General features: G+C 47.8%; 3 protein-coding genes across 3 annotated transcripts; 1 reads left to right on the forward strand and 2 right to left on the reverse strand.

Annotated features, from left to right (window-relative positions):
* Window positions 1–27,265: 27,265 nt before the first annotated feature.
* Window positions 27,266–30,250, forward strand: LOC120642460 (S-adenosylmethionine decarboxylase proenzyme). Its single transcript, XM_039918994.1, has 3 exons — window positions 27,266–27,534; window positions 28,339–28,485; window positions 28,575–30,250. The coding sequence occupies exon 3, from the start codon at window positions 28,768–28,770 to the stop codon at window positions 29,959–29,961; it is 1,194 nt and encodes a 397-aa protein (XP_039774928.1). The 5' UTR covers window positions 27,266–27,534; window positions 28,339–28,485; window positions 28,575–28,767; the 3' UTR covers window positions 29,962–30,250.
* A 9,711-nt stretch (window positions 30,251–39,961) lies between these two features.
* Window positions 39,962–41,230, reverse strand: LOC120640220 (uncharacterized protein DDB_G0271670-like). Its single transcript, XM_039916076.1, has one exon. It carries the CDS (start codon window positions 41,228–41,230, stop codon window positions 39,962–39,964), a length of 1,269 nt encoding a protein of 422 aa, XP_039772010.1.
* Window positions 41,231–50,642: 9,412 nt separating this feature from the next.
* LOC120642437 (peroxidase 18-like) lies at window positions 50,643–54,346 on the reverse strand. The gene is made up of 4 exons (XM_039918952.1): window positions 53,318–54,346; window positions 52,365–52,544; window positions 51,375–51,540; window positions 50,643–51,294 (listed from the first exon to the last, which is right to left on the reverse strand). Exons 1-4 carry the CDS (start codon window positions 54,044–54,046, stop codon window positions 50,888–50,890), a joined length of 1,482 nt encoding a protein of 493 aa, XP_039774886.1. The 5' UTR covers window positions 54,047–54,346; the 3' UTR covers window positions 50,643–50,887.
* Window positions 54,347–71,750: the final 17,404 nt, after the last annotated feature.

Raw genomic sequence — 71,750 nt, forward strand, 5'->3', positions numbered from 1 at the left:
CTTTGTTTTCAGATGAATTGACTTGGATTTGAATGTAACTTCGATTGTTTCTTCTTCCAAGTGTTGTGTTAACTTCTATTGACCATCTTGAGCTGATTTTGAGCGAGTGTGCAAGATTTCTAAGGCCAACTCAAATTTGATCAAGCTACTAACTCATGAACCCCTCTTAATAGTACGATAAACTATAAAACCTAGCTAAAACAAGTGTCATTCATCTCCTTGTGACACTTGAGACTAGAAAGGTCCTTATGCTTTCAAATTGAGTCCTTGGTTCGCAAGATTGTTTCGAATTGAGGGGTCTCCTTTCATATTTCATATGAGACTAATCCAGTCAATGAGTTTTCCTTCAAAACACACATTAGTCGCATACGGTTGTCATGAATCACCGAAACTTACCAATAGCATCTATCGGCCTAGATGCGCTACAATCTCCCCCTTTTTGGTGATTGATGACAACACAAAGTAGAGAAACACAAGATATGAAATTGAAAGCGTTAAACAGGCAAGCATTACTTGAAATAAAGCACATGTAGGGACATGTCAACACAGAGCATACACAATATCCAAATAACATGTCCATGCACAAAAACCAAGAAGATCCAATCACGCCACAAACCACCAAGCTCCCCCTATCTCTACTCCCCCTATCTATCTCCCCCTTTGGCAACAAAGCACCAAAAAGGAAAGCAAACTAATCCTGAGCTGGAGAAGGCGGGGTCTTCAGGCTGGGTCCGGTGGAGAACTGAGCGGCGGAGTCATCGACGTCGTCGTCCGTCCAGTCGTCGTCGACCGAAGAGGACTTCTGCTCGACCGGAGTCGTCGGAACAGCAGAAGTAGCTGGTGCAGCGGTAGAAGCTGGCTCGGCGACGACCGTGGAGTCCGTCGGAGGAGCAGACATGACGGGAGTCAGGTCTGGCTGAGTGGGGCGTACGACGGACGGACGGAGCACCTCAGGCTGTGAAGGTGACTCGAAAGTGAGGGACTGAGCCGAGGGGTGCTGGAGCTGGTGTAGGATCTGCTGCTGCCTAAGAAACTCTGCACGCTGCTCGGCAGTCCAGACACTAGGCTGTGGAGCAGGGGCTGGAGCAGCAGTAGGAACAGGGCTCGCAAACAACCCGGTCTGAAGAAGTGGTGACATCGGGACGGATGACAAGGGTGTCTGCACAAAACCGCCAACAGGTGGAGCGGGAGCAGTGGGGTCGAACTGGAGCTGCTGGGGTGTAGGGAGCTGGGGCTCAGGCAGTCCAGTGTGACGGTACAGCTGACCGAAGCATCCCGAGAAGAAAGTGAACATCTGCTGCTGGATCTGGGACTGCTGCTGAAGCTGTAACCTCATGGCCTCCTGCTGCTGCCGAATCCCCTCAAGCACTAGAGTCTGGGCCTCCTGCTGGCGAGCCTGCTCGGCTTGCATACTCAACTGAGCTGCAGCAAAACGGTCCTGCTGGTCAGATAGCCTCTGAAGAATAGTAGCGAGTGCATCGGGCTGAGTGACCTGAGCAGTGGTGACTGGAGGAACAGGGGCTCGTGCTGCACCGGAGGATCCTGCCTCATCGTCATGAGCACCTCGAGGAACAGTAACAGTGGGAATGAAATCCTCGTCATCCTCCGAGTCCTCTGAGTCTGTGATCAGGTAGTGTGGGAGCTGGGCCTCTGCTGCTGCTAGTGAAGCGTCCTCGGCTGCAGTCGGATCATCTGCAACTCTGCCCTCAGCCAAAGAACGCTCATCCAGAACCCGCTGTGCTCGGCGCTGGCCTCTCGAGCCACGACGACCGTCTCGAGGAGTAGCAGGTGAGTAAAAACTGAAGTGTGTCCTCGACTGCTCCAGCTCATCCATATGCTCATTCTGACTGAGCTGAGCAAGTATCCAGTAGATCCAATGAGCGAAGGGGTGACGACGGTGAACAGTCATCCCATCCATGATCACGTCCTCTAGCTCGCAGATAAAGAAGTCAACGAGGTCAAAATCTCGTCCTGTCATGATATAAAGTAGAAGCCACTGCTGCAGAGCTGTGATCCCCTCATTGTATCCAATCCGAAACAATAGACTCTTCCTCAAGGCTAGATGTACTGAGTGAGCTACGTGAGTAAGTCTGTCCGGGGTCCTCGGTGTGCCAGGCAGGAAAGGCTGCTCAAAGAGAACACTGATCTCCTCGTCAGAAGGGACGTGAGACTCATGAGGACGACGAGGAGGCACCGTGCTGCCATAAGCCTGATAGTGCACGAAGTGTGGCTCCTCGGCAATCTGAACTCCAAGCAGTGTGGCTAAACGTGCTCGAGTCAATCTGTAATGCCTCTGCTGGAACATGAAATCTATGAACTGTCGGTCCTCCTCAATAAATAGGGTGGCGTAGAAGACGCGAACCCACTCTTTGATGTACCGAGACCTCTCATTCAGTAGAGCTGGTAAACCCTCATATCTCTCAAACAAGGGGAGGATAGGAATCCCTCCTGCTGCCACGCGCATAGCCACCCAGTGGAGCATTTTGTGCTCACTGATCTTGATATCCATCTGGGTATAAGCGTGATAGAAAGACTCCTGGAGCAGAGTGTGAAAGCGACGGTCAACTCCAATATCCCTCTGCTCGGGAAACCACTGCTCCGGGGTGACATATCTCAGTCTCTTGACCCTAGGTCCTGGAATACCCCTGAGATCAAATAGCTCAACCTCGGGCAGCTCCTCACCACTGTCCTGACCTCCTATCTGAGTGTCACTGCCGGTGTGCTGCTGCTGCTGTGCATGACCTGCTCCCCTCTGAGTACCACCACCTCGAGTCCGTGGACGAGAGCGGGACTCAGGTGTGGTCTGTGCCGTCTCTGGCTGACGAGTACGTCCTGAACGACGCAACTGCTGCTGTGGCTCCCCCTGAGGCTGAGGATCCCTGATCCGAAGTGATCCCTGCCTGTCTACAGCATCTGCAACTATGTAAGCATCTAGGCCCTCAAGGTATGTTTCGGTGATTAATGACAACCGTTATTGTGACTAATGAGTTTGTGCAGCTTAAAAGATCATTATCGCTCATTTGGTCATATGTCAAAAGAGGCCCCTTAATTTCGGTCATTCAAAAAGGCGATCTCGGCTTTTAACTTATATGTCAAGGCTAAGGATCTTTCTAGTCCTAAGTGTCACAAGGTTGAGAAGGACACTTAGGTTAGTATAGGTTTTATAGTTTTGTAGTGATCACACTATTAAGAGGGGTTCATGAGTTAGTAGCTTGATCAATCTTGAGTTGGCCCTAGAAATATTACACACTCACTCAAAAACAGCAAAAGATGGTCAATAGAAGTCAACACAACTCTTGGAAGAAGAAACAATCAAAGTCACATTCGAATCCAAGTCAAAACAGCTGAAAACAAAGAAAATCAGTAGCACCGGTTGAACCGGTGCACAAGCATCGGAGCATCCGATGCATGGCGGAAGGACCGATGCCCTGTCGGTCTATCTTCTCTGGATGAAGGCAGACATCAAGTAAAGCACCGGTTGAACCGATGGTCAAGAAGATAAGCACCGGTGCAATGAAAGCCCTTTGTTCCAGAGAGCATGTTTTGCTGGATTTCAACCTCTCTTCAGCACCGGTTGAACCGACGGTTCAGAATCAAAGCACCGGTGCAATGAAAGTCCTTTGTTCCAGAGAGCATGTTTGGTGGACTCCAACTTCTCTTCAGCACCGGTTGAACCGACGGTTCAGAATCAAAGCACCGGTGCATTGGATGTACTTTGTTCCAGAACGCTTGTTTGAGTTGATCAGCGAACCTCTTCAGCACCGGTTGAACCGATGCCCCTACGGAGCATGCACCGGTGCAATGACGCAAGCGTGGATACTGTGTCAGAACTTCAACGGCTACTTCTTTGACACAGAGAGACCGGTTGAACCGATGCCTATATTTTCTATACCGTCGGTTCTTCCGGTGGTCACGGTTTCTCTGCAGAAAACTTCCAACGGCTATGTGACCACCTCCACTCTATATAAGGGTACTCCCTGGTTCATTTCAGTTGCCTTTTTGACACCTTGAAAACCTGAGGCCACCCTTGAGAAGAAGAGATAGAGCTTTGAGCAAAAGAGAGAAGATCTAGTGCTTAGTTTGTGCTTCAACCTTGAAGAACTCATCCATTGCAAGTGTAACAAGTGTGCTTGAGCTAGGGCCAACTGAGTGTAGGTCAAGTGAAGGCTTAGGAACTTGTTACTCTTGGTGTTTGGCAGCACCTAGACGATCTTGGTGATCGAAGTGTTTCTCGCGGAGCTTGCCAAGGATTGTGGGAGCCCGGAGAAGAAGATTGTACGTGGCTTGAGCTCCACCACGCCGGGATGGTGAACGGAGACTCTTAGTGAGCGCCCAAGTCTCGGTGACATGGGAGGTGACAAGACTCTTAGTGAGTGTCACAACGTGGATTAGGGGTGTGTGCCAACACATCGACACCACGGGAAAAATCCGGTTGTCTCTTGCACTCTCTTTCATTTCAAGCACTTACTTTCATGCTTTCTTTCATGTGCTTGACCTTAGAGATCATAGCTTAGCTCTACCTTGCTTAGTTTCATATCTTTGTTAGCTTGTGTAGTTTGCTTTGTTTAGCCGGTTGGTGAATTGAGCCTTACTAGCCTTGCATAGGTTAAGGTTGTTTTATTGCTTTAGAATTTTGAAAAAGGCCCAATTCACCCCCCCTCTTGGTCCATCGATCCTTACAATTGGTATCAGAGCCAGGTTGCTCATTTGGATCATTAGGCTTCACCGCCTAGAGCTATGGCCAAGATGGGTGGTTCGCCGCCTCACTTCGAGGGCAAGAACTTTGCCTATTGGAAAGTTCGCATGGCCGCATACCTTGATGCGATTGCCCCCGAAGTGTGGTTGGCCACTAAGACCGGATTCACCGGAACTCCCACCGCCGAGCAATTAAAATGGAATGCAAAGGCTAGAAATGCAATTTTCGAAGCCATTAGTGAGGAAGTCTTTGCTAGAGTAAATGGCATGGACTTAGCAAGTGATATATGGAAAGAGCTAATTGAAATTCATGAAGGCTCCACAAAAGTCCGTGAACAAAAATATCACTTGTTTAGAGCTAAATATGATTCTTTTAAAATGCTTGCTCATGAAAATTGCAATGATATGTATTCCCGCTTGAATGTCATTGTCAAGGACATTAATGCTCTTGAAGTTTCCAAAATTGACAGTGGCTCCATCAACCGCAAGATTCTCATGCTCCTTCCGAAGCCCAAGTACAACATTATCAATGCTATGCTTCAAAAGGAGAATCTTGATACAATGGAAGTGGGAGAGCTTGTGGGCGAAATTCGCGCTCATGAAATGAGTATCCTTGGTATGACAGAAGAGCCAACAACAAGCAAATCAATTGCTCTCAAAACCAAGGTCAACAAGCACCGCAAGCTCAAGATGATCAAGCAAGAATCTAGCTCAAGCAATGAAGAAGAAGATCATCATGAAAGCTCATCCGATAATGAAGAAGATGGGGAACTTGCTCTCATGATGAGAAAGTTCACACGCTTGAGCGACAAGATAAAAAAGAAGGGTTACAACTTTGACCCCAAAAGAAGGATGTTCCGGTATAGGGAAGATGTCAAGTACAAAACATGCTACAATTGTGGGGAAAAAGGACACATCTCTCCCGATTGCCCCAAGCCGGACAAGAGAAAGAAGGATAACAAAGGCAAACATCGCCATGATTCAAGCGATGATGAAGAAGATGAGAAGAAAAACAAGAACAAGAAGCTTGAGAAGAAGAAGAGCCATGACAAAAAGACCAAGCTCTTCCCAAAGAAAAGGGGCAACACCAAGAGAAGCTTCTTGGTGGAAAAACAAGAGTGGGTGACCGATGTCTCATCAAGCGAAGAATCAAGTGATGAAGAAGACATAGTCACCATCGCTCTCACAAATGAAGAACCATCACTACCTCCACCTCCAATGTGCCTCATGGCCAAAGGTAACTCTAAGGTATGTGAGAGTGAAGATGATAGTGATGATGAGCTTGACCCTAATGAGTTTGCTAACCTCATTAATGAGTATACATCCGTCATCAAGAGGGAAAAGGGCAAAGTCAAGATTCTTGAGAGCACTCATGCCAAGTTAGAGCTTGCCCACTCCGACTTGCTTGGCAAGTACAATGACTTGCTCAAAAAGCACAATGAGTCACTTGTACTTGCTAAGCAAGTTGAAGAGAGCCACAAAAAGCTTAAACAAGAGCATAGGGAGTTGGCTCACAAATATCAAGAACTTGAATTTGCCTATGAAGCAATTGACCCAAGTCTTGAGAACTTTGCTCATGAAACTATTGAGAAGGTCAATGCTTCTACTTCATGTGATGACCTACTCATTAATGCAAATGCTACTAATGCTTTGCCCAAGCTTGCACCTTCTAGGGAAAAGGAATTGATGGATCAAGTTGCAAGCCTCAAGAGTAGTGTGGAGAAGCTCTCAAGAGGAGAATACATCCACAAGGAGATTCTCTTCAACAATGCCCGTGACTATGGCAAGAGAGGTCTTGGTTCATTTCCGGAGCCAAACATAGCTACTACTCCTTCTCCGGAGATCAAGATTAGCTTTATCAAGGAAGTTGGATCATATTGCCAACATTGCCAAGTCACCGGGCACCACACTAGGGAGTGCACTTTACCATCACGTCCTCTTCCTAAATTACCCAAGAATTACTCTTCAATGTTTGAAAATAACCATTTTCTCTTGAGTAAAGTGAAGGGCAAGGTGAAGGCCAAATTCATTGGCAAACTCACTAAGGAGTCAAAGAAGAAGCTCCCCAAGCAACTTTGGGTCCCAAAAGCTCTTGTCACACATGTGCAAGGCCCAAAGCTTGTTTGGGTTCCTAAAACTCAAAAGTGAATTCTCATGTGTGTAGGTGAACTACAAAGCCGGTGGAAAACATTGGGTACTAGATAGCGGTTGCTCTCAACACATGACCGGCAATGATAGCATGTTCACCTCTCTTGAAGACCCCGGCGATCATGAACATGTCACCTATGGTGATAACTCAAGGGGGAAAGTCTTAGGTTTGGGTAGAATAGCTATCTCTAAAGATTTATCTATTTCAAATGTTTTGTTTGTAGAAGCACTTAGTTTTAATCTCATTTCTATTGCTCAATTATGTGATCTTGGTCTAACGTGTACCTTTGACAAGAATGGTGTTGTAGTAACTCTTGAAGAAGACAAGTCAATGGTATTCACGGGGTTTAGGCATGGCAACATCTATTTAGTGGACTTTTCTTCAAAGCAAACAAGCACCATGACATGCCTCTTCACCAAGTCTTCTCTTGGGTGGCTTTGGCATAGAAGAATTGCTCATATTGGCATGAGCAACCTCAAGAAAGCCCACAAGAGAGGGATGATCACCGGCTTGAAGGATGTCACGTTTGACAAGAACAAGCTATGTAAAGCATGTCAAGCCGGGAAGCAAGTTGCAACACATCATCCTATCAAGACGATGTTGTCTACCTCCAAGCCGCTCGAGCTACTTCACATGGATCTCTTTGGTCCAACTACATACAAGAGCATTGGTGGTAACCTCTATTGCCTAGTAATTGTTGATGATTTTTCACGTTACACTTGGGTTATGTTTCTAGGCGATAAGGGTGAAACTCCGGAACTCTTCAAGACATTTGCAAGAAGAGCTCAAAGGGAGTACAACTCCCCAATTGTGAAGATCCGGAGTGACAACGGCACCGAGTTCAAGAACATGAAGATTGAAGAATGGTGCGATGAAGAGGGCATCAAGCATGAGTTTTCCGCCACCTACACTCCTCAACAAAATGGAGTGGTGGAAAGAAAAAACAAGACACTCATCACCCTAGCTAGAGCAATGTTGGATGATTATGGCACGTCCGAGAAGTTTTGGGCGGAAGCAATCAACACGGCGTGTCATGCATCCAACCGAGTGTATCCCCACCGACTCCTCAAGAAAACTCCATATGAGCTCATCACCGGGAAGAAACCAAATATATCCTACTTTCGAGTCTTTGGTTGCAAATGCTTCATCTATAAGAAGAAAAGGCTCGGTAAGTTTGAAAGTAGATGTGATGAAGGTTTCTTTCTTGGTTATGCATCAAACTCCAAAGCATATAGAGTATTCAATCAAACCTCCGGGTTAGTTGAAGAAACATGTGATGTGGAGTTTGATGAATCTAATGGCTCCCAAGAGGAGGTTGTTGGCTATGAAAATGTAGGTGATGAAGAGATTGATGAAGCTTTGAAGAACATGTCCATTGGGGATATCAAGCCGGAAGAGGTGCATAAAGGCAATGATCAAGGGGGAGGACCTTCCTCATCTACACCAAGCACCTCCAAGGCACCCCAAGTGGATAAAGATCAAGAAAAAGATGATCCACTACCTCAAGAAGATGTGCCAACACCAACACCCCAAGTCCAAGAACAAGAAGAGCAAAGTGTTCCACAACAAGCACAAGTCACACAAGATCCACCCCAACAAGCATCCACGCAAATACCGCTAGTGAAGCATGGTCGCATCTCCAAGGATCATCCAATTGGTCAAATCATTGGTAGTCCTTCCAAGGGAGTAAGAACTCGCTCTAAGCATGCTTTATTTTGTGAACATCACTCGTTTGTTTCTTGTATTGAACCCACTAGCATAGAGGAAGCGCTTGAGGACTCGGATTGGGTGATGGCCATGCAAGAAGAATTGAACAACTTCACCCGCAATGAAGTTTGGGTCCTCGAAGCTCCTCCAAAAGACAAGAACATCATCGGCACCAAGTGGGTCTTTCGAAACAAGCAAGATGAACATGGGGTGGTGATACGCAACAAAGCAAGACTTGTGGCAAAAGGGTTTTCTCAAGTCGAAGGTTTGGATTTTGGTGAAACCTTTGCTCCGGTCGCAAGACTTGAAGCTATCCGTATCCTTCTTGCTTACTCTTCACATCATAACATTAAGTTGTATCAAATGGATGTGAAAAGTGCATTCTTAAATGGTGTTATTAACGAACTTGTTTATGTTGAGCAACCTCCCGGGTTTGAAGATCCGAGGAATCCTAACCATGTTTATAGGTTGCACAAGGCACTCTATGGGCTCAAACAAGCTCCAAGGGCTTGGTATGAGAGGCTTCGTGACTTCCTAATCATGCAAGGCTTCAAGATCGGGAGGGTGGACACCACGTTGTTCACAAAAGACGTCAACGGGGATCTTTTCATTTGTCAAATTTATGTTGACGATATTATCTTTGGCTCAACTAATGATTTACTAAGCCATGAGTTTGCTACCATGATGTCTAGGGAATTCGAGATGTCCATGATTGGCGAATTGACCTTCTTCCTTGGTTTTCAAGTCAAACAAATGAAGGAAGGGACATTCATCCATCAAGAAAAATATACTAAAGATATCTTGAAGAAGTTCAAGATGGATGAGTGCAAGCCAATCAAGACACCCATGGCAACCAATGGGCATCTCGACTTGGATGTGGACGGTAAACCGGTTGATCAATCCCTCTATCGTTCTATGATAGGGTCTTTGCTTTACCTTACCGCATCTAGGCCCGATATAATGTTTAGTGTGTGCTTGTGTGCCCGCTTTCAAGCTAACCCAAAGGAGTCACACCTTTCGGCTGTGAATAGGATCCTTCGGTATCTCAAGCACACCCCTAGCATAGGCTTGTGGTACCCCAAAGGCGCTAGTTTAGATCTCTTGGGATACTCGGATTCGGATTTTGCCGGAAGCCGTGTGGATCGCAAGAGTACCTCCGGGGGTTGCCACTTGCTTGGGCGTTCTCTAGTTTCTTGGTCAAGTAAGAAGCAAAATTCCGTGGCTTTGTCCACCGCGGAAGCGGAATATATAGCGGCCGGTGCATGTTGTGCCCAAATCCTATATATGAAGCAAACCCTTTTGGACTTCGGTGTGAAACTAGATAGGATCCCGCTCCTTTGTGATAATGAAAGTGCCGTAAAAATTGCCAAAAATCCGGTTCAACACTCTCGCACAAAGCACATTGATATTCGCCATCACTTCTTGCGTGATCACGAAGCCAAAGGAGATGTATCTCTACAAGGTGTGAGATCCGAGGAGCAATTGGCGGATATATTCACAAAACCTTTAGACGAGAGTACTTTTGTTAGGCTAAGGAGTGAGCTTAACGTTCTAGATGCTTCTAACGTCATATAATTGCCTTGTCATATAGATGCATTTCATATGTACATGAGCTAGGGGCTTGTCTAACCTTGTCAAGATAGTGATGAACATGGGTCTTGCATGAGCCGGTGGTCTTGGTTTTGCTCATGGCATGAAGAATGGTTCATCATGAAGAAGCTTGACGAGGGTTCAAACTTGACAAGATAGATTTAAATTTTGCAATGCATGTGCTTGTCATATAGAATGCATCCATGTTTAATTTCACGCTTTGCATTGGCATTGCATCTCGTTAGTAGCATCACAAGGGAGCAAATCACACTTCGAGAAAGATATTCATGCTAAATATGATATATCATCTCTACAAGGGTGATAAGATCAATGTTGTGCTTTCATGCCTATTGAGTCACGTTCTATCGAACTTAAAGTTTCTATCTCTAAGTTCATAGGCAAAGTGGCTCATACATTTGGTTTTTGTGTTTAAACCTCGCTTGGATCTTAATTTGCCTAAGTTAATATAAAAGCTTGCGAGCATTTAGTTTGAGTGTTTGAGGGGTGAGGTTGTCTCTCGAAAATGATCCAAAACTGAGTGTTTATGGCTTTGGCTTTAAGTTTTTGGATCAGAAGTAGAGTTTGTAGTTCAGCAGAAAATTTCTTTAACCACCGGTTAAACCGACGCCTTGCTTTTTATCTCATCGGTTCAACCGGTGCTTAAGTCTTCGCGGCTAGGTTTCTGCAACGCCTCTGGAACAACCTCCGGCCGTTACTCCGATGGATCACCGGTGCTTCCGATGTATGGCGGATGAACCGACGCTTCAGCATCGGTTCAACCGGTGCTACTGCGTGGAGTAAATGGGCCGCACAGCCTCTGGACCTTACTCCTGCAGATACACCGACGCCCATCGGGTGTTCCGGTGCCTCAGTGGCGGATCTTCCGGTGCCCTTCTGACCACGTTTCAATCTCGTTCAGATCTGGTCAAACTTACACCGGTGATTACACCGACGTTCTTTTCTCCATACCATCGGACCTTCCGGTGCTTAGGGTTGGCGGGCCCGCTCGTTCTGTTTCCTCTTAACTCTTTCCGCGGGCCCACGCGTCAGTCTCACTCACTGTTCTTCTTCCTTCACGCGAAACCGCCGCCCTCACACACGCCCGTACGCCGCTCCGCCGCCGCCACTCCTGCGCCGCCCCTCTGCTGCCGCACGCGCGCCGCACCTGCACCGCTTCGCCGCCGCGCCACAAACCTCGCGCCCGTTCACCGCCTCTCGCGCGCGCCCGAGCCACGCTCGCGCCGTCCTGCTCCGCACCTGCGCCGCCTGTGCGCCGCTGACCCAGCGCCGCCGCCTGTAAAGCCAGCACGCCTTCTCCGCGCGCCGTGCATCCTCCTCTGAATCTCCTCACGCGCAGGGAACCGAGCTCCCGTGCCCCTCCCACCTTGTGCTCATCTGCACTCAAGGTGTTCGACAGTTTGTCTCTAAGACAACTTGTGTTGTTTTTGTCGGTTTTTCCTCATTTGATCTATCAGGGTATGATCTTAACCTCCTCGTCATGTGTTGTGTCTCTGTTTCACTTCAGTTACACACATGCTCACATATATTACTTATCTTGCACAAATCACACTCTTGCTCAAACACTTCAAGATCTTTATTAGTGTGTTCTTTCCGAGGATATCCACTAGAATTCTTGTTTTAGGCTCATATCCCATCATACTACTTCTATGACAGATGGCAGGAGACAAGAAAGGCAAGAGCAAGATGGTTGTGCAGAAAAAGAAGAAGCGCACCCGTGAGGACCGCGAGCGAGAGCAGGCCGAGGCAGTGGCAGATGCAGCTGACAGGCAGGGCTCACTCAGGATCAGAGAGCCTCAGGCTCAGGGGGAGCCACAGCAGCAGTTACGTCGCTCAGGACGTACTCAGACAGCTCAGGCCACACCTGAGTCCCGCTCACGTCCACGGACTCGAGGTGGTGGCACTCAGAGGGGAGCAGGTCATGCACCGCAGCAGCACACCGACAGTCAGACTCAGACAGGTGGTCAGGACAGTGGTGAGGAGCTGCCCGAGGTTGAGTTGTTCGATCTCAGGGGCATTCCAGGACCTAGGGTCAAGAGATTGCGTTATGTGACCCCAGAGCAGTGGTTTCCCGAGCAGAGGGATGTCGGAGTTGATCGTCGTTTTTACACTCTGCTTCAGGAGTCTTTTTACCACACCTACTGCCAGTTGGACATCAAGATTAGTGAGCACAAGATGCTCCACTGGGTAGCTATGCGTGTAGCAGCAGGTGGGACTCCAGTGCTTCCTCTCTTTGAGAGATATGTTGGATTGCCTGCTCTACTCAGTGAGAGGTCCAGGTATATTCGAGAGTGGGTTCGAGTCTTCTACGCCACTCTGTTTATTGAGGAGGACCGGCAGTTTATAGACTTCATGTTCCAGGAAAGGCACTATCGCTTGACCCGAGCACGACTGGCTACCTATCTTGGAGTTCAGATTGCCGAGGAGCCACACTTCATACACTATCAGGCTTATGGCAGCACGGTACCTCCTCGACGTCCTCACGAGTCTCACGTTCCATCTGATGAGGAGATCAGTGTTCTGTTTCAGCAGCCTTTCCTACCTGGCACACCGAGGACTCCGGACAGGCTGACTCCCATGGCACACACTATCCATCTAGCCTTGAGGAAGAGCTTGTTGTTTCGGATTGGATACAATGAGGGGATCACAGCTCTGCAGCAGTGGCTTCTACTTTATATCATGACAGGTCGTGACTTTGACCTAGTCGACTTCTTTATCTGCGAGCTAGAGAATGTGATTCTGGATGGCATGACAGTTCACCGTCGGCATCCGTTTGCTCATTGGATCTGTTGGATTCTGGCTCAGCTAAGTCAGAATGAGCATATGGATGAGCTGGAGCACTCGAGGACACAGTTCAGTTTTTACTCACCAGCTACTCCTCGAGACGGTCGTCGTGGCTCGAGAGGCCAGCGCCGAGCACAGCGGGTTCTGGATGAGCGTTTCTTGGCTGAGGGCAGAGTTGCAGATGATCCGACAGCAGCCGAGGACGCTTCACTAGCAGCTGCAGAGGCCCAGCTCCCACACTACCTGATCACTGACTCAGAGGACTCGGAGGATGACGAGGACTTCATTCCCACTGTTACCGTCCCTCGAGGAGCTCATGATGATGAGGCAGGATCTTCTGGTGCAGCACGAGCCCCCGCTCCTCCAGTCTCCACCGCTCAGGTCACTCAGCCAGACGCACTCGCTGCTATTCTTACTCGGCTCTCAGATCAGCAGGACAGATTTGCAGCAGCTCAGCTGAGCATGCAGGCCGAGCAGGCTCGCCAGCAGGAGGCCCAGACTCTGGTGCTTGAGGGGATTCGACAGCAGCAGGAGGCCATGAGGTTACAGCTTCAGCAGCAGTCCCAGATCCAGCAGCAGATGTTTACCTTCTTCTCGGGATGCTTCGGTCAGCTGTACCGACACACTGGACTGCCAGAGCCTCAGCTCCCTACACCCCAGCAGCTCCAGTTCGACCCCACTGCTCCTCCTCCACCTGCTGGCGGATTCATGCAGACACCCTTGTCATCTTTCCCGGTGTCACCACTTCTACCGACCGGGTTGTTTGCCAGTCCTGTTCCTACTGCTGCCCCGGCTCCTGCTCCACAGCCTAGTGTCTGGACAGCCGAGCAGCGTGCAGAGTTTCATAGACAGCAGCAGATCCTACACCAGCTCCAGCACCCCTCGGCTCAGTCACTCACGTTCGACTCTCCTTCTCAGCCCGAGGTGCTCCGTCCGTCCGTCGTGCGCCCCACTCAGCCAGACCTGACTCCCGTCACGTCTGCTCCTCCGACGGACTCCACGATCGTCGCCGCGCCAGCTCCTACCGCTGCTCCAGCTACTTCTGCTGCTCCGACGACTCCGGTCGAGCAGAAGTCTTCTTCGGTCGACGACGACTGGACAGATGACGACGCCGACGACTCCGCCGCTCAGTTCTCCACCGGACCCAGCCGGAAGACCCTGCCTTCTCCTGCTCAGGATTAGATCGCCTTCCTTTTTTTGGTGCTTTGTTGCCAAAGGGGGAGAGGTGTTAGGGGGAGGGTAGAGAGTTAGGGGGAGGGTAGAGCTAGAGAGAGCTCGTAGTTATCAGGACTTTGATTCTTTGTATCACATTTGGTGTTAATTCATGGATATGTACATTTGTCGCTTGAGTATGCCGTGCTTTGAGACATATCTATGAATTTCGTTTGAGCCGTTGAGCTCTTTGGTCCTTCTTTTCGAGTTCGCTTGTGTTTATCTTGCTTTATCTTTCTCGCTCTCTCGTTATTTATGTTTGTGTTGTCATCAATCACCAAAAAGGGGGAGATTGTAAGCATCTAGGCCCTCAAGGTATGTTTCGGTGATTAATGACAACCGTTATTGTGACTAATGAGTTTGTGCAGCTTAAAAGATCATTATCGCTCATTTGGTCATATGTCAAAAGAGGCCCCTTAATTTCGGTCATTCAAAAAGGCGATCTCGGCTTTTAACTTATATGTCAAGGCTAAGGATCTTTCTAGTCCTAAGTGTCACAAGGTTGAGAAGGACACTTAGGTTAGTATAGGTTTTATAGTTTTGTAGTGATCGCACTATTAAGAGGGGTTCATGAGTTAGTAGCTTGATCAATCTTGAGTTGGCCCTAGAAATATTACACACTCACTCAAAAACAGCAAAAGATGGTCAATAGAAGTCAACACAACTCTTGGAAGAAGAAACAATCAAAGTCACATTCGAATCCAAGTCAAAACAGCTGAAAACAAAGAAAATCAGTAGCACCGGTTGAACCGGTGCACAAGCATCGGAGCATCCGATGCATGGCGGAAGGACCGATGCCCTGTCGGTCTATCTTCTCTGGATGAAGGCAGACATCAAGTAAAGCACCGGTTGAACCGATGGTCAAGAAGATAAGCACCGGTGCAATGAAAGCCCTTTGTTCCAGAGAGCATGTTTTGCTGGATTTCAACCTCTCTTCAGCACCGGTTGAACCGACGGTTCAGAATCAAAGCACCGGTGCAATGAAAGTCCTTTGTTCCAGAGAGCATGTTTGGTGGACTCCAACTTCTCTTCAGCACCGGTTGAACCGACGGTTCAGAATCAAAGCACCGGTGCATTGGATGTACTTTGTTCCAGAACGCTTGTTTGAGTTGATCAGCGAACCTCTTCAGCACCGGTTGAACCGATGCCCCTACGGAGCATGCACCGGTGCAATGACGCAAGCGTGGATACTGTGTCAGAACTTCAACGGCTACTTCTTTGACACAGAGAGACCGGTTGAACCGATGCCTATATTTTCTATACCGTCGGTTCTTCCGGTGGTCACGGTTTCTCTGCAGAAAACTTCCAATGGCTATGTGACCACCTCCACTCTATATAAGGGTACTCCCTGGTTCATTTCAGTTGCCTTTTTGACACCTTGAAAACCTGAGGCCACCCTTGAGAAGAAGAGATAGAGCTTTGAGCAAAAGAGAGAAGATCTAGTGCTTAGTTTGTGCTTCAACCTTGAAGAACTCATCCATTGCAAGTGTAACAAGTGTGCTTGAGCTAGGGCCAACTGAGTGTAGGTCAAGTGAAGGCTTAGGAACTTGTTACTCTTGGTGTTTGGCAGCACCTAGACGATCTTGGTGATCGAAGTGTTTCTCGCGGAGCTTGCCAAGGATTGTGGGAGCCCGGAGAAGAAGATTGTACGTGGCTTGAGCTCCACCACGCCGGGATGGTGAACGGAGACTCTTAGTGAGCGCCCAAGTCTCGGTGACATGGGAGGTGACAAGACTCTTAGTGAGTGTCACAACGTGGATTAGGGGTGTGTGCCAACACATCGACACCACGGGAAAAATCCGGTTGTCTCTTGCACTCTCTTTCATTTCAAGCACTTACTTTCATGCTTTCTTTCATGTGCTTGACCTTAGAGATCATAGCTTAGCTCTACCTTGCTTAGTTTCATATCTTTGTTAGCTTGTGTAGTTTGCTTTGTTTAGCCGGTTGGTGAATTGAGCCTTACTAGCCTTGCATAGGTTAAGGTTGTTTTATTGCTTTAGAATTTTGAAAAAGGCCCAATTCACCCCCCCTCTTGGTCCATCGATCCTTACAAACTGCCTCAGCCTGCTCGCGCTCACGATCCTCTAGGGTGCGCTTCTTCTTCTTCTGCACAACCATCTTGCCCTTGCCCTTCTTGTCACCAGCCATCTATCATAGAAACAAAACATGGATTTGAATTGAGCCTGTGACGTGAATTCTAGTGGATAACCTCTGAAAGAACACACTAAAAAAGATCTCATCAAGTTAAGAGCCTAGTTGTGTGGGTGAGAGGCAAAGGTCATATGTGGTCATGTGTAAAAGATAATTAACCAAAAGAACTTCACATGCCAAAGAGTGTGTAGGCCATACCCTTGCAAATCAGGGAAGAAATCGAAGAAACAGCCTAAGAGGCAATTTCTCGAACACCTTGTGTGCACCCAAAACAAAGGTGGAGAAAGCTCAGAGCAGGGCTCGAATCCTCGCGCGTGGAGTGGAGCAAGTGGGGCTTCTCGCGCGAGATTCAAGAGGACACGTCGGCGGCAGTGCAGGCGAGTGGCGGCGACGGACGTGGATGGCAGTGGTGCGCGGATGGTGCTGGAGCGGCGCGTGTGTGGCGCGAACGCGGCGTGTGGGTGGTGCAGGGAGCTGGCGGCGGCGGCGGCTCGGAGTGGCGAGCACGGGCGCGGCAGCGGTGCAGCAGAGCAGCGGCGGCGAGAGGTCGAGCGGCGGCGGAGTGGTGTCTGAGGCAGGGGCGACGGTTCGCGAGGTAGAAGAAAGAGATAGAGACTGACGCGCGGGGCCCGCGGAAGGGTTAAGTCAAAACAGGACGAGCGGGCCCGCCAACCCTAAAGCACCGGAAGGTCCGATGGTGCAGAGACATAGGCATCGGAGTATCCATCGGTGTAACTTTGACCAGATCTGAGAGAGTGAAAACGTGGTCAACAGAGGCACCGGAAGAACCGCCACTGAGGCATCGGAACATCCGATGGGCGTCGGTGCAACGGCAGGAGTAAGGTCCAGAGACACTGCAAGGGCCATTACTCCATGCAGTAGCACCGGTTGAACCGATGCTGAGACGTCGGTTCATCCGCCAACCATCGGAAGCACCGGTGGCCATCGGTGTAATGGTCAGGAGAAGTTCCAGAGGCGATGCAGAAACCGAGCCACGAAGACTTAAGCACCGGATGAACCGATGAGGGTAAAAACAGGGCGTCGGTTTAACCGGTGGTTAAGGAAAATTTCTGCTGAACTACAAACTCTACTTCTGATCCAAAAACACAAAAAACAAAGCCATAAACACTCAATTTGGACCATTTTCGAGAGACAACCTCACCCCTCAAACACTCATACTAAGTGCTCGCAAGATTTTACATAAACATAGGCAAATTAAGATCCAAGCGAGTTTTAAACACAAAAACCAAATGTATGAGCCACTTTGCCTATGAACTTAGAGATTGAAACTTTAAGTTCGATAGGACGTGTCTCAATAGGCATGAAAGCGCAACATTGATCTTATCACCCTTGTAGAGATGATATATCATATTTAGCATGAATATCTTTCTCGAAGTGTGATTTGCTCCCTTGTGATGCTACTACCGTGATGCAATGCTAATGCAAAGCTAGAAATAAAACATGGATGCATTTTATATGACAAGCACATGCATTGCACAAATTTAAATCTATTTTGTCAAGTTTGAACCCTCGGCAAGCTTCTTCATGATGAACCATTCTTCATGCCATGAGCGAAACGAAGACCACCGGCTCATGCAAGACCCATGTTCATCACTATCTTGACAAGGTTAGACAAGTGTCCTATATGTATGCATTTTTCTATATGACAAGGCATTTTACATGATGTTTGCCGCATCTAATACATTAAGCTCATTCCTTAGCCTAACAAAAGTACTCTCGTCTAATGGTTTTGTGAAAATATCCGCCAATTGCTCCTCGGATCTCACACCTTGAAGAGATATGTCTCCTTTGGCTTCGTGATCACGCAAGAAGTGATAACGAATATCAATGTGCTTTGTGCGAGAGTGTTGAACCGGATTCTTGGCAATTTTTATGGCACTTTCATTGTCACAAAGGAGTGGGATCCTATCTAGTTTCACACCAAAGTCCAAAAGGGTTTCCTTCATATATAGGATTTGGGCACAACATGCACCGGCCGCTATATATTCCGCTTCCGCGGTGGACAAAGCCATGGAATTTTGCTTCTTACTCGACCAAGAAACTAGAGAACGCCCAAGCAAGTGGCAACCCCCGGAGGTACTCTTGCGATCCACACGGCTTCCGGCAAAATCCGAATCCGAGTATCCCAAGAGATCTAAGCTTGCGCCTTTGGGGTACCACAAGCCTATGCTTGGGGTGTGCTTGAGATACCGAAGGATCTTATTCACAGCCGAAATGTGTGATTCCTTTGGGTTTGCTTGAAAGCGGGCACACAAGCACACACTAAACATTATATCGGGCCTAGATGCGGTAAGGTAAAGCAAAGACCCTATCATAGAACGATAGAGAGATTGATCAATCGATTTACCGTCCACATCTAAGTCGAGATGCCCATTGGTTGCCATGGGTGTCTTGATTGGCTTGCACTCATCCATCTTGAACTTCTTCAAGATATCTTTAGTATATTTTTCTTGATGGATGAATGTCCCTTCCTTCATTTGTTTGACTTGAAAACCAAGGAAGAAGATCAATTCGCCAATCATAGACATCTCGAATTCCCTAGACATCATGGTAGCAAACTCATGGCTTAGTGAATCATTAGTTGAGCCAAAGATAATATCGTCAACATAAATTTGACAAATGAAAAGATCACCGTTGACATCTTTTGTGAACAATGTGGTGTCCACCCCCCCGATCTTGAAGCCTTGCATGATTAGGAAGTCACGAAGCCTCTCATACCAAGCCCTTGGAGCTTGTTTGAGCCCATAGAGTGCCTTGTGCAACCTATAAACATGGTTAGGATTCCTCGGATCTTCAAACCCGGGAGGTTGCTCAACATAAACAAGTTCGTTAATAACGCCATTTAAGAATGCACTTTTCACATCCATTTGATACAACTTAATGTTATGATGTGAAGAGTAAGCAAGAAGGATGCGGATAGCTTCAAGTCTTGCGACCGGAGCAAAAGTTTCACCAAAATCCAAACCTTCGACTTGAGAAAACCCTTTTGCCACAAGTCTTAGCTTTGTTGCGTATCACCACCCCATGTTCATCTTGCTTGTTTTGAAAGACCCACTTGGTGCCGATGATGTTCTTGTCTTTCGGAGGAGCTTCGAGGACCCAAACTTCATGCGGTGAAGTCCTCTATGCTAGTGGGTTCAATACAAGAAACAAACGAGTAATATTCGCAAAATGAAGCATGATTGGAGCGAGTTCTTACTCCCTTGGAAGGACTACCAATGATTTGACCAATTGGATGATCCTTGGAGATGCGACCATACTTCACTAGCGGTGCTTGCGTGGATGCTTGTTGGGGTGTATCATGGGTGACTTGTGCTTGTGGTGGAACATTTTGCTCTTCTTTTTCTTGGACTTGGGGTGTTGGTGTTGGCACATTTTCTTGAGGTTGTGGATCATCTTTTTCTTGATCTTCATCCACTTGGGGTGCCGTAGAGATGCTTGGTGTAGATGAGGAAGGTCCTCCCCCTTGATCATTGCCTTCATGCACCTCTTCCGGCTTGATATCCCCAATGGACATATTCTTTAAAGCTTCATCAATCTCCTCATCACCTACATTGTCATAGCCAACAACCTCCTCTAGGGAGCCATTAGATTCATCAAACTCCACATCACATGTTTCTTCAACTAACCCGGAGGTTTGATTGAATACTCTATATGCTTTGGAGTTTGACGCATAACCAAGAAAGAAACCTTCATCACATCTACTCTCAAACTTACCGAGCCTTTTCTTCTTATAGATGAAGCATTTGCAACCAAAGACTCGAAAGTAGGATATATTTGGTTTCTTCCCGGTGATGAGCTCATATGGAGTTTTCTTGAGGAGTCAGTGGGGATACACTCGGTTGGATGCATGACACGCCGTATTGATTGCTTCCGCCCAAAAATTCTCGGACGTGCCATAATCATCCAACATTGCTCTTGCTAGAGTGATGAGTGTCTTGTTCTTTCTTTCCACCACTCCATTTTGTTGAGGCGTGTAGGTGGCGGAGAACTCATGCTTGATGCCCTCTTCATCGCACCATTATTCAATCTTCATATTCTTGAACTCGGTGCCGTTGTCACTCCGGATCTTCACAATTGGGGAGTTGTACTCCCTTTGAGCTCTTCTTGCAAATGTCTTGAAGATTTCCGGAGTTTCACCCTTATCGCCTAGAAACATGACCCAAGTATAACGTGAAAAATCATCAACAATAACTAGGCAATAGAGGTTACCACCAATGCTCTTGTATGTAGTTGGACCAAAGAGATCCATGTGAAGTAGCTCGAGCGGCTTGGAGGTAGACAACATCGTCTTGATGGGATGATGTGTTGCAACTTAATTCCCGGCTTGACATGCTTTGCATAATTTGTTCTTGTCAAAGGTAACGTCCTTCAAGCCGGTGATCATCCCTCTCTTGTGGGCCTTCTTGAGGTTGCTCATGCCAATATGAGCAATTCTTCTATGCCAAAGCCACCCAAGAGATGACTTGGTGAAGAGGCATGTCATGATGCTTGTTTGCTTTGAAGAGAAATCCACCAAGTAAATGTTGCCATGCCTAAACCCCGTGAATACCAATGACTTGTCTTTTTCATGAGTTACTACAACACCATTCTTGTCAAAGGTACACGTTAGTCCAAGATCACATAATTGAGCAATAGAAATGAGATTAAAACTAAGAGTTTCTACAAACAAGACATTAGAAATAGATAAATCTTTAGAGATTGCTATTCTACCCAAACCTAAAACTTTTCCCCTTGAATTATCACCATAGGTGACATGTTCATGATCTCCGGGGTCTTCAAGAGTGGTGAACATGCTATCATTGCCGGTCATGTGTTGAGAGCAACCGCTATCAAGTACCCAATGTTTTCCACAGGCTTTGTAGTTCACCTACACACATGAGAATTCACTTTTGAGTTTTAGGAACCCAAACAAGCTTTGGGCCTTGCACATGTGTGTGACAAGAGCTTTTGGGACCCAAAGTTGCTTGGGGAGCTCCTTCTTTGACTCCTTAGCAATTTTGCCAATAAATTTGGCCTTCACCTTACCCTTCACTTTACTCAAGAGAAAATAGTTATTTTGAAACATTGATGAGTAATTCTTAAGTAAAGTGGGAAGAGGACGTGATGGTAAGGTGCACTCCCTAGTGTGCTGCCCGGTGACTTGGCAATGTTGGCAATATGAACCAATTTCCTTGATGAAGCTAGTCTTGATCTCCGGAGAAGGAGTAGTGCCTTGATTTGGCTCCGGAAATGAACCAAGACCTCTCTTGCCATAGTCACGAGCATTATTGAAGAGAATTTCCTTGTGGATGTATTCTCCTCTTGAGAGCTTCTCCACACTACTCTTGAGGCTTGCTACTTGATCCATCAATTCCTTTTCCCTAGAAGGAGCAAGCTCGGGCACAATATTAGTGGCATTTGCATTAATGAGTAGGTCATCACATGAAGTAGAAGCATTGACCTTTTCAATAGTTTCATGAGCAAAGTTCTCAAGACTTGGGTCAATTGCTTCATAGGCAAATTCAAGTTCTTGATATTTCTGAGCCAACTCCATATGCTCTTGTTTAAGCTTTTTGTGGCTCTCTTCAACTTGCTTAGCAAGTACAAGTGACTCATTGTGCTCTTTGAGCAAGTCATTGTACTTGCCAAGCAAGTCGGAGTGGGCAAGCTCTAACTTGGCATGAGTGCTCTCAAGAATCTTGACTTTGCCCTTTTCCCTCTTGATGACGAATGTATACTCATTAATGAGGTTAGTGAATTCATAAGGGTCAAGCTCTTCATCACTATCATTTTCACTATCTACCTCACATACCTTTGTGTTACCTTTTGCCACGAGGCACATGGGAGGCGGAGGTAGTGGTGATTCTTCATTTGTGAGGGCGATGGTGACGATATCTTCTTCATCACTTGAATCTTCGCTTGATGAGACATCGGTCACCCACTCTTGTTTTTCCACCAATAATTCTTCTTTTCATCCTCTTCATCATCGCTTGAATCATGGCGATGTTTGTTTTTGTTGTCCTTCTTTTTCTTGTCCGGCTTGGGGCAATCGGAAGAGATGTGGCCTTTTTCTCCACAATTGTAACAAGTTTTGTTCTTGACATCTCCCCATGGCCGGAACATTCTTCTTTTGGGGTCAAAGTTGAAACCCTTCTTATTGATCTTGTCATTCAAGCGTGTGAACTTTCTCATCATGAGAGCAAGTTCTCCATCATCTTTTTCATCGGATGAGCTCTCATGATGATCTTCTTCTTCATTGCTTGAGCTTGATTCTTGCTTGACCATCTTGAGCTTGCGGGATTTGTTGGCCTTGGTTTTGAGAGCAATAGACTTGCTTGTTGTTGGCTCTTCGGACATACCAAGGATACCCATTTCATGAGCGCGAATTTCGCCCACAAGCTCTCCCACTTCCATCGTGTCAAGATTCTCCTTTTGAAGCATAGCATTGATAATGTTGTACTTGGGTTTTGAAAGGAGCATGAGAATCTTGCGGTTGATGGAGCCACTGTCAATTTTAGAAACTTCAAGAGCATTAATGTCCTTGACAATGACATTCAAGCGAGAATACATATCATTGCAATTTTCATGAGCAAGCATCTTAAAAGAATCATACTTAGCTCTAAACAAGTGATATTTTTGTTCACGGACTTTAGTGGAGCCTTCATGGATTTCAATTAGCTCTTTCCATATATCACTTGCTAAGTCCATGCCATTTACCCTAGCAAAGACTTCCTCACTAATGGCTTCGAAAATTACATTTCTTGCCTTTGCATTCCACTTAAGTTGTTCCGTGGTGGGAGTTCTGGTGAACCCGGTCTTTGTTGCCAACCACACTTCGGGGGCAATCGCGCATCAAGGTATGCGGCCATGCGAACTTTCCAATAGGCAAAGTTTTTGCCCTCGAAGTGAGGCGGCGAACCACCCATCTTGGCCATAGCTCTAGGCGGTGAAGCCTAATGATCCAAATGAGCAACGAGGCTTTGATACCAATTGTAAGGATCGATGGACCAAGAGGGGGGTGAATTGGGCCTTTTTCAAAATTCTAAAGCAATTAAAACAACCTTAACCTATGCAATGCTAGTAAGGCTCAATTCACCAACCGGCTAACTAAGCAAGCTACACAAGCTACTAAAGAAAAGAAACTAAGCAAGGTAGAGCTAAGTTATTATCTCTAAGGTCAAGCACATGAAAAGATGTATGAAAGTAAATGCTTGAAAAGAAAGAGTGGGCAAGAGACAACCGGATTTTTTCCCGTGGTGTCGATGTGTTGGCACACACCCCTAATCCACGTTGTGACACTCACTAAGAGTCTTGTCACCTCCCATATCACCGAGACTTGGGCGCTCACTAAGAGTCTCCATTCACCATCACGGCGTGGTGGAGCTCAAGCCACGTACAAACTTCTTCGGGCTCCCACAATCCTTGGCAAGCTCCGAAAGAAACACCTTCAATCACCAAGATCGTCTAGGTGCTGCCAATCACCAAGAGTAACAGGCTCCTAAGCCTTCACTTGACCTACACTCAGTTGGCCCTAGCTCAAGCACACTTGCTACACTTGCAAAGGATGAATTCTTCAAGGTTGAAGCACAAACAAAGCACTAGATCTTCTCTCTTTTGCTCAAAGCTCTTTCTCTTTTTCTCAAGGGTGGCCTCAGGTTTTCAAGGTGTCAAAAGGTAACTGAAATGAGCCAGGGGGTACCCTTATATAGAGTGGAGGAGGTCACATAACCGTTGGACGTTTTCTGCAGAAAAACCGTGACCACCGGAAGAACTGACGGGACAGAAAGTATAGGCATCGGTTCAACCGGTCTCTCTGTGTCCAATTAGTAGCTTCTGACACAGTATCCACGCTTGCGTCATTGCACCGGTGCATGCTCCGTAGGGGCATCGGTTCAACCGGTGCTGAAGAGGTTCACTGATCAACTCAAACAAGCGTTCTGGAACAAAGTACATCCAATGCACCGGTGCTTTGATTCTGAAGCGTCGGTTCAACCGGTGCTGAAAAGAAGTTGAAGTCCACCAAAACATGCTCTCTAGAACAAAGTACATCTAATGCACCGGTGCTTATCTTTTGACCATCGGTTCAACCGGTGCTATAGAGTTATTTGACTTGATTCCTGCCTGCATCCAGAGAAGATAGACCGACAGAGCATCGGTCCTTCCGCCAAGCATCGGATGCTCCGACACTAGGGCACCGGTTCAACCGGTGCTGCTGTTTTTCTTTGTTTTCAGATGAATTGACTTGGATTTGAATGTAACTTCGATTACCGGTGCTGAAAAGAAGTTGAAGTCCACCAAAACATGCTCTCTGGAACAAAGCACATCTAATGCACCGGTGCTTATCTTTTGACCATCGGTTCAACCGGTGCTATAGAGTTATTTGACTTGATTCCTGCCTGCATCCAGAGAAGATAGACCGACAGAGCATCGGTCCTTCCGCCAAGCATCGGATGCTCCGATGCTAGGGCACCGGTTCAACCGGTGCTGCTGTTTTTCTTTGTTTTCAGATGAATTGACTTGGATTTGAATGTAACTTCGATTGTTTCTTCTTCCAAGTGTTGTGTTAACTTCTATTGACCATCTTGAGCTGATTTTGAGCGAGTGTGCAAGATTTCTAAGGCCAACTCAAATTTGATCAAGCTACTAACTCATGAACCCCTCTTAATAGTACGATAAACTATAAAACCTAGCTAAAACAAGTGTCATTCATCTCCTTGTGACACTTGAGACTAGAAAGGTCCTTATGCTTTCAAATTGAGTCCTTGGTTCGCAAGATTGTTTCGAATTGAGGGGTCTCCTTTCATATTTCATATGAGACTAATCCAGTCAATGAGTTTTCCTTCAAAACACACATTAGTCGCATACGGTTGTCATGAATCACCGAAACTTACCAATAGCATCTATCGGCCTAGATGCGCTACAGGTGGACTTGCTCTGAAGGGTCAGCCAATGTTTTGTTGAATTGTTGTGTTCGTGATGAACCTATAAATGCCTTGCCATGCGCCTATTATTTTGATGCCGGGGAAATAAATTCACTCATGCTTTTGTGCATGTTGTTGTTTACTCCCTCCGTCCCAAAAACAAACTAGTCATTCTGGAATTCAAAATTTGTGCCAAAATTAGTGTCAAAACTACTCTATTTGAAAAGTATATGTGCATATAAGAATCAATTAGTGTGAAATATGAATAATAAATAAGGGCAAATATGGTCATTTTACATTTTTATTAATCTGTGCTAAAATTTCTAAAATGACTTATTTTTTGATGGAGGGAGTATGTAGATTTGTTGCCCACGCAGGTAAGCTCCTTTTTTTTTACTGGACAGGTAAGCCAAGCTAGATTTGGTATTGCAAAGAGACTTTTGCTACAAAGTCGGTGAGGATACACATATCCTTCTTTTTTTACTTTGTCGTCCACTTTCTAGTTGAGAATACTATGCATTTTGAACCCAACATAGATTTTACCTTTTGCTACTATATTTTGCCGCAAGATATGTTTGTAACATCTAAAATATTCAATATTCATGATATTAGTCATGTAGGGCACAAGAACTACAATAGTGTGATCGGATCTTGTCCAAATGTATATTGCAACTAGAAGGATATTTTAGTAATTCTCTCTATCATTAAAGTCAGAGTTGGACATTTTAATCACTATGTTTTTCATATTCAAAAACCAACCAATCATCTTACTTTATATGCACCGCAGCATGGATTTGGCTGACCCTACCATCCAATTTCCTCACCTCCACTGACGTGCTAGTTAGTTGGTTTGCTGATTTTTTTTTCTTTAAGGCAAAGTAACCGATTTGATCCCTCAGCTGTCACCTCAAGCTCAAATTCGTCCCTCAACTATGAAATTGGCCAATCTAGTCCTCGAATTTTCTATTTGGACTCAATTTCATCCCTAGTCCTATGTGCCATGCCATGTTGACATCCCTAGTCAACAATGGATGACCTAAAAATGAGCCAATATATATATATATATATATATATATATAAATAAACTCTTTATCCTCTGATATTTTTCGTCACATTCGATGTGTCATAAAAAATATGGTTCAATAGTCAATTTGAATGCACAAATAAACAAAAACGTAAACCATTTATTCATAGACATAGGATCAACAATGACTTATTTTTCTATATAAATGAATTATGGGTTAATATGGCACTTAAATGGGTACCGTGTTGCATTTGGTAACGTATCAAGAACTTTACATGCACTTTGCGATGATTTCGCATGCCACATCACACCAGAGTTTAAATTGGGCTCAAATGAAAAGTTTGGAGACTAAATTGACTTTTTTGATAGTTGAACAATGAAATTTGAGCCTTTGAAGAAAGTTTAGGGATTTAATTGACTATTTTGCCTTTCTTTAACATGTCCTAGAGTTGATCTATTTGTCCATTAAATCATCATTTTCTAGAGTTGATCTATTTGTCCATTATAATCTTCGTACCGGCACGCTAACCTAAAAGGAAAGAAAAAGAGAAAAGAAAAGAATGTAGAAGTTGAAAACTTTAGTGGACGGCATAAAACAAGATGGAAAAAAAAAACAGTTGCTGGCCGCCCAGCCTCCGCGACCACGAGGCCACCGGGAAGCTTCCCCAGCCTACCACGCCTAGTCAGCCACCAGCTGGCCGCGGCGTTCCTCACCTCCGACACGTTGGGGTCCACTTGCCAGGCCCTGGAAATTCAAAGAAAACCCCTTCCGAGTCCAACCAAAGTACCCGAGGCGGCTCGGAGTGCGTGCACCTCCTCTCCTCCGTGCACGCGGTCCACCGTGGCCCAAGGCCTTCACGGCCGCGAACCCCGATCGTGGCGGGTCCCACCGACCAAGCTAGTGGCCCGGGGGCCTCCACGCGAGCACGGGTCCAGTGGAACGGGTCGGCCCGTCTACTTGGCGCCCACGGAAACCCGGACCCGGTAGCCGGAGCTATAAAAGCCGGGCCAAATCAGGGCATCCCTTCCCCAGCCGCACGCTTCTTCTTGCCAACGAATTTCCTCCTCCCTCACCGCCGCCGCCGCTCGTCTCGCTGAGAGAAGCTAACGGAACCGAGGAACTCGCCGAGTTCGTAGGGAGAGAAATCCTTTTGGCTGGTCTCAGTCTGGGGTCTGCTGCGTCGGAAGGCGGTGAAGGGGGGAAAGTTCACGGGATCTGTTCCGGATCACGCGTGCGCGCTCGGGAATCGGGAGGGTTCCACACATAGCTTCGTCGAATTGTAAGTGTCGCCTGGCCGGTGCCCTCTTTTGACCTGGTTAGCTTGTAGTAGATTTCAGATTTGTTGGGCATGTTTTGTGTTATGTTACTTTTCTTGTCGGGTGACTAGATTCGAGGTTTGATATTTCTGCGGAGGATTAGTACCTCGGACAGGTTGTTTTGTAATTACTTGAAACTTGCTGGTAGGAAGAGTGCTGTTCACTTTTATTTAGATTTCGGTTTGTGGATAGGAAATACAGATTCATGCGATGCCCTCTTTTGACCTGCTGTAGCTAGACTTCAGATTTGTTGGGCATGTTTTGTATTATGTTTTTTTTTGTCCGGTGACTAGATTCGAGGTTTGATATTTCTATGAGGATTAGTACCTCGAACAGGTTGTTTTGTAATTACTTGAAACTTGCTGGTAGGAAGATTACTGTTCAAATTTATTTAGATTTCGGTTCGTGGATAGGAAATACAGATTCATGTGAGTACGCAGATGATTTCTCGAAATAGGTGAGATTGTGATTTTTTAGGAATTTGATGAGGTCGTACAAGATTAAACTTTGATCCGTTCTAACAGATCTATGATTAATGCAATAATTGTGCGAATAACACATATCTTGATTTGTTGGAAATATTTATTTGGCCATTGGATTCTCTGTACTCGTATAGCTGTGGTATGTTTTGATGGTTTCTTGTAACCATCCTATCAGCATGAATGATTGACTTTATTGCCTAGATTGTGATAATAAAAAGCAGAAAAATTGTTGTTTGAATTCGTTGATCAGATGTAATAGACTCATTGATTCTGCCCTTCCTGCAGGAATTTGATGTACTAATGGAGTCTAAGGGTGGCAAGAAGTCTAGCAGTAGTCGTTCCATGATGTATGAAGCTCCCCTTGGCTACAGCATTGAGGACGTTCGACCTGCTGGAGGAGTGAAGAAGTTCCAGTCTGCTGCTTACTCCAACGTAAGAATTGATAATCACAGTTATACTCTTCATACCACCTCTGTTTTTTCTGATGTGTTGCTAACATTGTCTTATTTTTTCTACTGCAGTGCGCGAAGAAGCCATCCTGATATCCCTTTCGTGCTTCCCCATCCTAGTAGTTTAGGATTTCTTTTCTAACGCTTTGATTCTGACCAATCTCTCTGGCCTGCTGCTTCCTGATAATCGACCAGTTCCCCAGTCTTGCTCCCTGCACTCCTCCCTCCTCCATCTCCGGCATTGTGTTCTGACTCACCTGCTCCAATGGCTGTCCTTTCTGCTGCTGACGCTCCCCCGGTCTCAGCGATCGGGTTTGAGGGCTATGAGAAGCGCCTTGAGATCACCTTCTCTGAGGCACCTGTCTTTATTGACCCTCATGGGCGTGGTTTGCGTGCCCTCTCTAGGGCCCAGATTGATTCTGTTCTGGATCTTGCACGGTGCACCATTGTGTCCGAGCTCTCCAACAAGGATTTTGACTCCTATGTCCTCTCTGAGTCGAGCCTGTTTATCTATCCTCTGAAGATTGTCATAAAGACCTGTGGGACTACCAAGCTTCTGCTCACCATTCCAAGGATTCTTGAGCTTGCTGAAGAGCTGTCTATGCCGCTTGCTGCTGTGAAGTACTCCCGTGGGATGTTCATCTTCCCCAGTGCTCAGCCAGCCCCCCACAGGAGCTTCTCTGAGGAGGTTGCTGCCCTTAACCGCTACTTTGGCGGCCTGAAGTCTGGTGGTAATGCTTATGTGATTGGAGATCCAGCAAGACCTGGACAGAAGTGGCACATCTACTACGCCACTGAGTACCCAGAGCAACCCATGGTTAACCTTGAGATGTGCATGACTGGTCTTGATAAGAAGAAAGCTTCAGTCTTTTTCAAGACTTCTGCTGATGGCCACACAACATGTGCCAAGGAAATGACCAAGCTCTCTGGTATATCTGAAATTGTTCCTGAGATGGAGATCTGTGATTTTGACTTTGAACCCTGCGGCTACTCCATGAATGCGATCCATGACTCTGCTTTCTCCACCATTCATGTGACCCCTGAGGATGGTTTCAGCTATGCAAGTTATGAAGTTATGGGCTTTGACGCCACTGCACTTGCCTACGGTGACCTCGTCAAGAGGGTTCTCAGGTGCTTTGGCCCTTCGGAGTTCTCTGTTGCTGTGACCATCTTTGGCGGGCGTGGCCAAGCTGCGACGTGGGGCAAGAAGCTTGATGCTGATGTTTATGACTGCAACAACATGGTAGAGCAGGAGCTGCCCTGCGGTGGTCTACTAATCTACCAGAGCTTTTCTGCTGCTGAAGATGCTGTTGTTAGCTCGCCCAAATCTGTTCTTCATTGCTTCGAGGGTCACAATATGGAGAATGCTGCTCTGGTGAAGGATGGCAAGCTGGCTAATCTTCTCTGCTGGGAGGAAGATGATGCCATGGAGGAGAAGGACGGAGTGCTTGTCGAGTAAGACCGGGCATCTGGTGTCGATTTGCTGCTGAGTTATTTTTGTTAAGTGTTTGCGATTATCGTTTGGTTATTGTGTGAAGCAGCCAAGCCAGGCTATCTAGTATGAAAATGATCGTCAGTAAGCATGGGTTCTGATGTTGCCGCATGCTAGTGATGAATCTGAATAAGTATACAGCTCTAGGTGGTCAGCTGCGTCTACCACAATGAGCATATGTATGGAGAAATGTCTGTCAAAGCATTTTATGAATAAGAATTATTTGATTTATAAATGATTGGTTCATTAGTCTTAATTTTCAATGTTTTGCGTGCTGGTCTATGAATCTATGATTAAGATGAAAGCGCCACATTCCTACCCCGGACTTCTCATATATACTGATATCACTCATTTGTATAAGATTTTTTTTTTGGAAAAAAGCCATTTGTATAAGAATCGTAGATCTTATACGAATCATTGTCTAAATTCCGCACGGCGCCATGGCAAGTCAAATTTCACTAGGAAAAAAAACTGCCAGAATAACAGATGCGAAAACGATTTTTTTTTTGGCTCAATGGTACAAATAGCTTGAAGGACACACTATGTTTCGCGTGCCTGGCTGTTGGATGCACGGTTTGTTCCGGTATGTTTGACCTGTGATTTATATACTAGTAGTTGTTTTTCCAAGATTTCTCACGCTCTGCTTATTTTTGTATTAACAACGCGTGCTTTATATTCTGGAGATTTGGTTCATGCACCGGCACTGCCGCACTAGACAACTGTTGCGTTTGGTAATCAGAAAACCTCCATGCGACCATGCCTACCCGCTGACGAGGCCGATTCCATCCTCAATAATTTGATGCGGTGGGCTACTGCCTACTGGGGGCATCGCGACTCGCGAGTTGGGTACCTGGATGGCATCCAGCCATGTTGCAGCCCTCGTTCCGTTGGGGGTGGGGGTCCGCCGCAGAACCCTCGTCATCGTTCAGACGAGAAGCATCGCGTGTCTGTTCCGTTTCCGCCGCTCTCAAGCGGCAGATGGAGACATGTGTCTTCCATGGGTGAGAGAGGCCGCTAGCTGCTTCGCCGAGCCCCCCACCGTGGCGTTCAGATCGCGTTCGGATGAGGGGAGGAGAAAGAGGCGCGTCGGGGCACATTCCCACCGTGCAGGGAGAAGCACCGAGTCTCGTGGCAGTAGAAGTTGCGTGCTGCCTACTGCGCGTGCGTGCGCGCGATGCCGATGGCGGCATCCATATCTTCAGGCCCAGCCGCGGACGGCGGGGAGATAGGGATTCAGATTCCCAAACGCATCGGTTCCCTTCACGTCAACGTATTCCTTACCCTGCCCCCGAGCATTTTTCTTCGCGGAATCTAAACCTTTGCCACCGCTCGTCGACCGCCAGCCATCCGTTTCGCAAAGCAGAGGGGGAGGGGAATCCCGCCCTCACCGGCGCGCCGGATCTCGGTCCCGTACACGACCCGGAGGAAGGCCGGGCGGCATCAGCAATTCACCACTCCGCCCGTGGCCGCAATGGGGGGTCATGCTCGTTACCACCCCTAGGGGTGGCCGCTGCCCGGCAGGTGCCCGCCTTGGCACTGGCACGGCGAAGAAAGAGAGCACGCGGCTCGGCTCGTGTCTGCCCAGGAGGCAGAGCTATTCCCGGAGCCGCGTACCCATTCCGTGAAGCGTGAAGGGCATGGCCGTCGTGTCGGGCTACCTACCGGCCGTGTAGTCGTTTCAGAACCGAGCCAGGCATGGTTCGGGCCTGTGCCGCGACGTCGATTTCCTCTGGACCAGGAATCAGGATGCACCGGTGAACCCGCCGAACGGCGGCGCGCTGGAGAAAATCCGTTCTCGCGCATAAACTGGACCCAGGGGCCACCGATTATGTACATTTTCCGGATCTTTGGCTGAACTTGGAGATTGAAACGGCCACGATCAGATTTGTTTTTTTCCTCCCCTGAATATAAGGATCAGGAAGCCGCGCCGCACGTTCAGGCGAATATAGGAACTCGGCGTCATCTTCTTGGCCTGAATCCATCTGTAACCGGATCGCCGGCAATGGCTGACGAGGAACAACCCGACTGGTCGAACCTCCCCACGGATCTCCTGGTGCTGATCGGGCAGCGGACCCGCGACGCCGTCACCGGGGTCACCGCGTTCCGATCCGTGTGCCGGTCGTGGCGCGCCGCGGTAGGCCCGGCGCCGCGCCTGCTGCTTCCCCGCGCCGCCAGCGCGGGGCCCGAGCTCGTGTTCCCCTTGTCGCGCGGCTGGTCCATCGTCGTCGACACCCGCGACGCGTCCTGCCGCCTCTCGCACCTGGCCACGGGCGCGACGGCTGCCCTGCCCGCGCTCAACGTCGTCTTCAGAGATCGCCAGCGTACCATCAGGGTACCTTACGTGCAGCGTACCAACAGGGTACGCGACCTCCAATTCACGGGTTTCTTCCGCTTCGCCGTTCATGTCCCGCCCGACGCCCCGGCAGCGGCGGCGGGCATGACGGTCATGATGTACCACGCGGTGCTGGTGGGGGAAACGGGCATGCTTTTCTGCCGCCCTGGAGACGCGGCCTGGACCAAGGTGGAGAAGCCCACCCCCCTCGGCTCCGGCTTCTCCGACTTCGCCTACCACGACGGCAAGATGTTCGGCCTGGATACCAACGGCAAGATGGCGGTGTACGACGCCGCGACGCTCGACGTCCTCCACCTGGTCCCGAAGCCGCCGGGGATGTACTACTCGTATCTTGGCAACAGGATGTACTGCATTGGTACTCATCGTAATCGGTTCGAAGAGTTCAACTATCTCCATCTTGTTGCGTTGCCCCAAAAGTTGGTTTTGGTCAGGACTACCGTCAGGTCTTTCCGGCCAGTGGCCTTCAGCATCTTCGAGTTACGCTCTAAGCCTGACGGTCTCGCCTGGCTCAAGGTACCAGACGCTGGCAATTACGAACTGTTCATGGATGGATACCACAACACCTTTCGGGAACATGGCGCCAACAGCGGAACTCGGATCTACTATGTCCATGACGAGCACTGCCCATTACAATTGCAGCAGGTGCCGTTTACCATTGCGGCCTACTGCCACAGCATGCAGGATAATAGATTGGAGTGCGTATACAGCTCACCCGAGGATATTCGCAAGTGCTCAACTAAGCCTAGCTGGTTTGTTCCCTAGCTAGTTTGATTCATTTTGCCTGCATTTTAGTTTTTCTTATTGTTTGTCGAACAATACAGTGTTTATCTTAGCCTCATTTGCTTTCGGTTGAACAAATTTATTCGGATTTCTGGTTAATTAAGCTTCATAGTTTATTGTTTCAAGAACCAGTGCCACATCCCAGGCATATATACCTTTCACTTGTAACTTGGACCGACAAGGGCCAGTGATATCGTAAAGGACATTAGAAGCTATATTTTAAATAGCATGTAATATGATACATAACAGACCTGCCTGATTTAGAGGACATTGCAATCTATTTTAAATGATTATCTGTCTAAGAACCCTGAATACTAAACACTGAAATACTGGAATACAATGGACGAATCACCCACCTCATTGCAAAGAGCGTCGCATCCTAGTGTTCTTTGCAACTGGACAATTATAATGTGAACCAATAGATCTTACCAAGTGAGAACTATGATGAGCTGCTTTAACACTTCGACAAAGAAATTGGACAGAATTTTTAACTCTATCAATTTACTGGCGCTGTTACAAGAACTTTGCAAGTGCTGACATAGTCACATAAATGACATTTTTAGTAGCAAATTATGCTGATTGTACACAAGAAACCGGAATGGTGTTTTTCATTAGCCTTTTCAGATTAAAAAACTTGATGGCCGCTGGGATTGGAAAGAATATTCATGGACAGACAGAGATTTGTGTGTTTATTGGGCAGCACGGGGACTACTACTGCACGTGGGGGCCCATGGGGACCCGAAAATGCTATGCTGATGAGACCATGAACATAGGGTCCAGCCCATCAGGCATGGATCTGTGACCACATAAGCCACGAAACTGGCCCATTTTCCCTTCAATCCGTCGAGTCCATCTGTGACCACATAGTCTGAATCACTTTTGGCATTCAAAATTTTTAAATCCTACAAATTCAGTCCGAGTTCTTGCACACACTACACAATAGGACTGGCATAAGGAAGAAACATCGCCACTGCAGTCACTTGTAAAAGAGGACTGGACTGAAAGCTGAATTTCCAATGAACCAAATTGTTATTGTTAGTGAAGAAAAGAATAAATGAAATGTAATGAAAGCTCATCAATTGACGGAAAATTAGTGAAGAAACAAATGTGCAAGCATAGAGAGTTGCTTAAGAAACATAGGCATGGCAGAAGAGCTTTTCAGTTGCAAATTGTGCTGCTACTAGCAAAGCATAGTGGCAACGGAGATTTGAAAACCATATGCATCCATTCCTGAGTTTAGAGTTGAACACAAAGCAGCAGCTCGCATCCAGCTGAATTCGATTGATGTCCCAAATTGATAGGGAGAAACACAAAGGAAAGCTGAATCCTAACACTGTTGCCCGATTAGGCTTTGCATACAGAAGAAGGTTCGAGGATTGAGCATACAGAAGTAGCCGCTGTTCGTATCATTGAACTGGAATGCAATAGAAACGATATATGAAGCGAACAGAAATGCTTTCAGAATATATGAACAAGCAAACCAGGTTCACAAAAAATTCAGATTGACTAGTCATGTGTTTAACAGCCAAACAGTCAAATCTACAGGACTTCGTCACTCAAGAAAATCACTCAAGAACTTAGCAAACGTTGCGGCGAACGGTTTATACCAAAATGCCCGCTCAGAACTCAGCAGTTTCAATCGGACAGACAGGAAAATCAATCAACAAGAGTATACTGGATTAGCTTTCGTCAGAACATGGGAACTGATCCAAAAACGAATGGACCTTTCTGCTGTCGATCTCCTCCGCCGCCACCTTTCCGCCGACGAGAACCGGACGAAGCGATTTGTGCTGAGGTAAGGTACGGAAGCTGCTCGACCCGGTTTCGTCTTCCCTGTGGCCTGTCGCCCTCCATCTCCCATCAAAGCGTCGCCGAAGTGCCGATGCACTAAGTCTCCTCCTCTCGCCGCCGCCGTCGAGACCTGCCCAGATGCTTCCTCCGTCTCCTAATTCGAACTCACCAAGAGGCATCGCGACCCGAGCTCCTTAGCTCGAGATCGACTCGATTCCGGCGAGGCTCTGCCGTCAAAGTCGCCTGCACCGCCGTTTTGTGCTGTCGCCGAGACCACAGAAGAGCGGCGCATGCCCACCATCCGATCAGCGATCCACGCCTTAGGGCATGTACAACGCTAATAATGATGTTGTCTATATCCGGTTAATTGTGACTACCGAGATAGTAAAACCAAGAACTGGATGATGCCGTCGTCTCGCGAGACGACGGCACGCGCTCGTGCTCCCAGATGATGTAGACGGCAAGCCACCCGTTGTAGGAGTGGCTGCGACTCGCAATGGCGGTGAGAGATCCCGTGCTCCCCGCTTTCGATTTGGAGCGCTAACCTTCCCGTGCTCCGTGCAGTTTCCTGCCTCTTAGCGCTGGCCGTCGCGCCGAGCCGGCCGCCGCGATGCCGGCCGCAACGCAAACGGGCGGAGGAGGCAGAGATGGCGGCAAATCGAAAAAACTGATACCTGCCTTCCTCCGGCTGCTCGCCGTCTGTTGCACCGCGCAACCCTGCGCCGACGGCAACGCTGCGCTTGGGATGCACATTTGCGCCGCCAGCAATGACGGCCTAGATCCGGTCGCCCATGCTTGCCGCGACGCCATGCTCCATCCGCACCATCGCTTGGATGAGCTGAAAGCTCAGCATCGCCCCTTCTGCCGAAATAGAGAAAGAAGAAAAGAATCGAAGAGAGAGACAGAGTCACGGGATGATGACGAGACAGAGGACCGAAGAGATAAGGTCAAAGTGTAGTGTTGTCCTCTTTTTATTTTTTTTATTTTTCCTTAGTTTTTGTTTACTATGGTCTGATAGTTGGGTACAAGTTGAAATTCTGAAATGCAGTTTCATATACGTAACAACAGTCATCGTTGATGAGAAAATATCATATGCAAATCTCAACATTAGCACTTTTGTGCGAGAAGTACCACACGAAGGTATACAAAGACCAATTTCATACTTAATCATCATGTTTTATATGCCTACACATAGTTTAAATAGCTAACAAACACACTAACAGACATCCCATTGTATAAGTTGTCTATTCTATTGTCTGTGTGCAATGTTCAAAACAATTACAGACAGCAGCCGTCTGTATCATTGTACATGTCCTTATATGCACAAGAGACCGGTCAACCTTGAGTTAAACACCGGGTCGACAGTGCTTAGTCAGCATGCTGACTTAGCAGGCGGCGATCAGTATTCTTCCGTCGCGGCGCTTCACGGAATGCAAGCCATTTCGTCGAACAATCCACGAGCATGCACCCCGATGTTGTTTTTACAATTGGCCGGACGGAACAAAACTTAGATCAATCCGTCCGACCCTCCACATGTGGTGGGACCCGCTAGACCTTATCACTTCCAAGTTCCACTCGGCTTCTCTCTATTGTATCTCTTTCTCTCTCTGAGCACGGCAGTCTGTGTCTCCTCTCTTTTCTCTCTGAGCGCGGCAGTCTGCTGAGGGCGCAAAGCAGCAGCGGCTCCCCGGGCAAAGCGGCAGCGACCTCCCCCGCACGAGCTTGCGGCGGTAGCGGCTGGGGGCGGAGCGGCACGGCGAGGTGGAGTGGCGCTGAGCGACGCGGCTGGGCGGACGCGGCGCGCGGCGGGCTTCCCGGAGGGAGCTCCGCGCGCGGCGCAGCAGCGCGCTCCTCAGGCCTCGCCGGCGGCGGCGGGGACCTGCCCGGGCGCTCGCCCCCGGCGGCGGCGCCGAGCTCCCCGGGTAGTGGTGTTTTCTTTTTCTTTTTTATTTCTTTTTGTTTTGATTTTTGGATGCAAAAGTTTTTGTTCCAATTTTTTTTCGATTTTAGATGCAAAATTTTTTCTTCAAATATTTTCAGTTTTTTCTTAAAACTTTTTCAATTTTTTCGGTTTTTTCTTAAAACTTTTTCAAATTTTTTCGGTCTCTCCAATTTTTTCCTTAAAAAGTTTCTTTGAAAATTTTTATCAAAAAATATTGTACAACTTAATATTGGCGAAAAAAATTTCAGTCCATGAGGAAAAAACTTTATCTTTCAAATTTTTCTCATCAAAAATTTTGGTCTCTTCAAATTTTTTCCCTTGAAAAATTTCTTCAAAATGTTTTTATCCAAAAAAAAAATACTGTTGCGACACTGTTTCGACAGTTACGAAGGGCCTTTTTCCGGACGACCGCAAATTAGACGGCCCGGCATGCACCCCGGCACATTCCCTCAGCCTAGTCTAGGGCTCACTGACCTGACGCTGGCGACTGACCTCGCGGCGGCGGCGGGTCCTCCGAGGTCGCCATGGCGTGGACGAGGCAAGGATGGCGGGCCGCGGGTTGCTCTGTTCTGCTTTTGAATCAGGTCTGTGGGCTCTGGGCTTGCACGCCGTTTTACATGCCTGCCACACGCAAGCTTAGCTCCAAAACTGAACTGGAGGGGGGGAAAATGGAACACTTCGGTTTGCAAAAACCTTTGGGAGATCGACGCATCATACGTTTCTGATGGAATTAGAATCGGCTATTTTCGAAAAAAAAAGAAATTAGAATCTGCAAGACAGCAGTGCGATTTGAATTAACAACTGGCAGTCTGAACGGCTCTGAACACTGAAAGCTAAAATACTGAATGCAATGCACAAGTCGCCACTAGCATGCAACAAGCATTGCATCTTAGCACTCGAAGAGATTGTCTTGACCAAATCTTTTGGAGGTGTAGAAATTGAACAGAGTACCAGAGCAACTAGCCAAAGATATATTAGCTTTTGGTGAGAACATTATAGCTGATCCAATAACGATCAGATCATCATTTCTTGGCCAAATTCAGATTTAGCTCTGGAAAAATAACTGGAACCCAGCTAAGCTCGATCTGTTACAAGAAATAAAAAGAAAGAAACAACAGAAGAATCCCTCACGAACTGATTACGGTTATCATACATCCTGCACCGTCCATGAATAGTTCCTAGAATGCAGAAATAAGAAAGCCAAATAATCCTTCAAGAACCTCTCCAAGAACTTGAACAGTATGATTTAAGCAGCTGCTGCGGTACCATCATTTTTTTAAGAGGCCGACTACAAGCACTGCCCGGCATGTAATGACTGATGAGAGAGTAGGAGAAAAAACTGTGCAAACAAGTTAAAGCAAGCAACCCTTTGGAGTACCATCATTGAACTAGAGCACAAGAAAAACGACATTAAATGCTATCAATACAAGCAGGTCACATTTTCAGAATGATTAATCATATGTTCAAACACCAAATCTAAAGGTTTTTTGGCACTTCAGAAAAGAATTGCTAGAGGAAGCAACTGATTCCAAGCACCAAATCTTTGTGTTCTCTGAAGAACACAAAGATCATATGAAGTATGAACTCCGAATTGCTTTGACACCTTGGCAAAGAAATTGAGCGGAACCGCCAACTCTGCCAACTTACTTTACAACAAAAGGAAGATGCAGCTAGACAAAATGAAATGGGAGTGTTGGTGTGTTACAAGATCTTTGCACACAAGAAAAGAACAACCAAAATGCTGAAAAGGCACTGCTGCAACTGATGTAAGTCACTACTAGTAAGCATTGCTGAGAACAGATTGTACCAAAATTTGTAAAAACAAAAACAGTTTGCACCAAAGTGTTGCAATTCTCATCCTAAGATGCTCACTCAACAGCATAAATTTTCATATTGGGGCACAAAGAAATGGTTCAGGCTACCAAATACATCGATAAGAATGCATTATATTTTATCATAACCCTGAACTGACCTGAACATTGAGATAATAGTTCCTTGGATAGATTCAGATGTTCAGTTCATCAGAGGTAAACATATCTCTGAACAAAAAACATAACCAACTAATCTCGATCAGTTTGAAGAATTCAAAAGACAGATACAATGAAGGAATTCAAGAACTGATGCATACCATTGGACAACATGCACATCCTTGATCACTTCTAAGAACACAGAAACAGAAATGATGTACGCATCGTACTGTCGTACACTGGTGAATAGACAGAAAAAACAGCAATGCAGCGTGCAATGTGAAAGAACACTGACATAATCAGCCACTTGAAATTCTGAATCGTAAAAGCGTATGAGGATGATGAAGAGTAGAATACAACGCACATGCCACCCAACGGATGCTGTACTTGTCACTAGTTAGTGGTCGCATTGAAATTTGGAACCAATGTTACATGGCTAATTGAACAGTCTGAAGAATTCTGAATGCTTTGTCATTGAAGCTAGGATGGGACTCTGTCAGTACTGGCCCCAAGTTCAGAGTGAACCTAAGGAAGCCAAAGTGAATCAACATCGGGGGCTACTGGTACAGTGTCACTTACAATCACCATAGTTAAAAGGAGAGTGCACTGAAACAATTACCATAGTTGACACACACCATGGAATGCTGGGACCTAACACAAATCAACATTGCATTCTATTCTGACCAAACCCTACATTTCTCATTATAAGATGCCTTCTAAGAAGTATCAATCTTGCATTGGGGTAAAAAGAATTGATGCAGGTTATTAAAAGCATCTAGCAAAGAATCTATTAGTTTTGTCAGGACATAACAGAGCATCGTTTCTTGACCACATGCAGATGTTTAGTTCATAATAGGTGATTGTAGTTCTGAACAGAAGAATAGAAACCAGCTAAACTCTATCATTTCTTCGCCAAAATGCTTCAGATCTCAACTAAGCTCTATCAGTTCCAGGAAATCAAAAGATCGAAACAACTTGCCATCTTTCAAGCCACTAATCTAGATCATCAGACAAGAATCCGTTCAACAGTTCAGAAAAGGTAATGACAAATAATCCGTCAGAAACCTCAAGAGCTGATCCAGACCGCCCGACGAGATGGGCCAACACCATTCCATCCAGGCTCGATCAAGTACGTCAACCGGAACGGCTGCGGCGGTGGCTCCCTGAACGCAACTGTGCCTCCGTGGACTCCCAGTTGATCCATTCGTAGCAGAACGGAGTCGCACAGGTCCGCCGCCTGAGGTAGCAGGCCTCGCAGAGGCAGATATGGTCGCACGGGGCTAACCGCACGTCCGCCTGAGCGGTCAGGCAATCCCAGCACCGCTCGTCGAAGAGCGCGTAGGGCATGATGTTGAATGGCCCCGCTGATGATCTCGACGAAGACTCCACGGCGAGCGCAGGCGCCAAACTAGTGTCGTGCCCAGCGAAGATGGACTGCGAAGGGAAGTAGCACGCAGATGATGTACTCGCGTTCAGCGCGCCAATCGCCGCGACATTGGATGGCCCCGTCGACGTCGACGCCATGGTGGGCGCGGGCGCGAGGTCGGTGATGGTCCCGGAGAGCGCAGGGCCGGAGGTCGTCGATGTCGTGGCCGCGGTCGGCGCGCCCGTCGCTGTGGAGAGCGTGGTACCCCAAGCAGAGAGGCTGCGGCGAGACGTCCCTGACGACGACGAAGAGGAGCGGGCAGCCGGCAGTGTCGACGACGTGGGATCCGTAGCGGTCTCGAAGCCCTCGTATCCCGGCGCCGCAGTCGTGGACCGGCGCCAGGCCTGCCCGCTGTTGAGACCTCCACCTCCGCGGCGCCGGCCTTGCCCGCTGTTGAGACCTCCACCTCCGCGCGCTGCGGCGCGAGAGGATCTCTGCGCGAGGAGAGTGGCGCCGTTGGGAATGGGAACGCCCTTGGAGCCCCATGCCGTGGTGACGTACGCGGGCGTGCTCGCAGCGGCTCGGGAGGACGAGGCGGCTGTCGCGACTCCGAGCGCGGTGCCCTTGCCCGAAGAGAGGATGCTGGGGAGGGTAGGGAAGTCGTCGGCGTCGGAGAGGACGGGAAGTCGGCGTGGGCCGCCCCTCCCGCAGCTGGCATGGGAGGTGGTCGAGGTCGAGCAGGTAGCCGCTGGCGCCTTGCCCAACGCCCTGGTGGTGGCGGGAGGCGAGGTTCCCCTCCCCCTGGCCCTGGCGGGGAGCAGCGGGAAGTCGGCGTCGGAGTGGACGGGAGCGGCGTGGGCGATCGTCGAGGAGGAAGCCGACGAGCAGGTGGCGGGCGGCGCGACGCCGAACTCGGTGTCCCCGTCCTGGGTGCGGGTGGTGGGGAGGGGCGCCCCGTGGGAGTCGGAGAGGACGGGCGTGGCCTCCGAGCTGCCGTGGGAGGCAGTCGAGGAGGAGGCGGACGACGACGACGCCATGGTTTTTCGCGTGTTGCTGGGAGGGGGGAGAAGGGTTCGAATTGCTGTGAGGGGAGGGGAGGACAGCTTTAAAGGGAAGCCGTGATGATATGGCACCGTGGCAAGAGGCGGTTGCTCCTTGACACGGCGGAGGCCAGCACGCGCTGCGGCGGCGCTGCTTGGATTGTGTGTGTTGTGGGGATGGCTGGGCATTGCTGAGAATGAACTGATTGCATTTGAGACTAACAGTATAAGAGAAATTTCCTCAACTGAGGGAAAATTAATTTGTGAAGAAACTCAAGCACGACAGAACTGAATTGTTCAGTAGCAAGTTCTGCTGTTAAAATTGGAGAGAAAACATAGTGCCAACTGGGAATTGAAAGCAACTCTGAACGCAGGCCGACCAGCGCACCAAGTCGCAAAACAGTATGAGCAACTCTTAAAATGGAACAGTGTAGTCACTAGTCACCAAACATTATGTTAACATCAGCCGGGAATAACTTCGTAAAGTCTTTCAGAACTGTACCTATCACAATGTAAGCAGCGATAATTAGTGAATCGGTCTAACGAACTCTTGAGAGTCTGAATCACTTTGACACGACAGTGAAACTAGCACTACACATGGAATTAGAAGAACATAATGGCAGCAGCTTAGAGGGAATTACGGAGTAGAAAGATTATGCAGGGGCAGACATTGCATATACAGACGCAGGGTATTACAATGCGATTCAAAGTTGAGCGTACAACACAAACTAGAGCTCAGATCCACCTGAAATTCGTTCTCAAGCTGATGGGGAAACATCTTCAGTTATCATACATACCGAACAAAGAAACAGTTGATACCAGCAGTAGCATCATGGAACCGGAATGCAAGAAAAACAATGCGAAGCAACCAGAAATGCTATCAGAACAAGAGCCAGCAAAGCAGGCCGCAACAATTTCAGAACGACTAGTCATATATTCATTATGTTCAACAGCCAAATCTACAGGAATTTGGCACTCACGAAAAATATCCGACTTAGCTTTTCCAGATTTCTGATTGGAGCACAAAGAAATGGTACAGACGTTAGCTTTTCCAAATTTCTGATTGGAGCACAAAGAAATGGTACAGACTTGCACATCCATCGTCAAGAATCTATTAGCTGTCGTCAGAACATTGGTCTGATCCCAAGAAGGAACAGATCACCGTTTCTTGGCACATCGGAGAATGTAGAGACAAAAACGGCAAAAGAATCCTGCGACCTCTCCGGGAACCTCTCCAGATCGCCCAACAAGACACGCCAACAACCCAACATCGTTCCATCAAGCCCGATTCTGCATGCCTACGGCGACGACCGTGGTCGACTGGTCATCACTACTCCGACATTGGCGACGGCAGCGGTGGCTCCTCGCTTAACGCCATCGTCAAAAGCGGGACCCCCGAAGACGAAGCTGACGGTGACGGCGCCTCGCGCTAGAGAGGATCCTCCTCCAAATCCTTCGGTGCCGATGTCGCGGCGCCTTCCCCGGCAGGGGGATCCAAGCTTCTTTGGTGCGGTGGATTGTTGACGACGGGGTTTAGCTTCCGAGTTTGTTACTCGGCGGTTACAGGGTGGGCCCTGGTTCTCAGTTCCCGATGCCAGAACCGCTGCAGAGATTTCACCGGACAAGTCACGTGGTAGGCAGGCTCTAGGCTGGCACGACACGTGTGTATTGCGGCAGCTACAGCCTACAGCCAGGCAATGCACAGATATGCCTCTTGACATGAATCGAACATCCCACAGACCAAAACTCGATTGGAGAAACCAAAAGGTTTGGCTTGCAAAATCTATAGGAGTTCGGCGCATCATATATTCTGAAAAGAAAAAAAAAACTAGTGACTACAATGCAAATGTGCACGATTCTGAATGCATATCGACGAACACGCTAAGCGGCCGAACAGCATGACCAGATCTGAAAAGTGAAAACTGAACACTGTCACACTGAACGTAGTCACAAAAACTCAAACCATCACAATTAACATCAGGGAATAACTTTGCGAAGTTTTTGAGAGCTCTACGCGTCACAAAGTAAGCAGTGGTAATAATTCATTAAAGAGCAAATCAGACTCGGTCTATAAATTCTGAATTGCTTTGACACTATCTTTTTTACAGTACAAACACAAATGCTACCCAACTCTACGAGCATCTTAAAAGATTGAGTTGGCAGATCACCGATGGACATATCGTCTAACACTAAAATAATAACACCATTCAAATCCTACCCAACCCTACGAGCATCTTAAGAGATTGAGCCGGTAGATCACCGATGGACATATCGCCAAACACTAAAATAATAACACCATTCAAATCCTAGAATAGATCTGTAAAAAAATAAGCATCCCTGTCGAGTCAACAGCTCAAACTCGGATTGGCATGTTCCACTGTAAGTAACATTTCCGGCTGAGCTACACTCAGTTCGACAAGCTTTGACACTCTTGATACCAAAATTAGAGAGCTTTCGTTTCTGACAATCAAAACCTATTAATTGTACCGGAGACTTGCATACACTACTCAATGGAAAGGATTGACTGGATTAATAAAACATCGTCACTGATACTTATAATGCAGTCACTTTAAAAGAAGAGTGGCACCGAAATTTGAATTTCAAATGAAAGCTAACTGATTGTGTCTGCCACCAGCAGTATAAACAATATATTGTGAAGCTTAATTAACCAGGAATCCGAATAAATTTGTTCAACCGAAAGCCTCAAGCAAATGAGGCTGATGAATATAAACACTCTATTGTTGGACAAACAATAAGAAAAACTAAAATGAAGTCAAAATGAATCAAACTAGCTAGGGAACAAACCAGCTAGGCTTAGTTGAGCACTTGCGAATATCCTCTGGTGAGCTGTATACGCACTCCAATCTATTATCCTGCATGCTGTGGCAGTAGGCCGCAATGGTAAACGGCACCTGCTGCAACTGTAATGGACAGTGCTCGTCGTGGACATAGTAGATCCGAGTTCCGCTGTTGGCGCTATGTCCCCGAAAGGTGTTGTGGTATCCATCCATGAACAGTTCGTAATTGCCAGCGTCTGTTACCTTGAGCCAGGCGAGACCGTCAGGCGTAGAGCGTAACTCGAAGATGCTGAAGGCCACTGGCCGGAAAGACCTGACGGTAGTCCTGACCAAAACCAACTTTTGGGGCAACGCAACAAGATGGATATAGTTGAACTCTTCGAACCGATTACGATGAGTACCAATGCAGTACATCCTGTTGCCAAGATACGAGTAGTACATCCCCGGCGGCTTCGGGACCAGGTGGAGGACGTCGAGCGTCGCGGCGTCGTACACCGCCATCTTGCCGTTGGTATCCAGGCCGAACATCTTGCCGTCGTGGTAGGCGAAGTCGGAGAAGCCGGAGCCGAGGGGGATGGGCTTCTCCACCTTGGTCCAGGCCGCGTCTCCAGGGCGGCAGAAAAGCATGCCCGTTTCCCCCACCAGCACCGCGTGGTACATCATGACCGTCATGCCCGCCACCGCTGCCGGGGCGTCGGGCAGGGCATGAACGGCGAAGCGGAAGAAACCCGTGAATTCGAGGTCGCCGGCGATCCTCGGTACCCTGTTGGTACGCTGCACGTAAGGTACCCTGTTGGTACGCTGGCGATCTCCGAAGACAACGTTGAGCGCGGGCAGGGCAGCCGTCGCCAGGGGCGAAGCTAGAGCTCGGATGACCCTGGTGCACTGCTTTAACATTGTATTCCTTTGCCTATATGTTATGTATATCAAATTTTTTTTACAATGGTTGGGGGAGAAATAGACGGCTCACGACATTATTAGTACATCCATTCTTAGGCCCTCCATACCTCCACAGTGTACAAGTGATGCCTGAAAATTAGAAGGGCCCTGCGGCAGGAAACAGGAATTGACGGGATCAGCTGCAGCGTGAGAAAAACTGGGCACTGTCTGTTTGGTTAGCGCACTAATGGTTAGTGCTAACAATTAGTGCGAAGGAATTTTACTAGTAAATAAATTTATTTAAAAACCTATTTTAAAGATGGGTGTAATTTCGCCAGACGAATCCAATGAACACAAAGTAACTGGGGACGGACGAGGAAATGGCGGGATCGGAGGTTGGAGCGAGCACGCGAGAGTAGCTATTGTGCCGGAGAAGAAGCACAGTACCAAAGCTGGGAGGAAGAAGAAATGCTTAAGATTGTCCCATGAAGATCCTATGATATATGCTTATTAGGGAGTTAAAAATTAGGCGCTAGCGCAATAATATGTCCCTAAATATGTATATGTGTTAATATGAGAATTTAAAATAGAAAGATTCTAAATGGCCAGAAGATGAGAGAAATCTAAAGCTTTCGATGCTATATATCAGACAAACATATTGAGGTGTATGGTGCACATTTCATGGCTAGGTGAAGACACAAAGCACACCTGGTGCCTTAGCATCGTAGATGGATGGGCCACGCGGTCATCGACCTGGTGCACACGTTTGCTCAAGGGTGGTGCACAAACGGTAAAATATGATGCTTACTACCAAAAACATGCCTCGAACCCTGGTGCCAGTGCACCACCCTTGGTCAACGTGGCTCCGCCCCTGGCCGTCGCGCCCGTGGCCAGGTGCGAGAGGCGGCAGGACGCGTCGCGGGTGTCGACGACGATGGACCAGCCGCGCGACAAGGGGAACACGAGCTCGGGCCCCGCGCCGGCGGCGCGGGGAAGCAGCAGGCGCGGCGCCGGGCCAACCGTGGCGCGCCACGCCCGGCACACGGAGCGGAACGCGGTGACCCCGGTGACGGCGTCGCGGGTCCGCTGCCCGATGAGCACCAGGAGATCCGTGGGGAGGTTCGACCAGTCGGGTTGTCCCTCGTCAGCCATTGCCGATCGTGTTTCTGAATACCAGATGGATTCAGGCCAAGTAAACAGCCTCTGGCCGTATAACCTGGTAGGCTGGTATCGTGGCCGTTTCAATCTCTCCCATGATCCTTTAATCTATAGTATGTCTTTAGCTCGTATTTCCTACATGGTCGATGTATCAGTGCATCATAATGTTGGCTACATGTGTTTCACCTCTTGACGGTGGTGTAGCTCTACCATTGAAATCTTTGTAGTTCAGATCATCATAGTGGAGCAGTATAGCTAGCTTTTGCGATGATTTTACTAGATTAAATGTCTGAAGGAAGCATGGTCAGGACTCAGGAGATAATCAGTCAGTGATGATAGTTGAGGTGGTGATTTCTAGTTTTGCTTCCTTGCAGAGATTTCTGAGTTTTTGTCATGACTTGGGTAGTGCTTAATTTGTTTTGGTCACAAGTAGTGCTTTATGTGTTCATATAATGTAAGTACCAATCCAACTGGATAAGTTTATGTTGTTTTTCTTTGCGTTTTCTTTTTCCAACCTATAGCCTCCCTAAGGCCTTGTTTAGCTGCAAAATTTAAAATTTTAAAACTAACTTGCGGCACATGCATGGGGTATTAAATCTAGACAAAAGAAAAAAATTATTGTATAGTTTTCTTGTAAATTACGAGACGAATCTAGTGAGCCTAATTAGGCCATGATTAGACAATAAATGCTACAGTGAACATGTGCTAATGATGGATTAATTATTCTTAATAAATTTGTATCGTAGTTTATAGACGAGTTCTGTAATTAATTTTGTGATTAGTCTATATTTAATACTTTAGATGTGCAAAGATTCTATTTCAAAAACTTTACACGGTGCATCTAAACAAGACCTAATAAATTTTTTTTTTCTAGCCTCTGCCCAACCGTAGTTTTATATTTTTCTGCTATATTAATAGAAATCCACACTGTTTGTGCGGTTCGTTTAAAAAAAGATTCTGCATTGCCTAGATAAAGAAATGAGGATGGATGAGGAGATAAATCCTGAACCAAGTTTCTATATCGGTCCACGGATAATGTTGTATTGTGCCCGTAAATAATGTCCGAACAAGGCCTAAACCTTGCTAATCTAGTTATTGTGCCAGTAGATAGTCTACATACAGTACTTAAAGAAGCATATGTAGCTTCCGTTCCCTTTCATCTACTTGTTATATTTCGATTACTCCACAAATAAAAAAAAGTCTTAACTATATTGTGCTCAGGAAGCATAACTTCAAAGTGTTTCAATATAATCCATAAAAGCAAAATTAGTATGCCTCCATGGACGAGCGAGCAATGGTCAATGGGCTGATCCGGGCGGCCTTTTGCCTCGCAGGATGATGGGCGCTTTTTTCTTTTTTATATTTTTAAAAAATAAAAATTTCAAAAATCTATGTCCGTTTTGAAATATTTCAAAAATACCCCCGGTCGCCCCTCATAGGGCGACAAGCCCCTAAGTGTAATTTTTTTTCTTCAAATTTGCAACGATGTCCCTGAAAAAAAGAGGCATGTCGCCCCCCCGGGCGACAACTGGGCCCAGCCCACGGGCGCGGCAGGGGGGCCTGTCGCCCCCCCTCGGGCGACCGGGGTAAGCCCCCTTATATAAGATGCAACCCCCCTTCCTTCCTCATTTGAGCCGAAAATTCCACCAAAAATCTAGAAAAAAAGAGAGGGGTGAGGAGAAAGGAAGAGGCAAAGCCCTGCCGGATTCAGCACTTGTGATCTGCAGGTTAGTACATTTAGTTTATATATTTTTCTATTTAAGTACTACGCATTTAAGTATGAGTAATTTAAGTAGGAGTGAGTAATTTAATTTAATTAGTGCTATAGTAGAACCATTTAAATATGAGTTTAATGATACTTTAGTTTGTAGTTACGTAGTAGTAAATTAGTTTAGAAAATTAGTACTACGCATTTATTATTACAATTGCAGTAGTATTAGAGACGTGTTTATAAATTAATTATGATTTAGAATAGAATTTGGCGTATGCAGTATAGAATTTGAGTGTTATCACGTAGTTATGAATACTTATACGTGGGGGATACTGCGGAGAAGGCTCAACGCAGTTTGCTACGTGGGGGTACGGCTATTAGGACTACCCTAGTGGTAGTGACATGCTGCATCGTTATGTTTGTTCTGTTTTTTTTTTAAAATTTACCTAAGGCATGTTAGGTTAGTCCGGAATCTGTTTACCATAGTTTGCAACGGGTTCTTCCATGCCACTGCATGTGTGATGTGTGTTTCATTATCGTTGTATTATGATGTAAAATTTGATGGTTCACATTATATAATGCATTTCTTAGTTCTTATTTATTATCGTTATATTAATTAAATGTGTGTTTTTTTATATTCTAGTGACATGTTTATACTTCGATGCTCCATTACGACTAAATACGATTCAAATTCGACATTATGTATATGTCCAGTGAATGCAAGTTAGGTTCGAGATATACATACAAGCATAATACAACATTAACAATACTAAATGCGAATACATCTTAAACCGATGAACATCATATGTTATATACTATGGCATGAAATCATCTAGGTCGTCATCCCAGTTGACAGATGGTGGTGCTGCAGGTGGTGTAGTATGGCTCGACGAACCTCTTGGCTTTCTCTTTCTCTCTTTTCTGGATCTACGTTCATGTACAAGGGGAGGAACATCATGTGTTGGAGGCCATGGTTTGGGGGCATGAAATCATCTATGTCATCATCCCAGTTAACACAAATTTGTGCTGCAGGTGGTGCAATATGACTTGACGAACCTCTTGCCTTTCTTTTTGTCTCCTTTCTGATTCTAGGTTCATGTACAGGGGGAGAAACATCATGTGTTGGAGGCCATGGTTTGGGGGGCATGAAGTCATCCATGTCGTCATCCCAGTTAACACAAGTTTGTGCTGCAGGTGGTGCAACATGACTTGACGAACCTCCGGGTCCAGTTTGCGGAGTACTATCACCCGAAGATCTTATCCGCCTCCTTCGTCTAGTTTGCGGCATAAGTCCACCACCGAAGATACATAACAATTTACGGAAATTTGGTATCGTTTTGTTAATCAACTCCGTGTCCTCGGGGTAATCCTATCATATAATTAAAAAACAATGTTGCTGTTTCATAAATATGGATTCGAAATGACGGACGGGATTACAACTGAATGAGAGTTACCTTAATGTGCATCTCATACACATCTGGTCGCATCCATATCTTACAAAAACTTTGTAAGAATCCAATGATATTAGGATGATTCGCTAGTTCACATACTCTCATGTATATCTTCCGACGTTCTAGCAGATGTCACTTTACATCTTGCGTCGTAATACCTCGAAATAATGTGAAATCTTTAAACTATACTACTTTGGACAACACCATCTGTATCGTACCATCCGCTAACGGATAAAACTTCTTACTGATAACAAGATGTGTCATGATATCAAGTATTATACTAGATTTTTCTTCGGTCCATGAAAATCCTCTACAATTGGAGGCAGTCATTGTCTTATGCTGCAATATCAATAAGGTACTTTCATAATTCTATTCTAATTCATAATTAATTTAAAAACAAGTCTGTAATAGTACTGAAATTGTAATACTAAACGAGTGTTCTAAAGCACCAAATATAATTCAGCTAATCCGCTAATTAAATTAAATTTTTATACAATATCAATGGATTCATACGGAAGTTACCGGTAGATCACAAGTACGCAATTCGGCAGAGCTTCGCCGCTTTTCTTCTCCTCACCCCTCTCTTTTTTCCTGAATTTTTAGGCTCAAATGACAAAGGGGGTGGCGGCATATGGCGACCAGGGCTTATATAGGGGGAGGGGACCCTGTCGCCCCCCAACGGGCCTGTCGCCCCTGGGGTGGGCGACATGCCCTTTTTTTTGCCAGGGACCTCGTTGCGAATTTGAAGAAAAAAATTACACTTAGGGCCTGTCGCCCTATGGGGGGCGACCGGGGGATATTTTTGAAATATTTCAAAACGGACATATATTTTTGATTTTTTTAAAATATAAAAAAGATAAAACGGTGGGATGATGGTGCTGATTCGTTACGGGCCCAGTAAGATTGCGATTGGGCGCAGAGCGTTCCGGCCCATTTAGTCATCTCTTCCTTTTTTTCGAAAGGCCCGTTTCAGTTGTTTCTTGTTGCCGCCTGCTCGCGGCACTCTTTCTGAGAAGATTGTGGCATTGCTTTGATCGATCACGAGACATTTAGTACTCTCTCTATTCCATAATATAAGCATTTCTAGGTTTAGTCAAAGCCAAACTTATTCAACTTTGACTCTAAATAATAATTAATTTATAAATATTTATAAGATAAAAATAATATTACTAGATTTGTTATAAAAGCAATTATCATAATATATAAATATTTATATTTAAAATAATTCATTCATCATAATATTGATAGTCAAAGTTAAATAAATTTGACTTTGATCAAACCTAAAAATACTTATATTTTGGGACAGAGGGAGTAGTGGTTACACTAAACTCTGCTGCACTTCAAGAGTGCTGTTCTTGCGGTGGAGGCGGCGATGTCCATGCCACGGTTTGACAACGGCGCCGAGCCGACTACCATGACTCCACGAGCCGACAGAATTTTGTAAATTTCTACAAAAATCTTCCAAGGTGACATCTTTGCATGGTTCTATTCATATGGATGCTGTCGGTCAATCTGTGACTATGATTATGGGCATCATTTTTTTTTCTAATTTTGCAAGTGCACAACATAACGCCTACTAATACACATATATTGGTAGACAAATGCAAGCAGATCGCTCTACATTACTTTGCTCCCCTGACCCATTCATGGTCCATCATCAGCCGTTGACGCTGGAGCAGGTCCGCCTGATCTCGCCGTCGGCGCCGGTCTTGACGCCGAGGCTGGTGAGCCTGGCGTACGAGCCCGCCCAGCTCGCGAAGAACCCCTCCTGGCTCCGCGCGAACTCCTCCACCTTGGCCCTCGTGGTGGCGTTCCGCACCAGCACGGCGTCCGTGCGCAGCAGGCCCCGCCCCGCCAGCAGGTTGGCGAAGTAGCGGTTGTCGAAGGCCGACGCCGAGCCGGAGTCGCAGTCCACGGCCGCGCCCGCCGACGCGGCGCACGCCCGGATCAGCTCGTTCGCGTAGTCCGCGTTCATCGACGCGTCCACGGGCGCCATGCTCCCGTTCGCCACCTGGAACCGCTCGCGGAACGTGTTGCAGTGCGCCGACCCGATGGTGTGCCCCCCTGCGCCGCCGCACGCAGTTGTTTAGCCTTGGCGAGTGATAAAAAAAATCCGACGTGCCAGGCAGGGCTGCGCTGTGTACCTGAGAGGGTGACGAGGTCGTCCAGGGTGAGACCCTTGAAGGTGAAGCTGGCCGCCATGGCGTCGACGGAGAAGCCGGTGTCGATGATGTTTCGCCGGACGTTGGATGCCAACGAGACCAGGCCGTCTCGTCTCCCCAGGGGCACGGGCACGGACGGTCCTCCGGTCTGGTTTTGCAACACAAGCATATCATCAGTTGGTGGATTTTTCAGTCGGTAGTCGGTACTGAACACAATTGCCGCCATGCTGGCGTACGTGTCTGCTTCTGTTTTTCTAGTCGTACCGTACCCAATGTAAACTGAACTGCTTTAATTTGTTGGCTGCTTTCTCTGGGACGGAATTAGTAAAGCTAATTTGGATTTTTCTTGTAGCACTGAATCTAGATTCATTGCAATATGAAAGACACATGCAGGGACTACAGGCAAAATGGTATCAGTCATGTCACCAGCACGGCCGATCTAAAGGTTCAGAATTCCAATTCCTACCACGTCCACGTCCAGAGTCTTTTTTTTTCTCATAAAAGCCAGACCATGACAGTATGTGACACGGAATTTGTGTAACTAATGGCTAGGTCCCGAACATATGATGACAAAACATGAGATTAATGGAAATAGGATTATGGTGACTCAAGGTGCTGTCACTATCCATGTCCCATTGTATTTGTGTCTAATCAATACCCATTTGGACGACTAACCTAGTACCTAGTACGTAAGTTGTATCTTGCAGAGGTTTGGTCACATCATATCATATCCGGGACCAGGGAAAATCAATTCATTGAATGCTTAGAGATCTAATCCGTTCAGCATCTATTCAAGACAGATTCTGTGTTAGGTACTTCATCAAAGCAGTTAAGCTGGGTACTGTTGTTTCTCTAAGATGTTTCATGTCAAGAACCAACACATTTTTTATTAATGTATTGTAGTATAAAAAGGCATGCATAAACTGCAGGAACTGTATGAGAGAGATTTGAGCTGATTGGCCTGATACGTACAAACACAACGGCATCCCTTGCGGCGAGGACGATAATATCACTGCAAGAAACAGTTGCAGGGCACACGACTTCAAGCAATCTCTTGGCAGCATCAATGACATTGAACCCACCAAGCGACAGATTTGCAGGATCGGTTCTCTCCGTGCCGTTACCTTGTATCAGTACTGATGCATCGCATCCCTGAGATCAAGAATTAAAATCGAACTCTTTTAAATGGGAATCTGTCCATTGCATGCTTGAAAGTTTTCACAAAGAGTGCAGATGCAAGAATGCAAGATACAAGATGCTAGTAAGCTAGTTGCTGCCTTCAGTAATGACGTCTGAAGATCTGAGTCTAAGTACTCGCATCTGGCTACCAGATAGCCTACTCTTCTCTCTCTCTCTCTCTCTCTCTCTCTCTCTCTAATCAAGATAGCCTACCATTCTTGCTTTGGGGGAAGCTTGCTGCATCGAAAACTAATTCATGCATGCAGGCGTTATATATCAGGATTAAGACAAATGGACGCAGGATAGATGATGCAAAGCTTTGAGCCGTGGCATTATCACAGGATGCAATTCAGAACAATTTCCTCCGGCTTTCTAAATTTGCTGCTCAATGTGTTCATTTTTCACGTTTTCAAGTCTGCAGAATTTTAACTGGAATACATAACTTTCTTCTTCGTCTCTTTACCTCAGCGCTCTAATTTTCGGGGTATTGAAAATCATTGGGCAAAGTAGCCTGAAAAGGATTTGCACGTCCATACCTGAATGTAACTTAGATCTAGTTATTTGCATGCATAAAAACTAAGCCACAAAAATATATCTGCATGGTCGTCTAGATCAGGGACGCCCATTTCATTATTTGTTTCAAATGCAACAAACAAAAAACCCCCCGGTAGCAAAACTGCAATGTCCCATTTCCCGCAAAGCCCAAATGCAAGGAGAAGTAGATTCAGATAATGTGCATTCCGTACCTCGACGAAGCAGTCATGGAAGACCAGCCTAAGAAGCTTGCCGGGGATGGAGGGGTCCAGGGTGGAGGCAGACCTGACCACATCTCTCACCGCCAGCTCCACGCCCGGGCAGGACTGCGCGTAGAAGCTGGGCGAGAGCTGGGCCAATGTCGAGATCGTCGACGGCGTGGAGTTCGACGAAGGCTGCGGCGGGGGCGGTGTCTTTGGTGAAGCCGGTGATGGAGACTGTTTCGGAGCCGGTGGCGGCTGTGGGGCCGGTGTGGCAGGTGACGGTGACGGCCTTGGCGCCAGCGACGACGAGGGCGGCGGCGGCTGCGTGGCAGGTGGTTGTGACTGGCCTGGCGCCGGGGCCGCGGGCGGGGACGGTTTGGGGGCCGGTCGTGGCGCAGCTGGGACAGGAACAGGCGAGGCAGGCGGCAGCAACGGCCTTGGCGTCGGCGCCGCGCGGGGCGGAGGCGGCACTGGAGCCGGCCTCGGAGACGGAGATGGCTTCCCAGCTGGCGCCGCGGGTGGCGGAGACGACGGGTTCACCGCTGGCACCGGCGGGCTCGACTGCCTCGGAGCCGGCGCCGCGGGCACTGGGGAGGACGCCCTCGCGGCCGGCGGAGGCCGCGGCGCGCTCTGAGCCGGCGACAGAGCCGGGGTCGCCGGCTGCGAGGCGGCGAGCGCCAGCAGCGCCGGCAGCACCAGCATTGAGCAGACGACGGCGCCGCCTAGCCCCCGCCCCATCTTGCGCAGACCAGGACGAGAGCACCGAGCACGCCTTTCCCTACTAGAACGGTAGAACCGGAAGCTCACGGGCACGTCACCGCGCGCAAGAAAAGGCCCTTTCCCTCCTGGAGAAAGGGGCAGGTGGAGGCGGCTCGGTTGGCGCTCGCAGCGAGAGCGAGAGCGAGAGCGAGAGCGAGAGAGATGGGGCGCGACGGGTCGGGCAGGTCGGTGTCGGGAGGAAATCTATCCCGGGAGCTTCTCCCACTCCCCCTCAGCTGGCCCGCCTGTGCAAGCGGCACGCCCAGCGGCGCGCTCCGGCAGCGGAGCTGGCCCGCCTGTGCCCGCCCAGCGGCGCGCTCCGGCAGCGGATGAGTCTCCTCTGCAGTACTGCGGGAGACTCTCTCGTCCCCTGGACTCTGAGGCCCGCAGGTCAGTGGCATCAAGCCTCTCTACAGTACTGCAGAGGAACTCCGGCAGCACAGTGGTGGCCGGTGGGCACGCACGCACGGCACGGCGCTAGGTGGCTTGCGCGATCTGTACGTCGTCCGGGCAACCGGCGCGACACGTACGTACGCGCGCGCCGCGGGCAGAGACAGGGCGATGTCATGTGGCGCGCCCCGTGATGCCGCGCGCGCTGCGTCGCCGGCATTAAATTCCTTGGCCTATTGCCCCCCCCCCCCCCCCTCCCACCCCCCATCATGATCTCGTCGCCATGGGCGGCAAAGTTCTTGTTTGATTCTTCTAGCACACACCGAAAAAATCTCGCATGTATAAAATGTTAAATGAAGTCTATTTGTAAAATTTTTTATGGATGGATATAATTTTTCGCGACGAATCTAATAATGATAATTAATCGATTATTGGCTACAATGATGCTACAATAACTATTCTTTAATCACGTAGTCAAAAGCCTCATTAAATTCTTCAAAATTTCTAGTACAGGAGTTCTGAAATTGATTTTGTAAACTAACTTTATTTAATACTATAATTAATGATCAAAATTTCTTAGCAATCACTATCGTAGAGGAGCCAAAGCCTCCGTGCTTAGGGGGTGTTTAGTTCATTTTGCAAAATTGTGTAAAGATGTAAAGAGGGCATTTGAAGTACTAAATGAAGTCTATTTGCAAAACTTTTTGCATAGATGGGTTGTAAATCGCGAGACGAATCTAATAATGCTAATTAATCCATGTTTAATCAATAATTAGCGGATGGTTACTGTAGCATCACTGTTGCAAATCATGGATTAAGTAGGATCATTAGAATCGTCTCACGATTTACAGCCCATCCATGCAAAAAGTTTTGTAAATAGACTTTCATTTAGTACTTTAAATTAGTAAAATTTCGTTTCACTTTAATGCGTTTACGGTTTTTTTTGCAAAAACCTGTAAAGATACAGGGCCTTAGCTTCGATTGCGCCTGAGCTGCCCGCTCCCTACCTCTCACTGGCGCGAGTAAATGCTCTCACGCGGACGCCGGCCGGGCCGGGCCCCGGTGCTTTTACCACGGCGGCTCGGATCGGATTTCCTTCCTCCGGCGCGGGGCGGGCGGGCTCCAGCCTCCAGCCGCGGGGCATGTGGATGCAGCCGTGTTCATTGATGGCGAACCGAGCGAGCCGCGTCCGGCCGGGGCGGCGCCTGCCTGTGGCCGCCTGGCCGGGCTCCAGCGCGCGGAGCCGAGGGGCTCTCTAGGTGCGCCATTAAGGGCGGCATTTAGTGCCCTGCGTACGTCCCTGTTTGTTGGTGGAGAGGAGAGGAGAGAAAATTTTTTATTTGCCATCAAAATTTAGAGGGCTTCTCTATTTGTCATTGTGAAAGTTTTCTTTACCTATTTGCCATTGAGCCAAAATTAGTTTCCCTTCCTTAGAGAGCACATGAAAGGACCAATTTACCCTAGGCCCTGTGCCCGCCTCACTGCTGACGGCTGACGCCCGCCGCTCCTGCGCCGGCCGCTCCTCCGCGCGCGCCATCCTCAACCACCATGCGTTGCTCCCTGCTCCCGTCGTCGCTGTTGCCGCCACGCCGTGCCACCGCCTAGAGCAGCTGCAGGCCGAGCACGACGGCACCCACGGTGAGGAGGGACACGACGCACAACAAGGAACGACAAGTAGCTACGGCGGCCAAATCCGGCCGCGGTGGAGCTCGAGCAAGCCGCGCGCGGATCTCACCGGCCTCCCCTCGCCCCGCGTGGCCCGGGAGGTGGGAGGGCACCAGGGCCAGTGGCGGATGAGGATTAGGGGCGGAGAGGAATGGAGGGAGATGATGGATGCGGTGGTGGAGGGAGCAGGGAGGGGGCCACGCCCGCCGCCGGCGGAGAGAGTAAGGCGGGGCGGCTCGCCGGCGGCGGCAGGAGGAGGGAGGAAGAGGGCGGCGCGGATCGAGGCCGGCGGAGCTCGAGGCCCACACGCCGCGCCTCCGCCGCGCCGCTGCTCCCGCGTGCCGGCAAGGGAGGGGGCCACGCCCGCCGCCGGCGGAGGAAGCAGCGAGATGGTGGCTCGGCTCGCTGGCGGGGGCAGCGAAGCGCCGCTCGGCCCTGGCGGCCCTAGCCCAAGGGTAAAATGGTCTTTTCATGTGCTCTCTAACACCGTTAGCCTAACAGATGGACTGGTATGGCAAAAAGGGAAACCAAGTTTGCTCAATGGCAAATAGGGAAAGAAAACTTTCGAGGTGGCAAATAGAGAAGCACTCTAAAATTTGATGGCAAATAAGGAATTTTCTCAGGAGAGGAGGTCGGCGGGGCGGGGGCCGTGGCCGTGGCCCGTTGCTGCGCGCTCTGCAGCATCGTGCTCTCTTGTCTCTGGTCTCCTCTCTGGCACTGCCGTTCACCGGCCGGGGACGAGCTGGGTGACTGGGCCCTAAACAGTTCCCACCCCGTAAATGAAAAAACTCAAAAACGCAAAATTTTACGAAAGAATCTTGCTAATTTGAAGTACTAAATGAAGTCTATTTACAAAACTTTTTGCATGGATGGGCTGTAAATTGCGAGACGAATCTAATGAGCCTACTTAATCCATGATTTGCGACAGTTATGCTACAGTACTATCCGATAATTATTAATTAATCATAGATTAATTAGCATCATTAGATTCGTCTCGCGATTTACAACCCATCTGTGAAAAAGTTTTGTAAATAGACTTCATTTAGTACTTCAAATTGGTAAGATTCTTTTGAATTTTTTTTTGCAAAAACAACTAAACACGCCCTGGATTGACTATGTCCGATCCTGTACTTGGCGGTGGGGCGGCATCCCCGTTCTGGAGCATTCATGGTTCCACGGATTTTTTTTAAGTCTCTAGAACTTTTTAGTATTTAGAAGTATTAAATAAAAATTAATTATAAAACTAACTGCAAAAACCTGGGGCTAAATTGCGAGACGAATCTAATGAGATATATTAATCTATATTTAGCGGATGGTACTGTAGCATCACTGTATCAAATTATGAATTAATTAGGCTCATTAGATTCGTCTCGCGAATTAGCACGCAGCTGTCAAAAAAACATTTATAAACAAATTTTATTTAATACTATAAAATAGTAAAATTATTTTTGATGTGATAGGGATTTATGAAAAAAAGTCCTCGAACAAACGAGGCCTCAAACTGCGCAGCGAAGACTGCCTGTCCACGCCGCTGCTCCTTACGCGGCAACCACCGGTGCACGACCTGCGATCCGGGGCCAAGTCCAGCGTTGTCACGTGTCACTGGGAGAAAGTGGATTGATACACAGCCCAGCCGTGGCGGCCCATGCTGCCGCTGAGCAGCGAGGACTCATGTCCCGCGGCTCCTATCTTCTTCGGTTCAACAAAAAAACCTCTTCTGTTGCTCTCTCTGTTCAATTTTAATTGATATATTTTCACATGCCACAATAACCAAGAGTACCACAAGTGTACTTATCAATCTAATAAATGCAAAAGACTTTTTTATTGATCCTCCAATATTTTAGCTACAGATATCCATACGGCCCGCGGCCCGTTGGCCCGCCCAAAGCACAACGAAATTTGCCCGATCCAAACACGCCCCGGCCCACTCCCCGCCGTGCCCGGGCTTGAGCTGTCACCCCAGCTCGTGGGCCGGCACAGAGTTAGCAGGCCGGCCCGAAGGCGGCCCGTTAACTCCAACGGGCACCCAAGCTAGCCGGCCCAGCCCACAGCCAGGGAGGCAGGCGCAGGCCCCCTCCACGCGATATCCCGTCCGCGCAGGCGCAGCCCCCCTCCCGGCCTCCCTCCCGCTCCACCAACCCAACCCTAACCCTCCGCCAGCCGCCGCCGCCTCGTCGTCTCCGCCCCGCCGGGCGCCGCCGCCTCTCCTCATATCTGCCCCGCCGAGCACCGCCGCCTCTCCTCATCTCCGCCCCTGTGGGCGCCGCTGCCTCTCCTTCTATCCGCACCGCCGGGCGCCGCAGCCTCTCCTCGTCTCCACCCCGCCGGGTGCCACCGCCTCGTCGTCTCCACCCCACCGGGTGCCGCCGCCTCTCCTCGTCTCCACCCCGCCGAGTGCCACCGCCTCGTCGTCTCCACCCCACCGGGCGCCGCGCCTCACCTCGGATGGGCTTCGGGCGGCCCGACCCGTGCTGTAGTGACGGGCTGGCCCGGCACGAAACAGGTCTGTGGGGCCATGCCTGGGCCGTCGGGGGAGCCCGTGGGCTAGCAGGGCACGGCCCGGTGGTATATTGGGCCGGGCTAGGCCCGGCCTGGTAAAGAACGGGCTAGGGCGTGCCCGTGCCAGGGCCGGGCCAGGCGGCCCGAATGGTCATCTATAGTTTTAACTAGAAACCTCGCGGCATTGCCACGAGTGGCCAGTGGATGTATCCGTGATATGCTTGATTTTTTTTCTTCGCATCCGGTTGTATAGCTATTTTTATAAATGAATTGTAGAAGCACTTTGAATTTCGAGCAACTTTTATATCGAGCACTTTTTTATTTGAAGATGTTTCGGTGTTCCAATTATAGGAAGAATAGCTTTGGTTAATTTGTATGCATTTGGATGAATTTATAGAATGTATTTAGAATTTGTTCTAATTAAATAATGCATAGAAGGGCAAAAATGGAATATTTAGAATGTAGTCATAGTATTTGTTCATATGAACATCATGGCGGTGGCGGGGCCTGTATTACGTTGTGGTATTATATTTGATGTAGACTTTATTTCGTGCATAGAGTAAAAATAATTGTATGTAGACAGATGTATTTGAAAGGATCTTGATCACGCGACGTCGTAGCCTAGAGGGGGGTGAATAGGCGTTTCTTCAAAATTTGGCGCTTAATCCCTGCTGGGACTGCCTGGACCGGTCAGACCGGTCTATGCAGGCAGACAACGCAGTCAGCAGGAACAAGTCCCCTCTCGAGCTTGAACCTATAAGAAACTTGGGATATGTGTCTTGCAGAGTATTTCTAACAATATAAACAAGTCCCTACACACAAGTAGAGCACACCCAAGTAGATCGAGCGGAAGCACAATTCAAACTCAAAACTATAAATGCAAGGTAAGTAAATCAAACCGAAATAGAGATGATGCAATGAAGACACGGTGATTTGTTTGACCGAAGTTCGGATTCACCCCGTGCACCCACGTGTGAATCCTACTCTCCATTGAGGAAGCTCGTAGTGACCCCAAGGTCAAGCTATCTCCTCTTCTCCACTATATGACCATGCGCCCTCTTGGCACACAATCGAAGCTGCAACAAACTTGCCGCTGCTCACCACAAGTCCACAACCTTGGGAGCTAGCCGGCGACGCCTAGCCGTCTAGGAGCCGATGCTCCAAGAGTGACAAATGCTTCAATCGAGTTGGCTGACGCAACCTCAAGTGCTCAAAGCTTGGGATGTTTCTCTCTTGCTCAAATGACTCTCAAGGAATGGATTCACTCAACCCAACTAAAAGATTCACCTTGAATCAAGCAACTCTCACAAAGAGAGCTTGGGGAGGACTCTCCAAGTGCTCACAAGGCTCTCAAGATGTTCTGAAATGTTCTAGCATCAGCACCCACGAATGGGTGAAGTCATGGGGTATAAATACCCCTTCTCACAAAACTAGCCGTTGCCCTGTCAGTGTTAGACCGGTCAGACCGGTCCCCCAGACCGGTCCGACCGGTCGGTTTTGAAAACTAGCCGTTGGAGGCTCACTCTGCTCAGACCGGTCCCTCTCTGTTTTCTGCAGTTAGCTCTCACTCCTTAGGCTAAACTCTCTAGGGACTGGTTTGAACACTTTTGGTATTGTCTAACCTACTGATGTTGCATCCCTCTTAATAGTAGGGCATACCTATACTCAAGTGCATAAAAGAAATATACAATTTCCACGATTACTTGAGCTTCTTCATAATATGATCATGCCGACTTTTCTTCGATCAATACCGTGAGGGCATCAACATCTTCTTTCTTTTGAGCATACCCGCTTTGAGCTAGTGACTTTGAATCTTTGTATTGCATTAGGAATGAAATCCACCTTGATTCACAAGTTACCTTCTTTTCTTGAATAATGACACTCTTCAACATAGAGCTCTCCATGACTCTAGGATCTCCGGCCTTTGACCCGTATCGGTTTCTTTGCTCCCCCCAAGCCGTCGCTTGCGTAGCCTCTTGAAACACGCCTCTCGGTCCTCTACCTTTATCCTAGCCGTCCATCTTGAACTCATATTGATGTCATGCATGAATTCTTCATTGTCAATTTGAATTCTCAATTTAATCTTATATGCAAGCCTTCCAATTTGAGACATCATATATGTATCAACTCATGTCTCATTCTCTTTTGCCTTGCTTGCTTGCATCTTAAGTTAACATCCATTTATCACATGTGACAAGATCTTCTATATTTGAGACTATGCATAAGCATATCACGTCTCATTCACAAAATCTTTACTTGTCACTTTGAATCCCATCATAGATCGAAACAAGCCTTCGCAAATATTAGAGCCTTTATATCAATCATGAATACTTTGCTCTGTTTTTCTTTTCTTGTTTTGCTTGTCACATACACATTATATCAATGGGATAAACACGCTTGCTTGCAATACTTGAGCTATCTCTTTTAATACACATTTCATAATTAAATACCTGTTCAGAATCTCATGCAAACAAGTTAGTCCTTTAATCGTGTTGTCAATCAATGCTCCAAAACCCACTAGGGCCTAGATGTTCTTTCAATCTCCCCCTTTTTGGTGATTGATGACAATCCGATTAAAGCTTACAAAAAGATATTCAATAAATCTTTTGAATTCTCAGATTTAGTTAGAGCTCCCCCTCAATATGTGTATATGAATCGAATTCAACACAAGTTGGCCTCACATGCTAAATTTCACATATTGAGCACAAATGAGACTCCCCCTAAATCTCAGCATCCGTGGGGTGTAACAGGTGTGTGTGAACAACATAAATAAATCCGTGATGCAATATGTCATGTAACGCACACAAGCAAACACAAGAGCAGTGCTGCTGCCACAGACCGGTCAGACCGGTCCCTGGGACCGGTCAGACCGGTCCACACCAGCTAGCACGCGCTTGGACCGGTCAGACCGGTCCCCTCTGACCGGTCAGACCGGTCAGAGACTGCCAGAACAGCCCAAGGCTGAAACAAAAGACATCACATCACTCAAAAATTTCACACTATCATAAACATTCCTTATGTATTTAAAACATGATAAATACACCCAATAGCATTCAATACAAGTGTTCTCAACTCCGCACAAATCCTTAATATAAAAGAGATGGATATGATTTTACAAGATGAGACAAGAATATCCAAACATATCCAAATCATGATGTCCATACATCCATACATGATATATAATAAGAGCTAGATGATATAAGATGATCTCAAGATACTGTTATCGCCATAAATTAACAGGATTAATTTATGGGCCGAAATCAAGATAGGCTTAAAGCAGGAGACTAAAGAAGACTTGTAAATTGGCTCCTGCGTGAGCATCTGGGCCACATGGGCCATGTATTTTTAGATTTAGTTCAAGATTAGAGATAGAGTCCGATCGGGACAAGATTAGTTTAGATTGTTTCCCAAGTCTCCGGACTATAAATATGTATCCTTTGTTATTCGTAAAGGAGAGCGTCATCACGACTCGCAAACAACAACTCTCGGCGCATCGCCACCCCTAACCCTAGGGTTTCATCCAAGTAAGTGCCATGCTGCCCTGATCGCTTCTTGCGATCAGGGCAGTATTGTTCTTGCTTTTACCTTGGTATTACTCGTACTGAATCGTTTTTGATGGCGAGTAGTACTAGTTATCCTGATGTTCGTAGCATGGCTTTTAGTAGATCTGTTGTGCTTCGTTGCTTATCATCTACGAATATCATGTTGTCTCTGTGCAGTCACGTTTCAATCTCATGCTAGTTCTTGTCGCATAGAATTAGTTGCACAGAGGCAACACCCTGCTTCTTTTATGTCTAGTAGATCTGATCTGTTATGGTTTGCTCTTATCTTAAGAGTTGGCGTAATATCTGCTAGGTTAGGCCTTGCAAACGGATTGGATGATCCGGTGGTGTAATAGATGCTTTATCTTAGCCCAGATAGGGATTGTTCCGGGAATCGGCTCTTGCTAGTTCTTAGGCCTCTATTTTGGGTTGTGGTTTAGTTGTCTGTTATGTTCATTAGGCCTAGTCACGTGTAGGATGTTCCGATCTAGCAGTGAAGCTATTACCATCGTGGATTAGATCAATTAGATTTATTTGAAGCAGTTTTATAGTTATTTGCTTTATTTATTATATCTGGATACAATCAGATCCCATCTGACACCGGGACTCGATCGGCTCCTTAAAGCCGATGCAAGAGTCGTCCCGGGGAGCCGACCACGGCTCGGACTTACATTTACACGTGTCTTTGTATGCAGGAAACTGTTTGGAGCACGTCTGCACCTTCCTGATCGGGTATAGGTCAGGTGGCACGCCCGGTTTTCACACATCCTCCGGGCGCGTGACGGAATTGCGGGCCGTCGACGAGGGAGCAGTGCCTGCCAGCGCCCCAGCAACCTCCCGGCTCTTCGTGTTGCCCGTCGTTGCTCGCCGGTGGGTTTCGACTGACAACACATTCTGGCACGCTCGGTGGGACACTCGTCAACAACAACGCCCACCGTACAGATGACTGGAGCTCAAGATCAAGAACCCGCTCCCAAGCCCGTCACATATGAAGAGCTTCCTCCTGAACACAAGAAGAAGTATGATGAGATCAAAGCTCTGCTGGAAGCTGATCTCATCGGCTCTTTTGAGAAGACTCGCAACCATGGCATCAGGTGGAAGGGGTTCTTACCAGAAGGCGCTCTTGACAATGTAGATCTGTCTGTACCATCTGAAGAGCGCACCAAAGCCCTGCGTCAGGAGATGAACTACATGGTGGCCCATGCGCTTCATCGGCACTCTCAGAGCCTGATGAACGAACTCGAGCGCATGGCGCATCGCGTCATCCAGGAGATAATCAAGAACCAGTACTCTCCATCGGGGCCAACCCTGGGGAGTCACACAGAGGAAGCTGCACTGCATTCTAGGCCACAACTGCCATTCTCATTTGCAGCTCCCAGACCACAGAGTTCGCCGATCTACGTCGTCCACAAGATCGGCGGTGATCCTGGAGAAGGCCAGTTCCTCACCGAGCCACCCAAGGAGATTCCGCACGACTACACGTGCGCCTACATTCCTGACAGCGTCAGTCCAGCACGCTCGGTGCAGATGGTGAACCCAGGAGCTTCTGGAGCAGAAGCAGAAAAACAAGCGTGGCTGGCAAAGTACGCTACTGGGCCGAGTGCTGAGCCATCGGCCCCAGGAGTTCTTAGTGTGGAGCAGGTCAGTGCAATACTGAGGGACCAGTTCGGCATCCTGCCCAAGAGGAAAGCGATCGACTATTCCAAGCAGTATCCAAGCGACTATGACTTGATCCCACTGCCACCCAAGTATCGGCTTCCTGAGTTCACCAAGTTCAACGGGTCAGAGGGAGCCAGCTCCATCGAGCATGTGAGCCGATACTTAACGCAGCTTGGGATGATCTCAGTGTCGGATCCGTTGAGGGTCCGGTTCTTCGGCCAATCCCTTACAGGCCCAGGTTTTGGATGGTATGCATCACTGGCTCCGGATTCGATTCGGACTTGGAGGCAGCTTGAAGATCAATTCCATACCCAGTACCATTCGGAGGCTGCTGAAGCTGGAATTGCCGACCTCGCCCAGGTCAGGCAAAAGCGAGGGGAGATTGTGTCGGAGTATATACAGCGCTTCAGAGAAGTCAAGAACCGATGCTACTCGTCGCGCATCACAGAGAAGGAGGCAGTCGATCTGGCTGTCCTCGGGCTTGCTAAGCCGATCCAGGATGCGGCTTTTCAGTTGGAGTTCACATCTCTGCCGCACTTGGTGCAGAAGCTTATAGCATACGAGCATTACCATCCTGAGCTGTACCAGGACAAGTTCAAGCGCCATGTAAACATGGCACATGCGGAAGAATCTGACGACTCTGGCGAGGAGCAAGAAGTAGTCGTGGCAGAGTGGACCCGGGGGGCAAACCCTGTCCCGTGCAAGTGGGTCAAACAGCAGGGACCTGTGAAGGGCTTCGACTTTGACGTGACCAAGGCGGAGCAGATATTTGATCTGCTCCTCAAAGAAAAACAGCTGAAGCTCCCAGAGAATCACAAGTTGCCGACGGCCCAAGAGCTGCAGGGAAGACTGTACTGCAAATGGCACCACTCATTCACTCATTCCACGGGTGAGTGCAAGGAGCTACGTCGCCAGATACAATCGGCTATCGAGCAAGGCCGATTAATCCTGGCTCAACACACGATGAAGGTTGACACCAAGCCCTTCCCACAAGCTAATGTGGTGGAGCTGTCAGCTTTCGGATCCGAGGGCCAGGACTTGGCATTCCAGATCAACATGGTAGGACCCATGCGCCGCCATGATAAGCAGAGGAGAGAGGCCATTTCTGGCAAATGGCCGCAGGATGAACGTGAGCTGGAACAGAGACATGTAACTGAAGAGCAAGTGCGTCACATCCGCAACTAGCTTCCAGCTTCTAATCGGCTTCTGGAAAAATACCAGTACCAGTACCAGCTACGCCACCGATACGAATCGGAAGAAGACGAGTACGAGCACCGCTCAGGAAGGACACTGGGGAAGCGTCAGGCTATACACGATCACTGGCATTGTCTGTCCTTCAGGTACTGTTGGAATTCCGGCATGAGCCGATTACCTACTATAGATGATTGCTTGGAGTGCAGGCCTCGAGGACACCAGCAGGACAAGACATCAGTGTTCCGGCGCTTGGGGCCCGGAACACGTCATGATGACCGTATGAAGAGGCCAACCAGGGGCGATTCCGAGCTAGAAGAAGAAGAAGACAGGTACCATTGCCCACGGTGGTGTCCTGATGGACTCAATCGCTCGCAGAAGCGCAGGGTGCAGCGCTTGCGCAATCTGGAAGAGGCAGAAGCAAAGTATCTTGACGTGCTGAGGAAAGCGCGTTCGGATCTCGCGGAGCAAGTCAGATGACCGCGAAAGGAGGAAAGACGCCCTCCGAGAAAAGAGTGGCGCCCCAAGCAGACAAAAGCCGATGAGAAGCCATCGGCTGATGTGAACATGGTGTTCGTGCTCCCTTCGGAGTTTCGAGCACCCCAACCGGAGGAATTGGCCATCGCGCAGCTGGATCTCGGCCCACGGCCAATCATTTTCGAGAAGCCCAAGGAGAAGATCTACAAGCACCTGAAGGGGTTATATCTCAAGGGCTTCATCAATGGCAAGCCTGTGAACAGGATGTTGGTCGACACTGGTGCCGCAGTCAACCTGATGTCATACTCTGTGCTGCGCCGATTGGGTCGTTCTTCTGCCGATCTGATCAAGACCAATGTGATGCTTAATGACTTTAATGGACAGCCATCAGAGGCGATGGGGGTTCTTAATGTGGAGCTGAAAGTGGGCCGCAAGATTGTACCAACATCGTTCTTCATCGTTAACAGCAAGAGTACATACACAGTGCTGCTTGGAAGGGACTGGATTCATGCCAACTGTTGTATCCCTTCCACAATGCATCAGTACCTCATCCAATGGGATGGCAATGAAGTAGAAGTGGTCCCTGCAGATTATTCCAGCGAGGTCTCGGTCACAGATATGAACGCCTGGGATGCGGAAGGACAAGAGCCGATCTCAGGGATCGCCCTGGAAGAGTGTGATCGGATCGAGGCGACAAAAAACGAACTGAGGCTGGTCTTATCCACTGGCCTCACAGAATAGATGCATCCTGGCAAGCCACGGGGTGTAATAGAAATAGAGAGGCCGGTCCCAGCGATCGGCCCCAAAAAATAGAAAAATTCTGTTTGTGGTCGGAATTGTTACATCATGTACACATGATGGCCTACTCTGGCAGTTGGCCACTCATTGACTATTTGGCTCTGAGTGATAATAGAAGTTTAGAAGCGGCCAGCCGTGCGGTTGGCCAAATAATTTTTCTTGACATCTCCCTGTGTTTGCCGCTGATCTTGTGGATAATGAAGACTCGCTTGCGTTCGCAGCTGATTTTTCAGACGACGGCAAACTCGGATACGGGTTCACATCAGCTGATGATTTGGAAGAGATTGACATCGGTCCTGGGGATAAGCCACGGCCGACATTTATCAGCAAGAAGTTGGATCCGGCTTTGCGAGAGGAGATGATTGCACTACTAAAAGAATACCGGGATTGCTTTGCATGGGACTACACCGAGATGCCCGGACTGGATAGAAGCATAGTCGAGCATCGGCTCCCGCTCAAGAAAGGGTTTCGGCCGTTTCAGCAACGAGCACGTCAGATGAAGGCCGAAGTCCTAGAAGAAGTTAAGAAAGAGGTGGAGAAGATGTTGGATGCTGGGTTCATCAGGCCGTGCCGATATGCAGAATGGATCTCTAGCGTGGTACCGGTACAAAAGAAGGATGGCCGATGGCGTGTTTGCGTCGATTTTAGATATCTCAACATAGCAACACCAAAGGACGAATACCCGATGCCTGTTGCAGAAACATTGATCAACGCAGCTGCTGTCCACAAAATGATGAGTTTTATGGATGGTAATGCTGGTTACAACCAGATCTTCATGGCCCCAGAAGACGTGAACAAAACCGCGTTCAGAGTACCAGGCGCGGTCGGCCTGTTCGAATATTTGGTGATGACCTTTGGACTGAAAAATGCCGGTGCAACGTACCAACGTGCCATGAATTACATTTTTCATGATCTCATCGGCAAGTTGGTAGAGATTTATATTGATGATGTTGTGGTCAAGTCCAAATCAGCTGGGGGGCATCTAGAAGATCTACGTCAAGTTTTGGAGCGGACTCGGAGGTTTGGGCTCAAAATGAACCCAAAGAAGTGCGCTTTCGGTGTGTCGGCCGGTCAGTTTCTGGGATTCCTGGTGCATGAACGAGGAATCGAGATCGGCCTAAAGAGTCAAGAAGCTGTAAAGACGATGAAGCCACCTACTACAAAGAAGGAGTTGCAGAAACTCATCGGTAAAATTAATTTTGTCAGGCGATTTATTTCTAATCTGTCCGGACGCATTGAGCCGTTTATGGGGTTAGTAAAGATCAAATCCGATGATGAGTTTCGCTGGGGGGGCAGAACAGCAACAAGCTTTCGATGAAATCAAGGAATATTTGTCAAAGCCTCCAGTATTAGTTCCTCCTCAGCAAGATAGGCCGTTCTATGTGTACCTATCAGTGGGCGACACTTCCATTGCTTCGGTGCTAGTCCAGAAGCATGACGGCCAAGAGAGGGTGGTTTTCTACCTTAGCAGACGCATGTTAGACGCCGAGACCAGGTATCCTGAAATCGAGAAGCTTTGTCTTTGCTTATACTTTACATGTACGAAGCTTCGCCATATTTTTCTCTCGGCGGAAACAGTTGTCATATGCAAATCGGATGTCATAAAGCATATGTTGTCGGCCCCTGTACTTAAAGGCCGACTTGGAAAATGGATGTTTGCATTGTCAGAGTTCGATATCCGGTACCAGCCTGCAAAAGCAGTCAAAGGACAAGCACTGGCGAATCTTGTTGCGGACAGGATCAGCACCGATATTGCTGCATTATTTATTCGTGCTTGGGTTATGTTTTTTGACGGATCGGCTTGTGATGTTGGGTGCGGTGTGGGAATTCTGTTGGTGTCGCCTCGTGGGGCGACTTACTCCTCCATCAGAATGACTGCCCCGTGCACCAATAATCTGGTGGAATATGAAGCCGTTCGCAAAGGGATGGAATTGCTTCTCGAAGCCGGTGCAGAAGCGGTGGAGATTTTTGGAGATTCGAAGCTGGTGATTTCTCAGCTCACGGAGGAATATAGGTGTGAGAGCGAGGCTCTTTTCCCGATATGGATGTAGTGCCATGAGTTGATGTCACGATTCAGGTACATCAATTTCCACTGGATACGCAGGACTCTGAGCAATGAAGCCAATGATTTGGCACAGATGGCTTCTGGCTACAAGGAGACAGCCGATGGAGTTGAGGTGGAGGTTCAGTTTCTAGAACCCGGAGACTGGAGAGCCGATATCTTCAATTACTTGAAGGATTCGGCTCGGGGGGCACCCAGAAGGATAAGACTCAAGGCCATGAAGTATGTTCTGATAGGGGATGACATGTTCTACAGGACCTTGGAAGGACTACTACTTAAATGTCTGGGACCTTCAGAGTCAAATCGACTCTTGCATGAGGTTCATGAAGGAGCCTGCGGTACTCACCAATCGGCTCATAAGATGAAGTGGCTGATTAGGCGATCGGGTTATTACTGGCCCAGCATGCTGGAAGATTGTTTCAAATATTATAAAGGATGTCAGACATGTCAGAAGTTTGGCAAAATTCAGATAGTGCCGGCGTCAGTGATGAATCCGATCATCAAACTGTGGCCATTCAGAGGTTGGGGCATGGACATGATCGGACAAATCAACCCATCGTCCAGTAAGGGTCACCAATGGGTTTTAGCTGCCACAGATTATTTCACAAAGTGGGTAGAGGCAGTGCCCATGAGGTCGGTAGCATCGAGAGATGTGATCAGCTTTGTCAAAGAGCACATCATTCACAGATTTGGGATCCCTCAGACCATTACGACCGATGGAGGATCGGTCTTTATATCAGAGGAATTCAGAAAGTTTGTCGATGACATGGGGATTAAGCTGATCAGATCATCTCCATATTATGCCCAAGCTAATGGACAGGCTGAAGCATCCAACAAGAGCCTCATCAAGCTCATAAAAAGAAAGATCGATGAATATCCTAGGCGCTGGCATGAGGTGTTGTCAGAAGCTTTGTGGGCATATCGTATTTCGTGTCATGGGTCCACCAAGACGTCGCCGTACCATCTAATTTACGGCCAGGAAGCTGTGCTACCGTGGGAGATCACGGCCGGATCAAGGCGTGTTGAGTTTCAGAATGGTCTATCTGCTGAACAGTATGCAGCCTTGATGAATGACAACGTGGAGGACCTAACGGAACTAAGACTTTGGTCGTTGGAAAAGATCAAAGAAAATAAGGCTAAAGTCGCCCGTGCATACAACAAGAAGGTCAAACCTAAGGATTTCCAGGTGGGAGACTTGGTTTGGGAGGCAGTATTGCCGTTGGGAACTAAAGATAAAAAGTTCGGTAAATGGTCTCCAACTTGGCATGGGCCGTACAAGGTTGATCAGATTTTGCCTGGGAATGCGTACATGCTCGAGGAATTGGACGGCGTCAAGTTTCCTGTTGCTGTCAATGGACAGCATCTGAAGAAGTATTTCTCGAGCATGTGGAAAGGCGAGTAACGAAAAGCCGATGAGATCCATCTGGCTGCAGTATAATAGGCCAACACGTTGAGTTGGCCGGTAAAAAAAACGAAAAGCCGATGAGGTCCATTTGGCTGCAGTATAATAGGCCAACACGTTGAGTTGGCCGGTAAAAAAAAAAGATGATGACAGGCCAACACGTTGAGTTGGCCGGTAAAAAAATATATATATATGATGATGACAGGCCAACACGTTGAGTTGGCCGGTAAAAAAAATTGATGACAGGCCAACACATTGAGTTGGCCGGTAAAGAAAAAATGCATATGAGAAGTAAGATAGCCGATGTGTAACCATCGACTTAAGATGTTTTTAAACAAGTGCAAGTTTCAGGTTAACAGGCAGTACTGATTGTCTCTTGAGCCTATCTACTGGTTCAGGAATTCTTCTATGGTGTGGATGGCTTCAGTTCGGACGGCATCTGCTCGTGCTACAATTGCTTCGTCATCCTTGTCATTACCTGAAACTATCTGCCGACTCAATGTGCTGATCTCTGCAAACTCTGCTTGTATCTGCTCAGATATTTTCTGGGTTTCTTGTTTGGAGTTTGCAATGGAAGTTTCCTTGGCCTGGATGAGTTCCTTGGTAGTGCGGACCTTTTCTTCGAGTTCCGACAGTTCTTTCTTCAGGAGGTCGAGTCGATTCATGTTGGCAGACACATCAGCTTTGATATCTAGAGTTGCTTTCTTCTGGTTAAGGGCCTTGCACTTTTGGGTAATGTCAGCTTTCAGAGAAGCTTGGGAGCGACGTGCTTCCATTCTTTGTTGTGCTTTACTCACTTCTATCCGAAAGAATGAAAGGTTGCTGGCAGACCAGAGCTTGATTTGCAATGGCTTCGGGAGTTGGGATTCTATTTGCTCAAAGATGTTCTTTGTCTTGCTGGAGTCGTTAACTAGAGCAGTGATCGGAGCAGGTAGAAGATCCTTGATAAGTTGAAGCTGATGTGCCAAGTTAGCCAATTGTTGCAGGGAAGATGTTTCTGCTCCAGGGGTAGTCAGGCCCATTGATGCAGGGTCAAAGGAAAGCAAACCTGAAATATCGAAACTCTATGGGCATATCTGGAGTTAGTGCAAGGTGCATTTATGGAGTTATCGGCTGGTTCAGAATTGGTTTTGTAATGTTACCTGTTCTGAAGAAGAAGTGTTGGGCGGTTCAGGAGCAATCGTCCTATCAGAGCTGGTGTTGACGTCAAGAGCATCTACTGCATCGGCTTGTTCCTCGCTTGCATCCGACAGTGCATCAGGAGTTGCAGCCATCTCATGTTGATCCGGATTGGGGATGTCTTCAGCTGCATCCTGAACATAGAACTACAGTCAACCGGAGTATACGTATACGAAATAAAAAAAAGGAGTTTTAGAAAGATGAGATTACCTGGTTGGTGTTGGACTCTGATGGACTTGGGGATGCTGGTGCTGGTTTCTTGACCACTCGCCTTGTGATCATCTTCCTTTTCTTGGTCAAGACTCGGGGGGCAACGATTGCAGAAGTTTGTCTTCGCTTGGAAGCCGACTGAAGTAAGTCTGGCTGAACAGTCATTATCACTTTCTTCATTGGTGGTGATCCTTTGCAAAAGAGTACATCAGGAGCAGTTGGAAGAAAGTGGAATGGCTCCCCAGTGCTGGTCATAGGTTCTGGACCATCTTGTCGCTGCAAGCAGGGTGGGTTAGAATTAGACGGATGCAAAGGATGGAGGACTTAGAAAGATGAATGCATAAATTTAGTACCTCTTCCTCAGGGATTGCATATTCAAGGTCGATTTGCTACAGTCGAGGACCTAGAGCTTTTCTGAAGACATGAGTTTTCCACATGTTCCACCAGGTATCAAAGCCGATTGATGAAGAAGTGAAGGACAGATCGGCTGGTATTGGAATGTGGAGATTGTCAAACATGTTGTAGCATCTCGAGCTGGTGTGACCATTAGGCAAATCGGCTCTGCTCTCCACCAAATGGTGAATATGGAAGTGGGGAGGGACCTGTCCT

This window comes from Panicum virgatum, chromosome 7K, assembly GCF_016808335.1.
Source record: "Panicum virgatum strain AP13 chromosome 7K, P.virgatum_v5, whole genome shotgun sequence".
Classification (NCBI taxonomy): domain Eukaryota; kingdom Viridiplantae; phylum Streptophyta; class Magnoliopsida; order Poales; family Poaceae; genus Panicum; species Panicum virgatum.

Coding starts and splice junctions, on each gene's coding strand:
- LOC120642460 (XM_039918994.1), top strand. CDS start 28,768: ATGGCTGTCCTTTCTGCTGCTGACGCTCCCCCGGTCTCAGCGATCGGG.
- LOC120642437 (XM_039918952.1), bottom strand. CDS start 54,046: ATGGGGCGGGGGCTAGGCGGCGCCGTCGTCTGCTCAATGCTGGTGCTG. Junction 52,545..53,317: donor TCCATGACTGCTTCGTCGAG/GTACGGAATGCA, acceptor TCTTGATCTCAG/GGATGCGATGCATCAGTACT. Junction 51,295..51,374: donor CGACCTCGTCACCCTCTCAG/GTACACAGCGCA, acceptor GCGGCGGCGCAG/GGGGGCACACCATCGGGTCG.
- LOC120640220 (XM_039916076.1), bottom strand. CDS start 41,230: ATGGCGTCGTCGTCGTCCGCCTCCTCCTCGACTGCCTCCCACGGCAGC.